The sequence below is a fragment of the Mustela erminea genome, chromosome 18, assembly GCF_009829155.1.
Source record: "Mustela erminea isolate mMusErm1 chromosome 18, mMusErm1.Pri, whole genome shotgun sequence".
Classification (NCBI taxonomy): Eukaryota; Metazoa; Chordata; class Mammalia; order Carnivora; family Mustelidae; genus Mustela; species Mustela erminea.
Window position 1 is genome coordinate 12,546,631 of NC_045631.1, and position 60,948 is coordinate 12,607,578.

Below are 60,948 nucleotides of genomic sequence, written 5' to 3' on the forward strand. Positions count from 1 at the left end.
GGGGTGGGCGGGGAACAGAGTTGCATGATCTTACTTTGCCACAAGGAAATCTGGGAAATGTAGTCTTTGATCTGGGTACATTGTTGCCCTGAAACCAGGGTTCATAACCGAAGAAGCAGGGTAAACAGATCCTGAGTGGGTAACCATTATTAATGTCTGCCACCATTTTTAAATGACATCTTAATTTCTCAATGGTGACTCATTAAAAAAAAAAAAAAAGCCCCCGACAGAATACACGGAACATACTTGTGGGTTAAACCTAGGGCCAGTGGCCGCACCTTCATGGGGAATTCTCATGGGAAGTCTTGTCCGAGACAGCTTTTCAGGTTTGAAAACAGCATTAGCTGAAGTAAGGACAGTGCGGAGTCATGTGGAGGCAGGGAAGAGGGAAATCACACACATGCTTGTAAACCTGGGGCGTACCAACAACACAGAGGGGGTGACTGCATGGTTCTGCCACCTCAGAGCCTTAGACAAAAGCTCTGGGTCCCATACACATCTGGCTGTGGGGCAGATACACAGGGCAAGCAGGCAAATGGAGTCGCAGAATACCTCCTACTGTGTTTCGTGCTTTCATTTTCTTTGAATATAAAGCAAATGAGCTCTAAACTGTGGATACAATTTGGATACAAAGGAACAAGGACAAAAGCCAGTAATTAGTCACTGCGGTCATGACCGTGTTGCCTTCTCACCTTTGCTTCGGCTCAGCAGGAGCTATGCACGCTACTAATGACATCTCCAGGGAAGGCTTAAATAATGAGCCTTGGGCAGAGAACTGCATTTTTCAGTAGGCAGGCAACCCACGGAGTTTACTGCACTCTGCTCCGCAGACAGATCTGAGCTGGGTGAAGGAAATAGGCCATCGTGCAAGGTGGCGGTGGGTGTCCCTACGGCTGCACTCTGCAATGCTGGGTGTCAGATGCATGGACCAGAAACCCAGGTGCACGCCCAGAGGAGTGGGGAGCGGGGAGGGTGGGGGCGCTGGGCCCTGTGACAGGCCATCAAGGTCAGTGCCAGCACTGTCGTGGACGTTCTCATTTCTAAAAGACGCGGCCGTGGCTTTAAAGCTTCCTTCGAAGAGCCATCATCCTTCCCAACAGCTCAGAGCTCTAAGAGACGAAATGGACCCCAGAAACCGGCTCTTAGTCATGGCATTTAACTATGTTTTTATTTACTTATTATTGGTTCCCTCTGCCTAATCCTCAATTTAAATGGTAGATTGGAAACAGTGCAAAAGATTGACACCAAAAATTGCCCATAATTCTCCACCCTCCCTGTATCCACATCCTTGGACCGTGACTTTGCAATCCCTCCCATCAAAGGATGGAACCCACCCACCTTCGGACTCCATCTATCTTGTAGACACAGGGTATTAATTCCCAGCTTGTCCTCTAGAGGCCTCACAGTGTCCCTTGGCTCTGGGACCCCTGAGGCATTTAGGAGGACATCTCCGGGCTAGGGGATGGGGGAGGACTCTCATGGAGGAGTCAGGGGCGATGCAATGTGTGTGAGCCCAGCACCCCCGGAAGCACCATTAGCCAACCCCAAAACTCTTAAACAATGGTAAATGGCTATTTTGAAGTCTCAGGATTCAGGATGGTTTGCTATGTCTGATTGGAGCAGCCTTCAGAGACTGGAATGCTGGCATTGGAATATTTCCACTTGGAGGAAGCACAGAGAAAGAGTTAAATCCCAAAGAAAGGGAGCTTTGGTGGAATTGGAAGCCTCGTGACAACTGAATAAGGAGATATTTTGGCGGCAAGGGGCTCCTCTCAGCCTCCTACCCCAAATGTCCCATTACCGTGCTGGCTCGTCTCTGCTCTGTTCCACAGACCCAAGGCTGTCTGGGTACTGCCAGAGGTCTCCCATCCAGAAACACTTAATAACTGGTATGGCAAGAGGCTTGAGCGATCAGAATGGATACCCACCAGGCCCTCCTTGAGCACCTACTGTATGCCAAGCCCTATTCGACATGCTGGGCATGTGCCAGTGAACAAAAGTCCAAATCCTTGCCACGTTCTAGTGAGAACAAAAAGCAGCTAAGTAAATACAGTAGCTGCTATGGCTGATGGCGGTGAGAGCTAGGGAGGAAGGCAAAGCTGGGGAAGGGGACAGTGAGCACCAGGATGGATGGTGGTTGTACCTTGAGAAGTTCACAGAGAAGGTGATGTTTAAGCTAACAGACAGAGAGAGCAGAGCCACCAAATAGCTAGAGGAACAATGTTGTGAGCAGAAGGAACCGTAAGTGCAAAGGCCCTGAGATAGGAGTGTGCCAGGCTTGTTCAAAAAAGTAGCGAGGAAGCCAGTGTGGCTAAGGTGGAGCGAGGGAGAGGGACAGTGGGAGGAGGTGGAGAGGTGGCAGGAAACTGGTCCAGGCAGGTCTTTTGGAGACTTCAGGGACTTTGGCTTTGCTCCAGAGGACCCCAGATGTCAGGGCTCTGGGGGACGATCTGATCCCCCTGGCTGCCATGAGCAGTGTGGCCTGTGGGGGCAAAGGAGGAAGCAGGGAGACCAGTGATGGTCCAGGAAGCGATGGTAGTGCTTGCACCAGGGTGGGGAATGTGAGACGTGCCCAGATGCTGGATCTGTGGTAAAGACAGCACCAAGGATATTTGGGTGACGTGTTTGAAGTCCTGTGATTCCTCCCAACAGCCACACAGGAAGGCATATTTATCAGATGGGGAAACAGGCTCAGAGAGGTGACGTGGCTTGCCCCAGGCTTGCCAACGAGAGAGTGGCAGAGCGGAACCTGAGCCCAGCCCCCGGCACCCTGCTCGTCACAGTGGAGCCAAATAGCCTGTTCTAGTGAGTCCTCTGAGAAGGTGACGTTCACCCTGAGAGCTGAAGGACCCAGAGGCATGGGCCAGGCTGCTGGCTGTCCCTGACCCTCTAGAGATCACAATCTTTTAGAAATTCCCAGGCCCCACCTCTTTCCACACGGTTTGGCCTGCCGTGGGGCCAAAGAATGACAAACATTTCCACAGCGAACACGGAAGCAGGTGTCTCGGCTCAAGGGCTGACGTGGGGGGTAGGGGTGGGGGACAGAGGAGGCGGAGGGATGAGGAGGGGTTTGTCTTTATCCTCACAGTCCCTGAAAGTAGAGTCAGCTGAGAGAGAAGTCTGGACCTTCCTCCCCTGTGGGTAAGGCCGGGAGGGCTCTGCGGGATGTATAGGAGCCTGCCCATCAGTGAGTTCTGTGTCATAGACACACATTACCCCGCAGTCCATCCTGCCAGTTTTCCGAGGGGTTGTACCAATCCCGTGGGAGGGTTCTAATCAGATGTGCAGTTTGGCAAACACATCAGATGCTTTTGCTTTATTTTTCAGCCCCCGGCACCTGCCTTGTCTGCTCTGCCCCTGCTCTGCCCCTAGCTGAAGGTCACCCCACCCAGACTGCAATCAGTCTTTAGTGGGTGGACTCCTCTGCACGTGGCTCGGGACTCAAAAACATGGCCCTTCTCCTTTCGGTTCTGTTTCAGTCGGAAGCTGGTGTTGATGCCTCCTGATCTGCCCCTCCACCTGCAGCCCTCCCTTGGCCGCTCAGCCCATCACTGGCCCATGATGTGACCTCTGTCTTTAATGTCCTCGCGAAGACTTCCTCTTCTCTCTGCCCCACGGCCACTAGCTCAGGCCAGACCCAGAAGCCTCTTCCCCCAAATCTTAAAGATGAGGTCAAGCGAGAGTTCTCCAGAGCACAGCCATAGGGGACCTTCGAAGTCCAGATCTGCCCGTGGCTCTCCTCTGCCAAGAACCTTGCTGTTGGCATCCTGGGGAAGTGCTGACCGGTATCAGCAACTGTGAAGAGACAGCCGCAAGCCCCACACCCCAGCTGGGACCTGGGGCTGTGCCCAGGAGCATCTTGGAAGTAATCTTGCAAAAGTGAAAGGTGGGAAGGAAAAAAAAAAAAAAGGCAGATCTGGATTTAGTCAGACTCTGGAGCTCCCAATGTAGAGAGAACACAGGGACAGACAGGAGGACATGTGAAATGGTACTGTGGCCACCTGCTTGGCCAGACACAGGTCAAACCACGTGGCTTCTCCAGCACAATAAGACAGGCAGAGAGGAGAGACAATCGACAACCACAAAGGACTTCCGTTGGGCTAAGTGAACACAACGGGTGAATCTGTTTGGATCCTGAGTTGGCATGAATGGGAAAAAATCAGCTGGAAAACATTCATTTACGAGGCGATCACAGAAATTTAAATGCTGGTTGGAAGCGTGGCAATATTAAGGGATCGTTTTAGATGTGATGATGGCTTGGGGTACTAACCACTTGCAGGTAACTTTTGAAACTCAGTAAAAGCGACATGGAAGTTGTGCATGTAAAATTTTCCTTAATAAAAAGCGGTGGGGGGAAAGGGCATCCTGACCACACCCCCCATACTCTCCATCTCAGCATTGGGGTCTCTGAGGCACATCCCACATTATCCTGGCTTATGTTCACTGCCCCCCCAACTTCCTTCTTCCCAGTTTCACTGACCAACTTCAGGGCAGGTCCCCCGACTGTCTGTGCTTTCTCTCCCCCCACCTTTTTAAAAATGTTTTTCTGATGGGTGACATTCCCATGGTTCAAGAACACGGGGCCACACCGCAATGGCTTGCCCTCCCTTGCCTGGCCCCATGCACATAGGCAATCACAGTTTCAGTTTCCTATCTCTCCTTCCAGAACTTTTATGCATCTACAGTAAGCAGAAACAGACACTCACTCCCCATCTGCTTTTTTTACACAGAACAGTAGCAACAGTAATGTGCTGCCTTGTGCTTTGGTCTTTTCACTTACCCCATTCTGGAGAGGATTTCTGACCAGTGCACTGTAACATCATCAACACAGCCCCGTGACATCCTATTGTACGACCCAGCCTACTTCACCTGCCTGCTGTTAAGAGACTGGTGGATTACGGCCAATCTCTTGCTCTTGCGAATAGCGCCATGGTGAGGAAGCACACGCATACATCAGTTCCAGAGCTTTCTCCTGTCCCCTCCCCCTTTCTCTTGCCCCACCTGCTGCCCCACGTCCCCTCCATCCCAAATAACATCTCCCACCGTGCCTCCTTTCCCGCAGACTTTTGCCTCTCCAACTCCTGCTCATCCTTCAACTCTGAGATTAGATACAATCTTATCTGAGCGATGTTCTCAGAAAAGAGATAAGTATGGGCATATGAAGAGCAAAGGGTCCAGATTCAGACCAGTTGGGAGTTTGAATCTCCCCTCCTTCACTTAAGAGGAGAGTTACTGAACTTGTCTGGAGCTGTTACCTCTCTGCAAAGTGCACACGGTAATAATATCTCTCTCACTGGCTTGCTGGGAGGATTGCATGAGATGATACGAGTACAGCAGCCTTAAACACCACCTGGAGCATAGTAGCTACTAAAGAAATGATGTCATTATTAGACAGCTTTTTCCTCCGGCATGCCCTTTCTCCTGGCTCCCGATGCAGATCATATTGTGAAGGCTCAATTTACATGCCTTTCAACGTTTTTCCCTAATCCATTCAACCGGGAATTGATTTCTCTTTCTTCCCATACTCCTCAGGTATCCATATGTACCAGTCAGAAATGCCGGCAGCTGCCAAGACCAAGAAACCCTTCCAACAATAGCCTTATAAAATCCCTGGAGGTTGTTTTCCCCACACCTTGAGAAGCTGGGAGGTGGGCAGCTACTCCGAGGAGTCATTAGAGATCCAGGCAAATCCTTCCTTCCTTCTCATTCATCATCCCCATTGTGTTGTCTATCAGTCTTCAAGTTATCTCTTGGTTGTAAGATAGCTGCTGTGGTGTTAGCCATCATGCCACCTTCAAAGCCGGGAGGCTATGATGACCGCAGTAAGTCTTTCCCAAAAGCCCTCGGGCACATTTCCATCATGCAGAATCCGGCCACGTGTCCACCTCCAGACAAAGACCACCTTCTCTGAAATCTAGCAATCTCTGCTCCAACCCTGCATAAGATCAGGATTCTATCAGTAGGAAGGGAAGAATGCTGGGAAGGTAACCATAGACTCTGCCACACTTAGTAGGCACCGCTCTTCAGACAAGATCATTTTCCTCCTTTTGTTTGGTTTTGTCTCTCTTACTAGACCGTGGGCTTGCTGGAGAAGAATTCCTTGCCAAGCCCGTTCATATCCTGTGCACAGCACCTGTGTGCAGTAAGGGCTCAGCCATCGTCCACGGCTGGGGGATGGACGGACACCCTCGAAGTCACTGTCCGTTGAGAGCAGACAAAAATTCTGATGCGAGACCCTCCCTGACTCATGACATCCCACTTTCTGAGGCTGTCCCCTCCCGCTCTGCTCAAGAGCCCTAGGATTTTATCACTCGGCTCTTGCGTGGGTTTGGGTTAACCTAGGTCACGAAGAATGAGTCACCCTGTCTGACACACTTGGAGAAAAGGAAATTTTGCCTGCAAAGGGCTGAGAGTATAAGAATTCTGCCTGCGGAGGGGAGAGGCCAGGCTCTTTATTGCTTCTGGGAGGAATAGAGTCTCCAATCTGCGTGTGAATGAGTCACTTCTTAGGGGCTGATCCAGCCTGATGATGAGCCCATCCCTGGTCCCCAAAAGTGTGCTGTGAGCTGGTGGCCAAGTTATGGCCTGAGCCTCCAAAGCCAAACTGGTTACCAAGTCTTTGCCACATCAAATAGCATTTCTCTGCTTTGAGCTGGGAAATGAGGCGGCCCGGGCTCTGTGACTGTGTCGGAGCTGCAAATGACACGGTCCGTAGAACCATGAAAGGAAGAGATGGATGGGTCCCACACTTGGCTGTGGCTCATTTCCTCTCCGGCTGCAGTTCTCTTAACCCCTTAGGTTCTGTCCCACATGCTGCCCTCCCCTATTCACAAGAACCAGGAGGTGGGGGCATTTTGGTGAAGACACCCCTGGGGGAGGGAAGTATCCACTTACATGCCACGTTATAGGGTGACAAAATTAAAAAATTAAACATAAAATACAGTAAATACCGAAACCCAGTTGGAGGTGATGTTATTTTTTCTTGCTACTGCAGAGGGCACATCTTGGGTTTCTGAGGGATCCTGAGGCTCTTTGTGATGACTCCCCAGCAGCCAGGGAGGCACAAGCCTCCAGGAGCCCTGGTGTTTGGAGATCGGTGATCTGAAGTCCGGATAACCAGGGGTTAGGTTAAGTAGTCGGTCTTCTCTCTTTTTAAAGTTAGCCAGGTATTTCTAAATACTACGCTGGTTTGAGGCAGCTTTATGCAGAGTGTCCAATGTACATAAAACATGACAGGAAAAGAAAATATATCTTGCCAACATTCAATCACTCTTGAGGCAGAAGCCTTGCCGTTTTTGTTGGTCTTGTCCCAAGTGCCTCCAGCCTCCTGCTGGCCAGATGCCCTAATTGCAAGCAAAGTGCTAGCATTTCTTGTCAAGCCATAGGCAGCCCGGGGTGGGAATTTGGTGGTTGCGAAAGAATGCATAAGTCTCCCATGGCAGGTGCATGACCAAGGGCTGCCACTTGTCGGTCCCTGGGAAGTGAGGGGATTCTTTGCTTTGGCTCAGCTCAATCCTGCGCCCCACTCCCCTGAGAAAAGGACTAGCCCGGCTTCCTCTACTTCTACAAGGACCAGAAAAATCAGCTCCCACACCCACTGAGAGCGATATATTCTCATTCTCTCTGTCTGCAGCAGCAAAATAAACAGAAGCTTGGAGAAAATAAACACGAAAAGTGGGAAGGACATGGAAGCTGACTTGAACACTGATTTGCTTCTTGGCAAGAGGCCCATTTGGAGACAAAATCGTCACCCTGCACTTTCCTCACCGACCCTGAAATCACAAACAGCCTTTGGCTGGGGTCCTAACGAGCTTCTGACGAGCACAGCCCGCCCTTTTGACACAGAAAGCACAATTAGACATGCACAAGTGGCCTCTGAAATACGAGGCCGGGCACTGGGCACTTGAGCTCTCCGAAAATTCCACCCCGGGCTTTCTCAGGAAAACATTGCTTGGGCTCGTTAGGGGTGATAATGGCTAATAACACAGAGAGAACATTGTGTTTTGGTTTCAAGTCCTTGGCCAGTGCCAGATCACCACAGCAGCAAGAGAAGAGTGAGCCTGTGAGTGTGTGTATTGATGTGTTAAGGGGAAGAAACTGGAGTAAAACACACTAGTGTTAAGATCAAGGTCCCACCACCCACAGCCTGTGATGCTGGGAAAGTTACCAATGCCTGGGACCTCAGTCTTGGCGACTGTAAAATGAGGATAATAATAGAAACTTACCTCCCTCTGACGTGGTGATTAAATGAGATATTGCAGGTAAAGCACTTGGCCTGATGCCTGGAGCCTAGTTAGAACTCATTCAACATTGACTATTATTAAAAGAACACGCTTTATGTGTTTTAGTGCATTTAAGAAAACATTTTCAAGTGTTTGTTTGTAAATGCCCATGCAGGAGCTGGCTGTGAACCCGGAAAGCATGGTCTTTGCCCTCAAAGAGCTTGAGAACAGCTAGGATGCTGAGTGAACCAATCTGGGCCTGGTCAGTTTGATGCTGGAGTGTTTGGAACAAACCAGGTGGCAGGTGTGTTTCACTTGAAAGTTTTATGCTCCTTCTAATCTTTGCTCGCTTCTTTCCTTAAGTGGGGGAGGATGGCTGGCTGTTTCTGTGGACCAGAGACAGCAGGGAGTGGGTCATTGTTTCATTTAATGCTGTAATAAAGAACTGAGATCTGCTGCATTTGCTTTTCATCTCTTCAAAACCCACTATTTTTTAGTTGTGATGATGGAATTCCACGTCACATGAACTTCAGCAAATCTATTGGGTACCGAAATTGGAGAGGACAAAGAAGGGTCTCACCAGTTTCAGTCATAGCTGGATCCAGGTGCTTAAAAAAAAGTCCCCTCCCTCCTTTTCTACTTCCTTCTCTGGTAAGCCATTAGCTCATGACTCAGATTAAGAAAGCTTCTCTCTCTCCCAGCATCTGCATATTGAATTTGAGGGTGGGGTGGTGATTCTGGTGGACTTGCTTGGTGATTTGCTCTGCTGTTGGACCAATAACGTTGGGCAGAGAAATGGGGCACCACAGGTAGGCAGACCAAGTCCCATACTCCCTCTTGCAGCTGGAGGATGGTGGTGTGGCCAGCAGCCCCACAGGATGCACATGGGAGAGAGAGATAAGGATGTGTGGCAGACACAACTGCCTATATCGGCGACCTGGTCTACTGGTATGAAGTGTGAATAGACTCCAAGCGCTTGGGTTGAGCCTCTGATGGAGACTTTAAAATTGGCCTTTCACCCAGATGTGTTTAAAATAGTGGGTCTGGCATGCTTCTGAAGAGTCAGCCTTCTTTGCATTCCGAAGTTGAGAAGTTTTTAACTATTCTTAAATCAAACCAGGTGAGTGAGGACTAGGTATTCCTAAGTGGGGCCAAACATAGAACATGGTGGTAGGTTTTCCAAGACAGTGCCCACTGAGCCTTATCCCCTGACTGCTTTTATATCCTGGAGGAGTCCCCTCCCTATCTACAAGAACTGACCCGGGAACCAACAAGATATTGCAGAAATGAGTCCAAGGCTAGATCATAAAAGACATTGCGGCTGTGGCCATGCTTCCCTTGGATCATTCTCTGTAGAAGTCAGCTGTGTGGAGCACTCCACATGGCAAGAAACTGAGGACTGCCATCAACAGCCAGCACCAACTAGCAAGACATGTGGGTGAGACACCTTGGAAGTAGGTCCTCCAGCCCCACTCGAGCCTTCAGATGATGTAGCCTTGGCTGACACCCTGGTTGCAGCCTCGCGAGAGACCTCAAGCCAGGACCACCCAGCTCAACCCCTCCTGAATTCCTGACCCACAGAAACTGTATGAGATGATAACTATTCATTGTTGCTTTGAAAGACTAAGTTTTGGGGTGATTTGTTACACAGCAGAGGGTAACTGATACAGCCATGTCAAGATAGCCTCACTTCACAGGGACAGAGTCATTGAGACAGTTTCCTTGTGTCATTTTCTTTTTTGTTTTGGTTTGGTGTGTGGTTTTTTTTTTTTTTTTAAGATTTTATTTATTTATTTGACAGACAGAGCTCACAAGTAGGCAGAGAGGCAGGCAGAGAGAGAGAGAGGTGGAAGCAGGCTCCCTGCTGAGCAGAGAGCCCAATGCGGGGCTCAATCCCGGGACCCTGAGACCATGACCTGAGCTGAAGGCAGAGGCTTTAACCCACTGAGCCACCCAGGCGCCCCTCCTTGTGTCATTTTCAAAACACTTCTCAATGACCGTATTAGTAATTGCTATAAAATTGAAATGTCAGGACTGGAATTGTACTGATATTACAGGGCTTCTCTGTCTCAACACTGTGGGTTTGTGGATTTAAAAAATCAGATTTACACTGGTACTTCCCCCTCCTGTAACTAGATAGGGAAGGAGTCGAGATCTGAACGGAAAGGATGCCTTCAAGATTTGTCGGTTGAGCATTCATGGCATGTGCCCTGACAGTCACAGAGCAATTGCATGATTCCACAAGAGTCCCTGGATTTGGAACCCCAACAGAGTCCTTCCAGTGGGCTTCTGGCCGCAGCATTGCCTGTCCTAGCAGGCAAGCTAGAATTCATGGAAGCCTGATGGTGGGCCATTTGAATCAAGACAGTAGAATCAAGGGAGGGTGAATCAAAAGGTAGATCCTGAGCCGGTTCCTCAAATGCCCCACTCCACACTGACGACCTATGGTAACCCCAGACCCCACGCCTGGTCCCTCAGTGTGACTCTCCAAGCCTGGTCACCTGCCCTGCTTTTCCAAATGAGCTTCCCCCACCGTTCTACAAACCCTCAGTCGCTTGGGTTCCAACGCCCAGGAGCCTTGCATGGGGCTCATTTCAGATCCTGTCCAGTCCCTTGTGTGCCCATTTCCTTCCCCGATGATCCAGACATGACCATCCGTCATGGGTTCTGCTGGAAACTTTCCAAAAGACTCCATTTCCCTCTCCCCCATTTCTGAACCCCTGTAACTGAGAGAAGTGCCACACAATTTAGTGTTTCACCAGAGTACAAAGCAGGACTCTACAAGTCAAAGGAACACCAACTCGCACAGCCTCTCGCGACCCCCTGGTTCTGGGCTCAAGACACTCCTTTGGCTCTGGTTTCCTCAGAGTGTCCCCCAGCAGCCCTGTGAGGCAGGGCTGTCCCCTAGGGCCGCATAGGTGATGAGAGGCACTTTCCTCTCATCGGGCTGAGGGCTGCTGGGAACTCATCTGAAAACCAGCAAGTCCACTTGTTCAGCACGCCCTTGGTACTCACCCCCATGTTGGGTCTCATTCTGCCTGTCCAGGGGGTGCTTAGGTGCCTCAAGGTCAGGCTCCATTTCTTATGCTTCTCATAGCAGAGACTAATGGAAGAGGATCCCTTCTTCTTGTCTCTCCTTGCATACTTTCTGTGACAGGGAGCTTATCACTTCCAGAAGCAATTCCAATTATGGGATTGGTTTCCTCTCTGTGACTGTCACCCACTGGGCCAGTGTGCCTAATATCAAAGAACCCTAACCACCCATCACCATGTTTCCTCCTCCCTCCCTTCCTTGCCTTTGCCCATAAGTCACCAACGGATGGACTGGATACAGGGGCACTGTCTGGGGGAGATGTTGTGTTCTGTCCTGCTCTCCTGGTGCAGAGCTTCCTCGCCCTGAAGCCAGCACAGCTGCCTTGGGGGGAAATCCTGTCATCTCATTTTCCCTTAGCCTAAAATAGCCACTTCCTTATTGGGAGATGCGGGGTGGTGGGGGAGCGGAGAAAGGGACGTGGTAAGCCATCCAGACATGCCTGGTTTGCACACATTCCTGGAAAGGTCAATGTCGACATCAACCAAACATAGCAGACAAGGCACTTCCGGCTGGCCCTTCACGCAGTGTAAACAGAATGGTGAGGAAAGCCAAAACAGGGGCCCTGGACCACACACACGTAGGTGTCCTGAACGGACATACCCTCTGTGGAGCAGGACCGCCTACTAAAGGAGTTTGTCACTGTTGGCAGATTCCACTTTTGCATTTCACATCAGGTTAAGGTGATGGACAGCTGGTCACTGGCGGGGTCATATTAAGTGAGGCGCGTGGCTCTTTTGAGGTAAGTCAGTCAGTCTCCCTCTTCCGGTGGCACCACAGTTTTCCGCCCACCAGGAAGGAGAGCTCACGTTGACCACACTGTGGAGCGCTCTCCGCTCGCTTCCTCAGCTAACGAAATGGCATGACTTTCTGGGAGCTTCTTAAAATACCCAGTGATCTCTTCCCAGTCCTCCTGCTGCTCTCGCTGTCCCTGTGCTTGTCCCCAGACTACACCCCCAGCTTCCCGGAGGGAGAAAGGCCAGATGTGCTGTCCCCTGGGTGTCCCTTCTGTGTGGGTGAGGAGGCAGAGGGCGGGGCCACGGGCTTGTCTGAGCGCCCTTACTCACAGGGGAGAAAGGAGAGAGGTTGGAGGAGGGACGGGCTAGAGAGTGCACGTTTTTTCTGAAAGGTCACTGGCTCCGTTGGAATCCCTAACCAAGGCAGGAGACCCCCTCCAGGATTCCAAAGGCCTCTTGGGAACAGCAGAAGGGTGGCTGGGCTCTGTCTGGGCCTGGGCGTGGGTATCACGTGGAAGCTTGTTCTAAACACATACCATCGAGCACCACCCCAGGACCACTCAATTGCAATCTGCATTTTCAATGCCTTCAAATAACACTTTCCCCTTCCTTTTATTTTAACCTTCCAGAATCAGAGCACTGACCCTGGTCAGTGGAGGCCATCTCTAAACATGGCCATTCAGAAGCAGATATTTTGCCCAGATCTGGAATCCAGATCTGGAATCCACTCTCGGAGTCAGAACCCTGATGCAATCTAGGTTCTACGTAGGAATGAACTTTGAACAAAGGTGGTATAGCACCCCTGACCCAACCCTGCCAAGATATGTCACAACCCAGACCTATGAAGGCGACCATATTTGGAAACAGGGTCTTTGCAGGTGTAATGAGGGATCTTGGGGCATCACAGATTATCCAAGTGGGCCCCAAATTCAATGGCGGTATCCTTATGAGAGAAGAGGGGAGGCACAGAGAAGCCATGAAGATAAAAGGCAGAGACTAGAGCGGTTCAGCCACGTGTCAGGCATGTCCCGAGCCACCTATAGCTGGAAGAGGCAAGGAAGGACCCTTTCCTGGAGCTTGCAGAGTGGGTGCAGCCCTGCCAACACCTTGATTTCAGACTTCTGGCCTCCAGAACGGCAAGAGAATAATTTTGTGTCATTGTGAGCCAATGGGTTTATGTCATTGATTATGGCAGCCTTGGGAAACTAATACGGGTGGCATTTTCTGACTGTGGAAAGGAGGAAATGGCCAAAAATGGCTCAAGAATGTGGAAATGACTGGCCAGTCCCCAGTTACAGCAATCTTAGCTTTGTTCCCAGAATTAGCTTACTTTCCTCCTCATTTCCTTATTTCTTTTTAACGCTCCATGAAACCCAAACATAGTCGAGACGCAGGGCACCTGGCCTTGCGCGGTTGGCTGAACACCCGACCATCAGAATCACCGGAACGGCACCTTCGTGCTCCCAAACACAGAGGTTCTATTTGTAGCTAACTCCGCCCTGTTTGGAAATGATCTGAAACAGTTATGACACAACAAAACAGGGTCATAGTTTAACTACCTAAACCCCACTTAGAAAACAGACTTCATCTAACAAGCCCTTCTGCAAATAATCTCCCAGGGCTGAGTTTGCTAAGTTTCCACGACCACATGTGAAGCAAATTTAAAGCAAGGTATACTAGTACATGATTTGAGTGGAAAGAAAATCTGAAGGTTCTGGGGCTATTAGATAATTTCATCATTTCCCTCTAAAAAGTTTTTTTTTTTTGCGGCGGGCACCTGGGTGGCTCAGTTGGTAAGCGGCTGCCTTTGGCTCAGGTTATGATCCCAGAGTCCTGGGATCGAGCCCCGTATGAGGCTCCGTGTTCAGTGGGGAGCCTGCTTCTCTCACTGTCTCTGCCTGCTGCTCTGCCTTTGTGTGATCTCTCTCTAATAAATAAATAAATGTCTGATAAATAAAATATTTTTTTAAAAAGTTTTTTGGGGGCTCCTGGCTGGCTCGGTTGGTTAAGCTTAAGCATCCAACTTGATTTTGGCTCAGGTCATGATCGAGGCCCATGTGGGGCTCCATGCTCAGTACAGAGTCTGCTTGTCCCTCTCCCTTCCCCCTTCCCTTCCTCCACTCGTGCTCTCTCTCTCTCTCCCTCTTTCAAATCAACAATTGAAATTTTTTAAAAGAACAAACTTTTGAGAATTCAGGGTCGCCTGCGTGGCTCAGTCAGTGACTCTTGATTTGGGCCCAGGTCATGATCTCAGGGTTTGTGGGATCGAGCCCCATGGCCGGCTCCGTGCTCAGTGGGGAATCTGTTCAAGGTTCCCTTTCCCTCTTCCTCTCCCTCTGCTCCTCCCACCCACCCCCACTCTCAAGCCCTTTCTCTCTCCTCTCTTAAAAAAAAAAAAAAAAAATGTTTTCGAGATTCAAAGATAAAGATTCAGGACAGTCATTCTCAACTCTGACTCACGCTGGAATCATTGGGGGAGCTTAAAAATAACAATGTTGTGTTTCAGCCTCCCCCCCAGATCCGTTAATCAGAATCTCGGGGGGGGGGGGCATCTGGGGAATCACCCACCTTATTGGCTAGAGCTCAGCTTCCGGGGCTCTGCAGAAGTCCCCTGTGCCAGGCCCTGCTCCTAGCCTCTCCGTGCAGCCTGGGCATGAGCCTGTGTCCAGGGCTGGCCAAGAAGACACGTGACGCTGGCCTTGAGTTGGGGGTTGTGATGCCAAGGAGTGGGACCCCCCTGGTGGCTCCATTCGGCAGCGAATGGCCCAGCCTCCCGGGGCGCTGACCAGCTTTGACAGCGGTGACGGTGCAGACTGAAGATGTGGGCTCAGAGAGGTCCAGGGACTTATCCAGGGTCCCAGAACAAAGGACTAGCAGCCAGGATTTGAACCTGGCCAGCCTGGCCCCAGAAGTTCACACACCCTAAGTACTCAACTCGGTGAATTCACACAAAGTGAACCCCCCTGAACCAGAACCCAAATTAAGAAACAGAACATGGCCAGTGCCCTGGAGGATCCCCAGGACCCCTCCTCCCAAATGCAGTCACCGTGGGAATTCCAGAAACGCACAGGTTATGCTTTCTTCGTGTCTGACTTCTTCCACTCGCCATCATGTTGGTGAGAGGCCTTCATGCTCTTGCACGTTGCTGGGGTTTCTTCCTCCTCCTCGCTCTGTGGCATGAGCGGACTGCAATGGGTTTGCCCATCCTACTGGGCGCGGGCCCTTGGTGTCTCTAGTTTGGGACCGTGACAAACAATGCTGCTATATTCCCGTGCCCGTCCTTTGGCATCGAGGCAGACATCACTCTCCTCTTAGGGATTACAATTCCTGCCTTTATTAGCAGAGCTGGTTTATGTTGCTTACGGCAAGCGCCTTGGCTGACGCAGTGTGCAGACGCTGTTATTATTATCCCCTTTTACAGAAGAGGACACTGAGGCTCATTGGGGTCACATGACTAACAAGAGACAGAGTTGGGGTTTGGACCAGAGCCTGACCTCCAAGCCACAAGTACCGGGATGCGTGTGCATCTCCAGTCCTCTCGGTCTGTTTTCCTGCCAAGCAGCAATTTAATAGTTAATACCCACTCCTCTGATGAAGCTGGCGGAGCATGGAGGGAGTGGGCAGACAGCTGCGGAGTCCCACTGTCCCAGGCATGGTTGTGATATCAGCTGGTGTCCCGGCTTCCTCGACAGGTGCGTGGGGGAGGACGGGGCTTGCCCTCAGACGAGAGGGTGGGCACCTCCACTGTGCAGAGCAGCGTTAGAGTGGCCTGGGGAGAGAGGGCATCCCAGCCTCGAGACTCACCCTCTACCTCTCGCGTGGCTCCTAAGTATGGGAATGACATCTCCGTGCCAGGTGCACATGTCTGGAGCCTGTCCCAGTCCTGCTCACCATCTGGCAGCTCTGGGCCAGGGAGCCGTCCCCACCTACTCGCCACTGCAAATAGCAGGACAACATATGGTGGCAGAAGAGAGGGCCCAGAAGGTAGTACTTGCTGCCCAGTGGCCCAAGGGATGAGCCACCCTGTGACTCACTGGAGCGGGGGTCACTTCCTTACAGGTGGAGGAGTGTGCAAGAGGCCAGGCCCTCTCAGAGCTCCCTCCTAGGGACAGGGCACAGGCCTTCCAGGGCAGCCCTCTGTAAATAGCATTTGAATCAGGTTCACCCCTCCAGGAATTGGGGGTCAGAGACCCAGAGACTCAAAAGCAGGCACAGAGGTGAGAAGTCACCGGTGGCATGTCTGACAAAATGCTAAGACCCTAGGATGTATACAGTCTAGACCTCCCTTGTGTCCCTTCCTGGGGGCGGGGGGAGTGCACAGCACAAGGTGGGGGTGCACATAGGGGGTTGCAATTACCAAGTGTGGTGCCTGGCCAGCAGCAGCAGCATTTGAACATATGCTAGAAATGCAAAATTTTGAGTTCCTACTGAATCACAAGCTTTGCAAGTAAGGCACAGCACTGTTTCAATAACCTCCAGGTAATTTTGATGCACGCTCTAATTTGAAGGCCACTGACATGCAACTATATGAAATAGGGAGACTCAGAAGGTTTAAGCCAACCTTAAACCTTAGCAAGTTACACAGTTAGCAAGAGGGACTATGTTCATTAAGATTCGATCCAGCTGTCACAAGTAGGCAGAGAGGTGGGCGGAGAGAAAGGGGGAGGCGGGCTCCCTGCTGAGCGGAGGGGCCCCCGATGCGGGGCTTGGTCCCGGAACCCCGGGACCATGAACCGAGCTGAAGGCAGAGGCTTTAACCCACTGAGCCACCCAGGCGCCCCTTTCTTGAGTTTCTTAATTGTTATAGGAAAGAGGGAATTTGTATGGGGAAGGCGCTGATAAATCCATGCATGCATAAAGAATGACCAGACATATAAATTACAATGGAAAAAGAGAGTCAAGGTTTAGAAAAGATTTGGCAATTCTTTTGATGTTTCTATCAGTAGCCCTAGAGATTTATTTTCATTATCAGAAAGTGTTCATGAATGTTCACTGAATTTATGGTCTTATTAAAATTTGCTTCAACATGTAATGGGCCTTTGAATCATGTTTGTTTATTGTACATATTTTATGAGCTTGATTAAAAAACACACACAAAAAAATAAAAAATCAATAAAAAAAAAAGATTTGATCCAGCTGTGAATAACAGAAATAAAATTCCTAAAGTACCAAGGCTAAGCAAAATAGTTTAATTTTCCTTCATGGTCCAAGATAGCTGCTGGAGCTCCAGCCATAGTATCCACCTTCCAGGCAGCATAAAGTAGGGAAGGGAGGAAGATCATACCCTGTGCCTTTAAGGATACTTCCTAAAATTTTATACAGGACTTCCGCTGACATCATATTGGCCCCAACTTAGTCAATTGCTTCACCTAGCAGAAAGAGGGGCTGAGAGAATAAAATCACTGTCCTGAGTGACCACACAGGCAAGTGAAATGTGGGGCTCTACTGCTATGGAAAAACGTAGACACTGGGGCAAACTAGGTAGTGTCTACCCCAAAGGACAACTGGGAATCAAACCTAGAGCTGATAGTTTCACCACCTGAAGTTATACTACATTTTTGTTTCTGTGTTGTTTTTGTCTCCCCTTTTTAGAAGTCCCACAAAGACCAAGACCTCTTGAAAGTCTTCCTGCTCCCTGCTGCTCCCCACCCCCTTGTGCCTAGAACAGTGCGTGGCATTTAGTGGAGGAGATCAATATTTGTCATCTAATGTAAAGTTTAAATAGATTAAATTAGAAGCCATATGGAAATAAACCCATTAGCAATCTGGTACACAGTGTCCTCAGAATGTGGCTGCTGCCACTTCGGACCGGGCTCAGCTGGCTGGCATCAGGGTTTCTCTCTCACACTTTAATTCCCTCTGCCATCCCCTGTCTGCTTGAAGCAAGTGCCACTTCCTGACCCGGGCCCATCCTTGGGCTTTCAAAGTCAGTGGGCTTTCAAGGTCATCGGTGCTGTTTGATAGGGTCTGGAGAGCTCTTCGGCCAGTCACAGCCTGGGTGAGCAGTTGGATGGGTAAAGAAAGAAAATTCACATCACCATTCCATGTCCAACCCTGAAACCCTGAGAACCAAGCCAGTTCCAAGCCCCAGTTGGTGGGATGTGTGTCCCCACCTGGGGCTCCAGCATGCTTCAGCCTCTCCTCTTTCTCCTTCAAGCTTTCTCTTTGTCAGTGCGGGTCCCGGGAACTCTGGCGACCCTGCTTTCCGCACACTGGGCACCTGTCCTCTGGTCCCATGTTCAGTTTTGCGATACCCTGATTTTGCCTAAGTGGGTCAGACCGGATGCAGAGCGGGAGGGCTGTGTGCGCAGGCTGCTTTCCCTTGCTAAGTGGCGCACACTAACGCAGCCTCAAAAATCCAATTTAACATACATCTTGACCTCTGCACCAAAGCAAATGGGCTTATTCAGATGTGAACAGCCTGGTGCTGAGTTTTGCAGCAGACAATAGCCCCTGTTGTGTTGTTTGGATGTAACTGTCCTAATTACCAAAACTCCTAATTTCATGGAATATTTCAGAGTAAAGCAAATCTTTACAAAGAACTGGCCTCATTTTTTTTTCTTGCAAAGATAGGGAAGGCGAGGAGGGCTCATTTAATTTATTGATAATGCAAACCTTAATTCTTGAATCTCATTTGCCCGACCTACTTGCCTCCTGGAGCTATTGTGAGAAGCCAGTGGAGACGAGGTGTTTGTGGGAACCCTTTGTGAAAGGAAGAGCAACCCGCCAGCACACCGAGTCCCTGTACATTCCATACTGTGCACCTTGCAGCCATGCCCATGGGGGGGCACCCCGAGAACCCACAGAGCTCCCCCTCTGCTCCCTCCCCCCAACTACCCCACAGCTCCCTGGCCCCTGTTGCCTTCTCAACATTCAGGTGGAAACTCCGACTTCACCTCCTTGGGGAAGAGGATCCAATGAATCGGTCCCAGTGCTGACCTCACCATTCTTCTTGGCTCCTACGCCTCGCTGAAAGCGTCCCATGCATTTGTTTCCTTGTTGTTTCTCTTCCCCACAAGGAGAGTCAGCTCCGGGAGAGGATGGGACCTGTCTGTCCTGTTCCTAGTGCATCCTTTGTGTCTAGAACAGTGGCAGAGACAAATATACGCCAGTTGAGTAACTGCTGGGGAGTTTGGTTCTGGAGCGAGGGGGTAGAAATCGATTGGTTAACAAGCTGGTTAGTGTCTCTGCACCTGGGGCAGGTGTTATGGAAGGACCCGGAGCATCCTAGTACCCGGAGGAGAGTTGTGTGTGTCTTTGGTGCTTAGGGACCCTACAGGTTCATGTGAGGAAGACTAACTTGGCAGCATCAAATTACTGCCTCCAAGGGGTGGGGGGTGGAGACAGCAGTCCTTCTCCTTGGGGGCGAGGCACAGGGTGGACCGCCCCTGTTCAGCAGCCTCCTCAGTCACCTCCGGGTGCCTGCAGCCCTGATCCATCATTCCAGGTCCAACAAGTCCACTCCCACACCGCTCAGGGCGCCTGCATGCCTAGCCACAGCTGTCAGACACAGCCTGGCGCCTGGTTCCTGAGCTCCTTGGCCCTGCCTCCAGCCTCCATCCCCAGCCAGCATATGCAAGGCCAAGTGCTCAGCCAAGTGCTCGGCAAGGTCTGGCTGGGGTGGGAGCGCTCAGGGCACTCGCTCAGGAGGTGGCGCTTGGCCTGTGTCTTCCTGTTAGGAGTTTTAAAGCCCTCTTGCTACTTGTTTCTTTGTGTTTTCTCATCTCCTAGTCATCAATAGAATCCTCATTGCAGCCCTCCAGGAGACTGGCTCCGGGGATGACAGTCTGGCTAATAAAACCTTGAGCATTCTGCCTTCAAGGGATGCCTTGACCCACACATTCAAAGAAAGCTCCGAACAACACATGGGGAGGATCTGCGAGGTCATGCCCAATGAGGAGCTCATTAAAATGTATTTAGAGTTGAGACCTATTTTTTTTTTCAAACCTCCATTATTAGGGGGAAAAATGGATTTGGAGGATGAAGAAGACTTCTTGCACAGAGAAGGTGTCAAGTGCATTTAGTTTTATAATCATTCTGCCTGGAAAGGCTGCTTATACCCAGCAGGACACGATTGTACTCAGTCTGAGGAGGGGCTAAACACGGATCAGGATGCTTTGGGGTAGTTCTTTCCTTTTTTTTTCTTTTAAACTCCATCCAAAAGCAGACACTATGCTCTTCTCATAGAATCACCTTGGCTTAATCCCTGGGCACATCCATCTCTGAGGTTCCTGTGTGAGGAATAGACAAGAAAGGAAAAGAACTTTCTAAAAGACGGCAAATAGTAATCACCCCTTAATGAAATGAAGATGTCGGAGCATAAGGAAGGAGCCTCCTGAGAATCGGGGGTCAGAGACTCACGGGTTTGCCTCAGATTTTCACCCCAAAGATGATCTCCCAATCTCAGCCCTTGGCTACTCCATCAGCTGAACCCATACCCCTTTCCGCAAGGCTGTGCTGGTGGGAACCAGGCCAGGGTATCTGAAGCTAGAAGAACAGCTTCCGGGGGCCTTCCCTTTGCAGTGCCACCGTGATGTGTGTGGCCATGAGTGTGGGAGGCTCAGCCTTGCTGTGCCTCTCTTCCGCCTTCAGGGACACGCAGTCATCAACATGGCCAGAAATAAAAAGTGAAGACAGAGCAGTGCTATTCCCATCCCTCTCCCACAACTGGGCTGGCCGAGGGCGGTGCTCCACCAACGTTAGCCATCATGGTGGGTCGTTGCCGCACAGGTAATAAAACCATCCCCAGATTTGCAGCATCACCATGAAATCACGGGGATAAAGTTAGAGACTAGTATCGGTGTTAGTATGCAAGTGATTCCAGGGTTTGTTGGTGAGGAGCAAAGAACGAGAAGTTCTGCCATGTGATGGCAAACTTGTAAAATCCGCTAACTCCAAGACAGACAAGATTCAGGCCTTCTGGGACTCAACCTACTGATAAAGCAGGTGCACGTAGGGAGGCAGCGTTTCCTCCACGAAGGTACAGGGAATATCTATTCTTTCTTCTAGAGAGACAGAAGGGTTCATGGGTCACGGTGTCCTAAATCCCTAGGCCAGGAGTGTACGTGGATATGCCAGATTATACAAAGCAATGCAGTTCATCCTCTGCAGGACTGCACATCATTGTAGAAGTCAGGCCTGGGTTGCTTGTTCTATGGTCTAAGTGAGCCACAAAAGCTAACCTCGGGCTGAAGAGGGGACCCCAGTGCCCTGCTGACATGGGGTCTGGCTGCTAATACCTCTGGGTTGGTTCTATGGAGAATAAAATGTTCTGTAGAAGACCACCAGGAATGGGCCTTAGAGAGTGATTAGTCAACCCCCTCCCTCCAGCCAACAGGCCGACAGGTGTTACTAGTAATCATCACCATCACTGTGGCATGAGTGCCTGAGAAGACCCTGTTTGGGTTATAATGTAAGTGCCTGACACTAAGCTTTTGATGGCTGAGGCATCTCTTTCATACACACCCACATCAGAGCAACACATTGCCAGCTGCGTGGCATGGTCATCAGCTACACAATAAAATAAAGAGCCAGGCTGTCCTACCCAGGAAGTTCCTCTTTTAGAAAGCCCTGGGTGACCTAGATCACCAACCACTTAAGTCATTCTGTTTTTCCCTTCTGGCAGCCTAATCCCTGCTCCCTTATTTTAAATCTGTCAATAAACAGTTATCTGAAAAATCCTAGGTTTCCCACCCTTGACCCCCTAAAAAAGCAGAGCTCTAGGTCTGCTCTCAGTCCTCTCTCTCTCTCTCTCTGACCTTGCTGTGTGGGCCTGGGTATGGAGCGTACCTTCCAGGACTTGTGAGAAATAAACCTTGTGTTTCCAAGTTCCCCAAATGATTATTGTTGAGTTGTGTCTTGCAATCATAAGAACCACAGGGCTACAATCATCAGAACCACCCACAATGTTGGCTATGGTGAGGAAAATATCTCACCACAAGTAATACAGGCCCAGGTGAATACCCCAGAGTGTCCTAACTGGTAGCACCACCACTGATAGGCTGAGACCAACACAGAACAACCACTATTACTGTCATCATTATCAATCACCATCACCCTCATCAACACTAACACCATCACCACCATCATCAAAAACAGCATCTTCGCCACCATCATCACTAACACCATTATCACCATCACCACCATCATCACGGCCATCATCACCATCATCACTACCATCACCATCACCACTAACTCCATCATCACCATCATCATCACCATCATGATCATTACCACCACCACCATCACCATCAATGTCACCATCACCACTACCATCACCATTACTAACTCCATCATCACTAACTCCATCATCACATCATCATCATCACTTATCACTAACACTATCACCACCATCATGATCATTATCACCACCATCATTGCTACCATCACCATCTCACTAACTCCACCATCACCAACCCCATCATCACATCATCACCACTTATCACTAATACCACCACCACCATCATCATCACCATCACCACTAACACCATTATCACCGTGATGATCATCAACATCATCATCACCATCAATGTCATTATCATCATCTCCATGATCATCACCAAAATCCCCATCCCCAAAGGCCATCACTACCCTCATCATCCTCTTCATGACCATCACCACTGCTAACACTTACCGAGCACTTGCTGTGCACCAGACACAGAGCTAAGCACTTTCCATGGCTTAATCCAGCTAATCTTCACAAGCCTAGACATGTTTATTATTATTCCAGATTTACTCATGAGGAAATGGAGGTTACATACATTCCAAGGGCGCATAGCTAGCAAGTGGTGCAGCTGGAATTTGAACACAGTTTGTCCAGCTTCAGGAACTGTGACCACTTGGCCAAGACCTTGCAGTAGAGGCAGCTGAAGGGTTGAAGGAAATATGTCTTGACTGAGTTTTCAGAATGAGTTTCTGAAAACTGCTGCCCTGCACTTGGTCTCACGTAGCATGGCTTCAAGAAGTCAGGGCAGGGAGGGAGGGAGGCTGCCATCTGGCAGCTGCTGGGTCGGGATGAAAGACTTTGGTAAATCAGACAGGAGCAGACTTTTTCATTCAGTTTGGTCCAGTTCTGCAACGGCTCCATGCACATGGCTTCTGTTCTGTCAAAGAGCAGCTTGCTTACGTCCCAGAAACATGATGGAAAAACAACCTGAGCTGGGCCACGGAAGGTCAGTCATGGATGCTTACCCCTCAGTAATCCTCAGACTCAGACTGTTAAATCCAGTTTTCTCAGTTCTTCTTTCTGCAGCCAAAACCCAGGATGCTGTATTGTACCTTTTGTCCTGCAAACACAGCACCCCCCTGACAGCCTTCTTCATGAACAAGACCATACGACAACACTGAAGAGTTTTGGAAAATAAAGACTACCTTTAATCCCACACTGAATGATTACTTTGGGGTTTAAATATTTATTACCTTCCAGCTTACTGTCCCTTCTGAAGCCTCAGAGACTCCCAACCATAGGATCTTAGGGCCAGAAATTTAACCTAGCTCTCTCAATTTACTGAGAAAGGGAGTGATGTTCCTGGAGTTTTGTGATGGGATTTTACACGACAGAATAGGTGTGATTCCCTGATGGGCCGTCTAGCCACTGCTCACATTCTCTATGCATTCCCCAGTCTCAGGGAGAATGTGTTGCCTGGGCAAACCATTCTTTCTTTACCCACTCACCAACAGATAGAGTTTTGGTCATTTTAGTCTTAAAGTCTGTCGGTTGGACTGAAGTCAAACTTAACAACAAATGAAATTTATTAGGAAAATCATGAACAAGGAAATCACTAGAATTGGAAATGTCTTTCACTGAGAGTTGTTACCCAAAACCTGCAGCAAATATCATATTTAACAGGAAAACACTTGCTATGTTCCCAATGAGTCAAGAATAGGGCAAGAGCTAAGGAATCACCCACCATTGTGAAGGGGGTCCCAGCCAACCCCACAACAAGAAAAGGAAGTAAGCATTAAAAAGATTATAAAACAAGGGGCGCCTGGGTGGCTCAGTGGGTTAAAGCCTCTGCCTTTGGCTCAGGTCATGATCCCGGGGTCCTGGGATCAAGCCCTGCATCAGTCTCTCTGCTTAGCGGGGAGCCTGCTTCCCTCTCTCTCTCTCTCTCCCCGCCTGCCTCTCTGCCTACCAAATAAAAAAATAAAATCTTAAAGAAAAAAAAAAGATTAGAAAAGAAGAGGCCAAACCATCATCAGTTTTCGGTAGTAGGGTTGACTATCTAGAAAATTCAAATGAATCAACTAAAGATTCATAGAAAATCAGACTTAAAAGGAAACGTTTACAAAGACTACTGACAATAACCAATTTTAAAATGGGAAGGGGAAAGATCAGTGATTAAGTGGACGGCATAGACGTCTGAGTACTTGGTTCTTATTGGTGGGTGTGACTGTCTTAGAGGCTAAGCCTTGCAGGGCTGCAGAAGTGGTGAACATTCGAGCATTTGCTGAATGAATGAGCTGGTACTGGGCCTCCTTCCCTCCCAGTCCCTATGATGTTTGAGATCTGGCTATCACCTGTGTTACCTCCTTTTGCAGCTACCCCTGGCCTCTCTCCCTCCTGTTCCTGCTCCCTCCAGACAAGGAAACCCAGAGAGCTCCTCCGTCCTTGGAAGGGCTGAAAGGGAATGCTAAGATCCACCAGACGCACTCAGGGTCACCATAGCACAAACAGGTTATTGTGCTGGTGAGTGCCTCCTGACCTAAAAAACTCGAAATACCTTGGGGCAAAATCAATGTCGCCAACAGGAAAAACCTCAGAGGGCTGTCTGGACTGGGAGGAACAAAGCTCAGGAACTTGACCCAGGACTTGTCCTCAGAAAGTGACTATAAAGAACCAGAAGGGAATGAGGCTTTAAAGTCTTCCATAACCTACAAGGGCTCCCCTTCAATTTCACTTTCAGAAAACCCTGCAAAGAATTAGGGAAGGACCTCCTAGGAAGAAGGGATTTCTAAGACACCTGTTTCAGCTACTGTTGGCGGAAACAAACCACCACCAAGTTTCATGGCACGGAATAATCCTTTTGTTGTGCTCGTGGATTCTGTGGGTCAGGTGCTGAACTAGGGTATGTACAGAGGATTGGCTCATTTCTGCTCCATCCTGCTGGGGACTCAGCTGGGGAGCCCGGATGTCAGGACTGACTCCCTGTTGCCTTGACTCACAGTCTGGTGGTTGACACTGGTCAGTGGCTGGGACCTCAGCAGGAGCCTACATCTGGAGGCCAGCACTAGTCTGGGCTTCTTCACAACAGGACTGCAGGATTTTGAGAGTTAGGGTCCCTAGAGAATGAGGCAGAAGCTGTATCACTTTTTAAAATCATGGCGGGGGGGGGATACCCCACATAACATAAAATTGCCTATTGTCGCCATTTTTAAATATACCATTCACTGATGTTCAGGATCTTTACATCCATGTGGAATAGATCTCCAGAAGTTCTGTATCTCACAAATCTGAAACTCTCTGCCCATTGAATAACAGCTTCCCTGTCCCCCCTCCCTGCAGCCCCCGGTGACCGCCATTCTATTTTCTGTTGCTGTGAATTTGACTTCTCTGGATACTACTGCATATAAGTGGAATCATGTAGTATTGCCTTCAAGTTCATATGTGTTGTAGCATGTGACAGGGTTTATTTCTTTCTTTCTTTCTTTCTTTTTGCACAGAGAGAGATCATAAGTAGGCAGAGAGAGCTGAGCAGAGAGCCCAATTCGGGGCTCGATCCCAGGACCCCGAGATCCTGACCTGAGCTGAAGGCAGAGGCTTGAACCCACTGAGCCACCGAGGCGCCCCTATTTCTTTTTTTTTTTTAATTAAGATTTGGGGGGAGTGATTTTAGGCTCGCAGCAATGTTAAGTGGAAGGTACAGAGATTTCCCAAATACCCCCACTCTCTCACACGTGCACAGCCCCCCCAACAATTAACATCCTCCAGGAGAGTGCTACACTTGTTACAGTTGACCCCCTGCACTGACACACCATGATCTCCCCGAATACAGAGTTGATATTACAACTCACTCTTGGTGTTGTATATTTTTTGTGTTTGGACAAATGTATAGTGACATGTAGCTATCATTACGGTATCATACAGAGTATTTCCACTGCCCTGAAGATTTCCATGCTCCGCTGACACATCCCCCCTCCTCTCCCCTCCCACTCCCGGCAAACACTGGTCTTATTACTGTCTCCTCAGTGAATGTCCCATAGCTGGAATCATACACTATGTAGTGTGTTTTCAGATTGGTTTCTTTCACTTGGTAACATTCATTTGAAGTTCCTCCATGTGATTTCTTCCCCCTTTAAGGCTGAATAATATTCCATTGTTTGCATAGTTTTGTTTAAGTACTCATCCATGAATGGACCTTTGGGCTGCTTCTGTCTCTTGACTATTTTGAATAATGCAGCTATAATAATAATGATGATAATAATAATAAACAGAGGTGGACAAATATTTCTTCAAGACTCTGTTTTCAATTATTTTGGATATATACCTGTAAGTGGAATTGCTGCATCATATGGTAGTTCAATTTCTAATTTTTTTTTTCCAAGTAGGCTCGCATGGTACTGTTTTCCATAACTTTAACCCAGCTGCTTTGACCCTTTGGCTGCCCAATTTTACAATCCCACCCACAGCACACAGGGGTTCTAATTTCTCTACATCCTTGCCAACTCTTACTTTCAAGTTTTTTTAAAGACTTTATTTATTCATTTTTTTAAAGATTTTATTCATCTATTTGACAGAGAGAGGGAAATCACAAGTAGGCAGAGCAGCAGGCAGAGAGAGAGAGAGAGAAGCAGGCTCCCCACTGAGCAGAGAGCCCAATTCGGGGCTCGATCCCAGGACTCCGAGATCATGACCTGAGCCAAAGGCAGAGGCTTAACCTACTGAGCCACTCAGGCACCACTAAAGACTTTATTTTTTCATTTGAGAGAGACCACAAGTGGCAGGGTAGGGGGAGTGGACAGAGGCAGAGCGAGAAGCAGGCTCCCCACTGAGCAGGGAGCCCAACATGGGCCTTGATCCTGGGATCCCAAGATAATCACCTGAGCCAAAGGCAGATGCCTAACCAACTGAGCCACCCAAACGCCCTCCAAGTTTTTAAAAAAGCAATACCCGTCCTAGTGGGTGTTTTATTTTGCATTCCTCTGATGACTGGCGATGCTGAATATTATCTCATATGCTTGTTGGCTGTTTGCATATCATCTTTGGAGAAATGTGTATTTGAGCCCTTTGTCTATTTGTTAATCGACTTACTTGTTGATTTATACAAGCTCTTTATGTATTCTAGATATTAAACCCGAGTCTGACATAAGATATGCAACTATTTTTTCCTTTTTTATGGATGTTTCATTCTGTTAATTGTGTCCTTTGCACAAATGCGCAAAAATCAATGCACAAAAATATAAGTTTGGCATAGTCCTATTTGTCTTTTTGTGTTTGCTGCCTGTGCATCTGGTGTCCTATTCAAGAAGTCATGCTAAATCCAAGGTCAGGAAGTTTTCCTATATGTTTTCTTCGAAATTCCTTCCATAGTCGTAGGTCTTATGTGTAGGTCTTTGCTCCTTTTGGAGGTATTTTTTGTAGATGCTGTAAGAAGAGGGTTCAACTTCATACTTTGCATGTGAATATCCAATTTTCCTAATACCAAATGGTGAAGAGACCCTCTTTTTCCATTTTAATGGTCTTGTCACCCTATCCAAGACCATGTGACAACATACATGAGGGCTGTCTCACATTTACAACAGTCTGAGAGGCTACACAGTGTCATGTAAGCCAGAACCCTGAGCCCACCCAGCCTTACGGGAGGGAGCACAGATCTCATCTCTTGAAGGGAGGAGGGTCAAAGTCACGATAACAACTTTGGGACAAGAGATTGTGGCAACTATGTTCGGAAATCACCAACTATTGTAACACCTTTCTCTTCGTACCCAATTTATCTTGTAAAAGGTTGTGGAAGGCAACGCAAAATATATACCCCCAAAACGGCTAGCATGAGAAACACAGGCCATGTCGAGTGCTGGCGAGGATGTGGAGTAGTTGGAACTCTCATACACGGCTGACGTGTTAAGTTGGAATAGCCCAACTGGGAAGTTGTTTGGCTGTATCTACAAATACGGAGCACGTGCAAACTGGGGGCCCCGGGGACCACATTCCCAGGCCTACAAATGGGCACCCAAAGCCATCTGTAAGAAGGTTCACAGTAGCATTCCCTATCCCCAAACCATAAAACTTCCTAAATGTCCATCCCAGTAGAATGACTAGATATTCACGTAATAGGTTACTTTATATCAATGAAACTTATAACCACTTGTCCCAGTAGGGGGTACTTCTCACAAACAAAATGTAGCCAAAGAAGCTAGAAAAAAGTGCCTGCTGTAGGAGTCCGTTTATTTAAAGTTCAAAAGCAGACAAAACTGATCTAGAATGGTTTCAGAGGTCAGGAGGATGGAGACAAGAGTGATTGGATGGAGACGTGAGAGGCTTCTCAGATGTTTGCCAAGTTCTGCTTCTTGATCAAGGTGTCAGGTACGTGGCTGTGCTTGCCAAGTGAAAACTGATGGAGCTGTACACCTCAGGTCTTATCACCTTTCCGTGAAGAGGGAAAAAATAAAAATTTTTGTGGGAGAGCGCAGCTGTCTACGAAGAGACAGTGTCATGTGTGAAGTTGAAAACACATCATGTGTTAAGATGAAAACACATCATTTGTTCAGTGAAAGTTCAGTGAAAGTTACTCAGGCGCCCCGCCCACCCTGTGTGCAAACCTGCACTCAGACCACAGTACAGAAGAGAGTGTAGAGGCTGGACAGAAATCATTGTCAGGGAGAGAAAGGGAGGAATCATGAGGTAAGTACACATGGGCCATTACGGGTTCATAGAAGCTTGCCGCGAACTCTAAAATAATACAAATATATTATTAAGATGATTTCCAAGTGAGTCTTTCCAATTTAGACTCACCAAGTTCAAAGATTTACTCTAAACATTCTATGTTCTCTTACCGCATGGAACAACCAAAGAGAAATTTACGTAAATTGCTTTGGAATTAGAAATAACTTTTCCTTCTGTGCGGTCACCTGGCATAAATTAGCTCAAGGAATTTCCTGTCCTCTCATTTAAATCACATCTGTTTGGGGTTCTATTAAGTTATTTTATCTCGATTTCAGTTAGCATGAGTGTTTACTAACGAAATCCTTTCTACATATGAACTCACTGCTTTAATGTTTTTGATAATTGAAAAAAAAACACTTGCTGCTTTAAAGTTGCCCCCCAATCCCTCACAGCCATTATCCTTCCTTTTTAAGAAATCTTTAAAGATTTTATTTATTTGAGAGAGAGTAAAATAGAGCTAGAGCACAAGCGGGGGATGGGGGGGGCAGGAGAGAGGGAGAAGCAGGTTTCCTGCTGAGCAGGGAGCCCAACTTGGGGCTCCACCCAAGGCTCCCAGGATCATAACCTGAGCCGAAGGCAGAGACTTAACCAGCTGAGCCCCCCAGGCGCTCCTCTTTCTTCTTGTTTTAATTATTCATTTATTTTTTAATTATACAAGTCAAGTAACCCCTGCGCAGCTTCTCTCAACCTTGTCCTTGGAGAACCCCACTCAAGAGGCCTCCATCATATATCCTGCCATCGCCATTCCAGCCTTGTCACTGACTGAACAATGACATTCTCCTTGCCTGACAGGGAAGGGCTGCCTCCTGGTCTCTGTGATCCCCATCGATACCGGGAAGCCCAAGTTCACAGCAGCAACTCGCCACACCAGCCCCGGCTTATAGAGGACAGCTGCCATGAGTTTCTCAAAAATGCAGGTGCCCGGGCACCTGGAGGGCTCAGTTGGTTAAGCGTCTGCCTTCGGCTCAGGTCATGATCCCAGGATTCTGGGATCCACGCTGGCTTCCTGCTCAGCAGGGAGTCTGCTTCTCCCTCTCCCTCTGCCTGCGGATCTGCCTGCCTGTGCTTGCTCTCTCTCTCTCTCTGTCAAATAAATAAACAAATAAAATCTTTGAAAAATCACCCTTTTGCATTTGCAGGTGGTGTCCCTTGGGTCCTCCTGAGGACCATAGCAGGGGATGGGAGCCCTGGTCTCACCGAATATATCCATATTCATAAACCCATGACCCTGACCTTCAAAGGCCCTTCCTCAATCCTGTACCAAAGTGGTTCTGGCATCTGGGCTTTATTTCCTGTAGAATATGACTAGGGATATCCCGGCAGGGTAAAACGGGCCCCAAAGGACTTTCTTGTAACAGGGATCCCCAGTCACAGATGTGTATCTCTGTGTCACTCAACCTCTCCTCTCCAGCTGACCCAACCCCACCTCTGTTCCCCAAGTCCCTGCTGGTCACGCTGCTCAGTCCCCGATCCCATCAGTGTGGGGGCTCCTTCCTCCCGGACCAGGGTCTGCATCCCCTCACACCGCACTGGCACCTAGCCCCAGTTGTGAGCAGGGACCCAATAAAGGGTGGCAGGACTGAGTGTCGAGGAGGATGTGTCTGTCTTGTGAGACACCTGCCTCAGGCAGTCTTCACAGGGCCTCCGGACTGTGGGAGGCTGGCTGCTCCCTTCCAAAAAGGCAGAGAGGCTGCTGCCATGGGAGGGTTCAGAGAGATATGGGAGATTTCCAAGATTCCCAGGTTTGCCCGAGACATCTCCTTCCCAGGATTCAGAGGTGCGCCTGTTCCCACCAGAATCCTGCTCCCCTCCCCCCACCCGACCCTGCCCCAGGAGGCCCCTCTGAGGGGCATTGACATTCTGTCTCCTCTGCAGCTTCTGTCACTCTGCCATCAAGCCCTGGTCCCGACTGTGGGAAACCTCCTCATGCCCTGCCCTGGACGCTCACGGCTTCCGGATGGCACAGCTTCCTTGATGAGCGGCTGACCTGGGCCTGCCATGCTTCTTGAGGGTCTCCAAAGCAGGTAACAGCATCCATTCAAGGTGATAATCATGGCCATTATCACTGCCTCCAGACCATTCCAGCACCGCGGCTGCGGCTTCCTCAAGTCTTTTCCTGGATTCTGCTCCTACCAGTCACAGGTTGGGTCTTCAGGACTGTTCTGTCACTGCCTGTGTCACAGCTGTCACCGCTCCGTGGACAGTCAGTCATGGGGGCCCATCCTGAGGACTCACTCCCCACGGCCATGCTTGGGGTCCTCATTCTTAGCCTAGGTTCCCCCAAAAAGGAGAGCCTGAGGACTCATTTGGGCAGGTAAGCCCAGGAAGGAGGGGTGAGGGACAGGGAGGGGGAGGACCAGGAAGGAGACAGGGGAGGGAGGCACAGCAGGATCCAAGGACGTGTGATGAAGTTGGCCATCCTACCGGGGACTAGTGGCTCTTATGGCCTGCACTTCGAGACTCTTCCTCTAAGACAAGTGGGTGGCCAGATGCATCCTCACTGATGTTAACTGCTTTGCACCTTCGGCTGCACGTGTGAGTGCATGATGGACGCCAGCACGCCGTGCACCGAGAGATTGGCGAGACCCCAGTGGCTGGCACAATGCTGTGCAGGCCCAAGGGGAGAACTAGACAGATGGGGCGAGCTGGCAACAGCTGGGCATTGCAGTGGGTGGGGCTGAGAGGAGAGGGGGCGTGCCCATGTGGAGCCTGACCCAGACACGTGGACTTTGCCCTTCCTCCGAAGCTGCTTCCCATCTGGCAGCCAAGATGAGATGTGCAACTTCAGAGGGCTCTGATGGGCTGGTGCAGGGGGCATCAGCTCCCATGTCCTTGGGGTCCCGGAAGGCAGAAGCAGGCCAAGCGAACACCACAGTGCATGCACTGGGGGCCTGAGATGTGGGCAGCCCTCGCCCCTCTAGACAAGGCTCCACTTCCCCTCCCAGTCTGCTGTGGCCACGTGCAATGTGGGGCTCGCGGTGACACCTTGGGATTTTTCAAGAGAAGCTGCAAATATGGAATTTTTTCCATAAAACCTATTGGTTTTTAAATGGTGGCTTTTTTTTTTTTTAATTGTGGGAGCCGAATAGAATGGGTCTTCCGCAGAGCACAAACGCTGTGTGAGAGCGTGGGCTTTGCCCTATTTACTGCTGCGTCCTTGCATGTAGGGGCACTCAGGAGCTGTCTGTCAAACTCACGGAGTGGATACACCAGTGAGCGTCCTTTGTCTGGGCTAAGCCTCCCAGCCCTCCCCCTCGCCCCCTCCCTCTCCTTCCCTCTCTGCTTCTCTCCCTTCCTCTCCCTCTCCTTTTGTCTTTCTCTCTCCCTCTCTCTCTCTCTCTCCTCCTCCTTTCTTCCCTCCCTCTTGCTCTGCTGGACCTCATTTTCACATTTCAAAACGTGGAGTTTTATCTGGTAACCCTGGTAACTGACCTCTTGGAAGCCTATTTGGGAATTCTAATAGCTTGTTTTTTAATTCCAGGAAAACAAAACAAAACATAAATCCTGCCCTTGACTGTAATTTCTAATCTCCCCCTTGTCGTCTGTGGGTGCGTGTTTAGATTACAAGCTCACCTGGTAGAAGCTGTGTTTACAGTTCTGTATTGTGAGGCGGATGGAGTTGTGACAAAGATGCCCTTCAAAGTCCCCCTCCCCACAAGAAAAACTTGTGTTTTGCTGCTTGCGTGGGGGCACTTGCCCGTGGCAGTGAAGCAAACAGACAGGTATTGTAACCAGGCAGAGGGAGGGGCCACATCCCTTTCCAATGTCTTTTCAAGGTAAGACTCCACTGCCTACTGTTTGAACTTGGATGAAGCCATGGTAGAGGAAGGGGTGAAAGCAAGGTCTGGCCAGGTCCATACTCGATGGAAACACCAGTGTCAGAAGGAGGCCATGAGACCAGGCTGCCAAAGCATGGTACATGCTCAGAGCCTGCTCAATGTCTGTAAGGCAGCCACGTCTCTGAGAGAGAACTGTGTGCGACACATCGGTTTGCATGCACGCAATGTGTATATAAACATACTTAATTTTGAAGATCTAATACGTTTGCCCTTTGGCAGAAAGAAACAGTAAGGAACCAATAATAAACAATTTCCTTTCTTAAAACTTTTAAGAGACTAAAATGAGATTTCAGGACAACTCAAAAAATAGGACTCTCAGGGGAACTAGAAATGGATTCATTTCAATAAAAATGGTACCCAAGGTGACCAGCATCGCTATGATTCCCAAAAACCCTGCAAGTCTGCTCCAGGTGCCTGGTCTCACAAACAATTCTGAGTAGTATTGGCTTTTTGTAGGAATTTGTTGGTTTTTTCTCTTTGGTTTAGTTTATTCTTTTTTTTTTTTTTTCCATGAATCCTTTTATTGAAAACCATGTTGTAAATAAGTATTAGCTGACAGGGGAAGCCATTCATGGCAAATTATTAAGAGGAAAAAAACAGATTATAAAACAATATGATCCCAAATTTATATTAAAAGCACACATATACATCTATGCTGTAGGAAAAGAGAGACAACAAGATATTCATTATCGATATCCTCAGGTGTTTGAAGAAATTTTTGCTTTCTTTTGTGTACTTTTGCACTTTCAAAAGTTCCTCCGCTGAATATACTTTTTGTTAATAGATTTAAAAATAATAGATATTTTTATAAGTTAAAAAACTACCTAAGGAAATTATCAGTAAGGATGAATTTAGAGGCTAGTAACAGAATGGCCTCTTTTTCACACCTAAGAAGCCTGGACGTTGGCCTTTGCAACTCCACAATGATGCTGTCAGAGACTCATACTCTTTCTTTATATGCTTTCTGCCACTCTCGCATGTTGTGGCCTCATGTTCTCAAAACGGCTACACATCGCCAGGCATTTCATCCACATTCCATCCAGAAAGAAGGAAGAAACTAGTAGCCTCGGTCACGTTTCTTTTTCCCTTTTTCATACAAGAATGCAGGTTTTTCTGGAAACCCCACTCAGCAGATTTCTGTTGATATACTTATGATCAAAACAACGTCACATGACCACCTCCAGACCAGTCACCGTCCAAGGGGAATGAGATGACCATTTCCCTAGACTAGTTCAGTTCCATCATGCTTTATCTCCCAGAGCTGGAGTAGAGGCCCCGTAGAGCACATGTAGGCAATGGATAATATTTGACCAAAAAGAGAAAAAAATGTTTTTTGCAAGAAATGTTCACCTTGCACTGTAGATTATTTTCAAATCTCTCTTCTCCACCTGCTCATGCCCCCATCCCTACCCCGGGGCCCCTGCCCACTGTCAGATCTCCCAGAGCTGCAAGCCTGTCTCATTCATGAACACTGCACGCAGCAGGTTCTTTGGGAATCATAGTTGGGTGCATGAAGGATGGGCAGATGTGTTAGCAGCTGGTTGAAATGCCAAATACAGTTTCAGACAAATGGCGAGTTTTGAAAAGGGAGAGAGCCCTCGTGTGTCCAGCATCCAGCAAGGATTTGGGGGAGGCAAGGAGCGCCATCCTGAAGGATGTGCTTTTCTCTCTGGTTTTACTAGTTTTTCCGAGATTTCTCCACCACTATGAGGTAACTTCCTTCACTTATAAGCTTTCTCCTTCGATTTGATTTGCTTTTTAGAAGTTTAGCTGTGGGGTGGGAGGAGGGCAGGCTGAACCCATTGGGATTTCAACTTCAGCTTTTGGAAAACTTCCTTTTGTCATCTGTGTGCTTTTAGCTTCTTAAAATGAGCTGTGCCAATCCCCAGATCTGCTTCAGCTGTATCCTGCCATCTGGTGTGGCCTCCCATTTCCTTAGCAAACAATCTGCAGTTGTCTTCCTGTCTATCTTCCCACAAAGGCCATTTTAAGAGTGCTTTCTGGGCGCATTTGTCTTCCCTGGCCCTGGAACAGGAGCTCCTCGGCAGGACCCACACCATTCAGACCAGGCTCGGTGGCACCCGCCCGGCAGAGGAGCTGACAGGATGTAAGCAAGCATCTCTTTCCAGAAATGCATTTTCTTGGCTAAGGCCAGAGGGCCTTGACGCTTGTGCAATATTGCTTCTCCCACGTGATTCAAAGCTTCCCAAGTCCCACACTGCTTCATACAGCCCTCACCTCCTCGGAGCCCCTGGCCTGGTTCCGGGCAGGCATCCTTCAATGTCGGCAAACACCTAACCTTCCTCATCAGAGCAGCGTTAGAGCCACGGCGATGCCGCGAGCCTGCGGGTTATCAAAACAACGGCTGAAATACAAAGGCGTGGAGGGAAAAAAGACGTGCAACATGACTTCCATCAGCTCTGATTTCCAATTTTCTTTTCCTGTACTCCTGGCTGATTCGGAGCCACATGTGGACAACTCTAGAGATATGGAAACTCAGACGTAAGGGGCAAGAACAGGGAGCTACCTGAAGAAATGAGGAGGAATCATACTTTGACTCAGTATCCTGGAGCCCTCTGAGCTCCAGGCACAGTGCCTGGCACCAGCCAAGGGTGTTCTCTCAACCCTGGATGCCCAGGTGGGGAGAGGTTACCATGGAGACGCCCAAGTACAAGGTGAGTGAATTACTCGCCCGCGGTCCCAGAGCTAGAACTTGGCAGAGGTGGGTTTTGGCCTCTTCTCCAGATCTGTCCTCGCGGGCAGCCTGACACTATGAGATGAGGGGCTGCCCGGTTACTAAGGATGGCTTCTTGGCTCCTGGCCTCCCCTCACTGCTCCATAAATTCATTTTGTACCTTTATGCCTACTGCACTGAATCACACTACAAGAAAACCAAGCTTTGAGCCAGGAAACGAGCATGGCTCCAGCACGCAGTCCTGGGACTGACCTGGAGGATGCTCCTGCCTCCTGGGAGCACTCAGACCCCTGCTGGCTTTGGCACAGGCTTGGCGGCCAAGCTTTCCTAAGCCAGCAGTGAACTTCACCTACAGGAGGCTCCTTGGCTCCCCAGCTGGGGCGGCTCTTCCCACACTTGCCTGTTTTCCTGCGGTTGCTGCAATCCCTAGTCAGGCGGTTACATAAGCAGTCCCCCTTGCCAACTGTCACCAAGGCCACCTGGAAAATCAAGACTTACGCAAACCAGCAATGGCTTGCCAGAGGCGCGACACCCTTGTACGCCTGTTCCCAGCAACTTGGGAGCTACGTTCAAGCTGTCTCCTTACTACCAGCCCTGGATTTTTCCAAAGCTGGAACAACAACGTGTATTTTCTGCAGACTTAAAGCCTGTTAAGGTGCTGGGGAGTTCTAGCATAAATAGGCTGGAAATTCCAACGTTACATCTGTCCTCGGCTTTCTGGTTTCTTCCTAATGTCAGCATGACATACTTAATCCCGTGTCTGTGTCCTGGTTCCTCTACCAATGGGCCTCAAGGCCTGAAGTGAGTCATCCTTTCTCCCCAGGGCCGTGCTTCCTCATTTGCAAAACGGAGGGATCAAGGGAGACAAGCACCAGGACCCTTCTAACTCTGAACCGACACATCCGTTCTCCTGCGGTTTAGCCTGGAGCCTTCTCTTTCCTCCTGCCTGTCTCATGCATCCTGGCACAGTCCTCAGCACAAGCTGGTGCCCAAAACATAATACATGGACAGGCCACGGCTGTTTCCTGACAGCTCCCAGGATCGCACAGTTTGTTCGAGCCAAAGACCTGGCAGGAATGTTCACAGCTCATAGAGCCACATTTCAAAGGCATGTTATAAGGAGAAGATGAAGGACAGGGGACAAATGCTGCTCCCTCTCCATGCTACTTCCATTTTCCAGCTTGGAACTTGTTAGAATCTTTAGTTTGAGGGTGTTCCAAATGTCTGTAGTTATAGAATATCTCCGCCCATGCCAGGAGGTCTGGAAGCCCAGCCAGGAGCAAACTATGAACACCAGCCACACATGCTATCCGCCTCAGCATTCCAGTTACAGAATAATTTTTTTAAGATTTTATTTATTTATTTGAGAGAGAGAGAGTGAGAGAGAGCATGAGAGGGGAGAAGGTCAGAAGGAGAATCAGACTTCCCGTGGAGCTAGGAGCCCGATGCGGGACTCGATCCCAGGACTCTGGGATCATGACCTGAGCCCTAGGCAGCAGCTCAACCAACTGAACCACCCAGGTGCCCCACAGAGTAATTTTTAACTATACTTTTGTAACTGGGGTTAGTAACCAAGGGGCAAAAGACTTACAGAAAATCCAATGAAAGAAACAAAGTAACTTCCAGAGAAAGAAAAAAGAAAAAGAAGAGTGAGAAAAACTGGAAAGGCCATCATGAGAAAAAGGACATTTTCTTAAAAAAAAAGGATTAACAGAAGGTGTTAAAGTTGAGGCTATGCGGAAGTAGCTGGCAGGGAAAAAACAAACAAACAAACAAGCAAAAACCTTGGCTAACAAATAATTAGAGAATGACTTAGTAAAGACATTGGAAAGAATATGGAATCAGAACGGTAGTGACCATTTTAAACAAAAACAGTTTCTGGGAATGGATTGCCTCTCATTTTTATTCTGTCAAAAGCTGGCGGGGGCACCTGGGTGGCTCAGTGGGTTAAAGCCTCTGCCTTTGGCTTAGGTCAGGATCCCAGGGTCCTGGGATCGAGCCCCGCATCAGACTCTCTGCTCAGCGGAGAGGTTGCCTCCTCCTCTCTCTTTCTCTGCCTGCTTGTGATCTCTGTCTGTCAAATAAATAAATAAAATCTTTAAAAAAAAAAAGAAAGAAAGAAAGCTGGCGGATGTCTGACGAAAAACAAGAAGAAGGAATAAGGACTAAAAGAAAAGTCTTACAGAGAAAATTCAGAGTCTGAATGAAACACAGTCAGGTTTGCGTGCTGAAATGTTCCCAAATGAGTGCTTCCGAGAAATGAAACCTAACGTAAGAGATTTGAGAAACTGGGCATCACGGAGTGTCTCAGAGTAAGGAGAGGATGGGTTGAAAGGAATACAAAGAAGAGAATCAAATCCCGTTCAGAGAGAAGAAAGACCATCTGCAGGACAGAGGCACGCGAGGAAAAGGCTTTTGTCCTGCCGGTGAAGCAGGGAACTGTGGCTAAAGGGGCCCTCTTCCCGCTAGAGGCTGAACTACGTTTGGCCTGAGCAATGATCGCTGCCCGGTTTTTGTTGTTGTTGTTTTTTTAACTCACAAAATCAAAATATCATGTAGCTTTTCCAGCCTACCCGAGGCTCCAAGCAATGAGAGAAAAGGATGAATCATATGTAAGAATATAGCTTTGATGAAAAAGCCCCCAATCATTCAATGGCATGATGGGTTTAACAATCCCCATGATGTCTGTCTGACAGAGGAATGACTATTTTTGGACTTCACGTAGAAGGAATGTATCACAAGCATATTCACAGGTATTTGTGGCGTAGATCCACTTAGAGCAGCCCAAAGTGCCCTTCTTGGATGCAGCCTGTTTTTTTTTGTTTGTTTGTTTCTTCTTGTAGTAACAGTTTGTGGAGATTATTATAAGAAATAATGATAAGGCTTTTTTGGGAAAAATTTAAAAAGCAGCGGTTCTAGCTAAAACTTCATAGTTCTTACCAGGGGCCACTTCAAATAGCTCTTTACACACATTCATTCCTGTAACCCTTACATTAGCCCCATTAAGTAGGTGTTGTTGTGATTCCATTTTGCAGATAAGGAAACTGAGGCACAGGAGGTGAAATGACTTGTCCAAGTTCCCACAACCAGAAAGAAACAGAAGCCGGGATTCTAATGTACCAAACTCCCATATTTGCTTGCTCCTACATTTGGCAATTGTTCATACTTCTATTTGCTTTAAATCCTCTTATAAAAGAAATCTAACACTATACAGAAAGTTGCTGTTGGGGCGCCTGGGTGGCTCAGTGGGTTAAAGCCTCTGCCTTCAGCTTAGGTCATGGTCTCAGGGTCCTGGGATTGAGCCCCGCATCGGGCTCTCTGCTCAGCAGGAAGCCTGCTTCCTCCTCTCTGTCTCTCTGCCTGCCTCTCTGCCTACTTGTGATCTCTATCAAATAAATAAATAAAATCTTAAAAAAAGAAAGAAAGAAAGAAAGAAAAAGAAAGAAAGAAAGAAAGTTGCTGTTAAATGCTAATTCCCTGTCCTGTGCATGTGAGGTATAGCCTTTAGCTCCTTTTAAAACACTTATAAGGGTGCCTGGGTGGCTCAGTAGGTTAAGCATCTGCCTTCAGCTCAGATCATGATTCCAGGGCCCTGGGATGGAGCCCCAGGTCAAGCAATGAGCCTGCTTCTCCCTCTGCCTCTGCATCTCCCCCTACTTGTGCTCTCTCTCTCTCTCAAGTAAATAAATAAAATCTTTTTTTTTTTTAATAAAGAGAAACACTTTTATATAAGAATCTTGAAGCTATGGACAATACATAGTGTTCATTTTCACATTTCAGACATTTATAAAGAATAATACGCTCTGTTTCCTCTGGGAAACTTGCTGTTTTCCCTTCACCATTATGGTTACGAGTCTTCTGTTTTGATGCATATTTATCTCTTGATCTGTACCATTCAGCTATGCAGCCGCTAGCCACACATGGCGATGAGCTCTTGAATGGTGGTCATTCTCAGAGTAAAATGTATAGTGGATTTCACAGATAGGATGAAAACTAGTCAACTACCTCTTTAATAGTTGCTAAAATTGATCACATGTTGAAATGATCATATTCAGGAGATACCAAAAGAAATAAAATATATTACTGAAATTCATTTCCCCTGCTTCTTCTTCTTCTTCTTCTTCTTCTTCTTCTTCTTCTTCTTCTTCTTCTTCTTCTTTTAATGTGGCTAGTAGAAAATTGAAAATAGCATAACCATTCAGTCCTTCTAGGAAGTTGCATGGCTGCACAAGGTGAGGTCAAGCTGAGCCTGGAGGCAGGCGGGCTGGCTGAACTTGTAAACTACCAACTTGACTAGAAAGACTCTTCGAGAAATAGTATAAATCTGCCCAAGAAACGATGACTTGGTGGCTTAGCTTGGTGAGGTCTCCCACTTCAGCTTTCATGAAGCCAGCATGGGCAGATTCCTCTGATATCTGCCTGCAGTGTTATGAAGTCAGCTTTACTCTGTGCCACTAAGCGTATTAACTATTTTTAGGGCCAACTGTCAATGCACCTCCTTGTTCACACTTCCTCTGCTTTCGATTTGTTTTCTTAAGCCACAGCTATTTATACCTGCAGTGATTTTTCATTTTCCAAAAAGAGATGTCCTCTTTATTCTGCCAGTGATAAAGCTGAGACTTGTAATTAGGTTATAAAACACACCGGAGGGGCTTGGGGGGAACGATGGGCAATTGCCATGGGGATATTATTGATGAGTATCAGATTGCTTTTCGAATTCTGAATAAAAACCTCACTTTAAGATTTTTTTTTTTTATTTGACAGACAGAGATCACAAGTAGGCAGAGAGGCAGGCAGAGATAGAGGGGGAAGCAGGCTCCCTGCTGAGCAGAGAGCCTGATGCGGGACTCGATCCCAGGATGCGGGGATCATAACCTGAGCCGAAGGCAGAGGCTTTAACCCACTGAGCCACCCAGATGCCCCATCACTTTAAGATTTTGAATCATAAAGTTACAGAACCAGCAGAGACCCGAGGTGTTGGTCAAGACCATAGATCTGGTGTCAGGCAAGCTGTGTGGCCCTGGGCCAGTACCTCAACCATCATAAGCCTCAGTTTCCTCACCCAAGAAATAAGATGCCAGCATCTGCCTTCTAGAGCTCTTTTGTGGATTAAGTGTGATAACGATTGTGACTCTTCCTTGTATCTACTTTTATTCCACGGCAGTTGTGGTAATTACTATTAATTCTTGCACCATCGATATTTCCCCAAACGGCTGCAAGGGGATAGCCTCTTCAAGCACACCTGGTCTGATTCCAGCAGGCCTTTCCCCTCTGCTCTCTACCATGACTCTTAAAACTCTTCCCTGAGGTGGAGAGCTCCGTGGCTAGCAGGAAGAAAACCTTCAGAATCCCCCTCCCCTTGCTCTCCCCGCCCCCTCCCCAGCCCCATGAGGGTACTCTATGCAGTTCTTGCTGAAGAAAGCTGTGCTAAGGCCCATCACTAAAGAGCCTCTACCAGCACAGTCTCCAACTTCCTACTTCCTTCTGCAGTCTGGCTTCCCTAGGGTCTGCCTCCATAATCCTCTCCTGATGCATCCAAATAGTAGCGTCAGTATCGATGCTTTCCTTGGGATCAGCGACCTCACTCTTAAGTACTCCGGCTCATCTTGCTATCTGAATATGGGCTTCCTTGCCTCTCTTTAAGACCCTTGATGGTTGACTTTGAAAGGCTGAGGCTTTCCTACCTCATGTCCTCTCCCCCTCACTAACTAAGCTTAGGATGGGTGTCACATTGCCCAGAAATTTATTATGCAGCTCCCATATCACACTTGTTTTGAGAAATATAATTACAAAACCACCAGGGTTTTGGCCTAGGATCCTAGGGGCAAACCAGACTTTTGGAGCTCAGCCATGTATCTGAAGTTAGAAAGCAGTTCAGGATCTGCTGTGAATCTGAACAAAAGATTTTACAGTTAAGGAAACTGAGATCTAGGGGTTGAAGAAACTGGCCAGCAGGTTTGGAGAGTACCTACCTGAGAGTTGCCTTTCCTGTAGGATACGTTTATTCTTCCCAGCAGTCAATCCCCTTTTGCCTCCCACTGAAGTCGGGAGAGCCCTCCCACCCCCTACCCCCACATTTAACACTGCATCTACCATCCAGATGATGCATATTACATGTCGAATTATTAGTTCCTCCCCATCTAGCCATGCGGGGCTTTTAATTTCTTTGTCTCTGCACCGTTTGGGCTAGCAGAGTGTCACACTAAGGCTGGGTCGGGCTTTGCCGCCTGTCCTCCTGGAGGCCTCTGCACGGTGGGGGAGCTGTGGGTCCTCCCTCTCCGGGTTCTTGATGCCCGTGGAGCCCAGTGCTTTGCATGTAACAGACACTGGGTGGGTTTTTACTCTGCCTGTGGGTCAAGGTGGTTCTTTGGGAAGCCTTCTCCGAGGGCAAGGGTGGGCTCTGCGGAGGCTTACGTATCTCAGCATTCCTGTATTAGTTACTTTTGGACCCTCTTCGTCGTGTTAATAATAATAAAATGTTTCTGAAATAAATCTATTGCTGACTAATAAACTAGCTGCCTCGATTTACAACGAAATACGTCAATAGCCCGTTGCCTAGCAACAGAAACCACGCCCCCGACCGTTGCCCCGCCCCATTTCCCCGCCCACATCCTAGTACGCACGCGCACAACCTTTCTCCAGAGCCCGCCCCCGCGGGCGCACGGTGGTGACGTCTGGAGTCCGCGACGCTTTTGAGAAGCTGATCGCTGGGGTCCTGCTGACTGACCGGCGGGTCCCGGGCGCCATGGCCTCCGCCGGAGTGGCCGCCGGGCGACAGGCCGAGGATGCGTTACCGCCGCCGGCCGAGCCGCCGCTGCCCGAGACGAAGCCGCTGCCGCCTTCGCAGCCGCCGCCTCCGGTCGCCGCGCCTCAGCCGCAGCAGTCGCCGGCGCCGAGGCCTCAGTCACCCGCCGGCGTGAAGGAAGAGGAGAATTACTCCTTTTTACCTTTGGTTCACAACATCATCAAATGGTAAGAGTCCAAGAGAGGACCAGCCACGACACGCCCTCCCGCTTCTCGTCTCCTGTTTCCGAGCTGCAAAAGCCTAGGTGCTGTTGGCTACACCCCCATTTTACCGATGGGGAAACAGACCCCGGGGGAGGAGGCATTTCCAAAACCACACCCAGTCGCACATGCGTTCAGCAGACGTTTGAGCCCTGAGAGAGTTGCCAGACCTCATGAGGGCCAGGCGGTATTCTTGAAAATGAATGAAGGCAGACTAGAGACCGAACGCACAGGCTCTGTAGTCAGAACTGCTCAAGTTTGCACCTTAGTGATCTGGAGCAAGTCAAGCGTCTCTGAGCCCTAGTTTTCTCACCTGTAATAGAGGAGTAACCCTTGGATTCTCTGTTTTCAACATATCCCACATATATGGAGCATCTTCGCTGTGTGGCACACTGCTAAGTGCTGTGGGACGTACACAGTAAAAAGGGCCAACTTCTCACCCCCACATTGCACACCAGTTTGAAGGGGGAAAAGGCAGGTTTGGGAATTACCCATAATTCAAAGAGTTTGGAGGGCTGATGATAGAAAATATTAAAAGAAACAAAGATACAAGTTGCCCTGTGGTAGCATGTTCTTGGACAGTGCCAAAGAGGGTGATTTGTCATTCATTTTAAAAGATTTATTTATTCATTTGAGAGAGCACATGGAAGCAGAAGCGGGGCAGAGGGAGAGAGAATCTCAAGCAGACTCCCTGCTGAGCACATAGCCCGGGGCCGCTGGATCCCATGACTCTGAGATCGACTGAGGTCGACTGGAAGTCAAAAGTCCCACCCACGCAGCACACTGAGCCACCCAGGCTCCCGGGTTTGTCATTATTTTGGCCAATCTTCTGATTAGCCTGAGTTTTCAGCTGACCCTGTAAAAGAAAAAAAAAAAAAAAAACAGTACAACCAAAAGTCTTCTTGATCCCCATGTTTGCCTCAATTATTTTTACTGTTATTTATATCCAAATTAATGGGGTAGACTAGGCTCATAACTATTAAACCATTAAAAACCAAAACAAAGTAAATTAAACTCACTCTTACAGTAACATTCAAGTGGGCATTAATGCACTCTTGGGTGTTTTGCTGAAATGAACTTGCTACCCACGATGTGAAAGTCTTGTTTGTTAATGGCCCGGCTTCTTTTAAGTTCAGCCAGGCTGGATTAACTTGCTGTGGGATGACCTCATGCTTCTACCACTTTTTAAACAACTGTGAAGCCTTTGTTCTCACATTAGACCCTGCCTTCATTTGGCTTCACTTGGTGTGAACATACTGTTTATAGGGTAAGGCAGACTCTGTTCTATTCTCATTAGCCTGTGAAGTTCAAGTAGAACTAGAAGTAGAAGTAGAAGTTCAAGTAGAACTGCTAGGCAGCAGTGAGATAGCAAACAAACACAAGTGCAGACCACAAAATCCCAGGGCAGTGCTGGATTATAAATGGATTATCCAAAGTAACCCAAATACACTGGTTTTAAGAAAAATAGAGGAAAATGAAAACATAAAATGTACACAGTCTCGAGGACAGTTCCCGGACCCCTGAGAGTATATTGCACCCCAGTAGAGCATTTGGGTTGGACTGGCCTTAAACATGGAGCGGTAAGGTACGCTAGAAAGAACACGGGCTTTGAAGTCAGGTAGTCCTGGATTCAAATCCACATACTGATAGTCACTGCCTTGTAATCTTAGTAAATTATGTAGCCTTTCTAGGCATTAATTTCTTATCTCTAATACGTGAATAATAACAGTGGACCTCAAAGAGCGGGTTCAAATTACAGCTTTATGGTGTATGGGCTAAGAGATCTTGGTCAAATGACTTAGCTTCTCTGAGTGTCTTTTCTCTTGTGAAATGGAATAACAGTACTTTAAATCCTAAGATTGCTGTAAAGTGTACTCAAGAGCAGCCTTCTGTGAAAGATGGAGGGTTGATCACATGTGTTTATTTCTGTACCCTCTGAAAGGACAGTGAAGAGTTGTTTTTTTTTTTTTTAAGCATAAAACCAGAAAGAACAGGAGAGGAGATAATTGTCACAGATGGCCAAAGGCTAATCCATCTCTCAGCCGGAAGAAGCATCCAGAAGCAGCTGCCTTAGACCATGGCTTCTCCCTACATCTTGGGAATTGACAATGCCAGGGACTTCTGAAGTCTGTTTAAGAATCAGAGCTCATAGTCGTCTTCCTCACTCCAGTGGGCGACAGTGGGCGACTATCCTTCTTCCATCTTGGCAGAAAATTAAAGCATTACTCTCTCCCAAGATTTATTTTTAAAGATAAGCCAGAGAGTCTCTGGACTGGGGAACACCAGGCACATGGCAGGAGTTGGAGAAAGGGAGCCATACTGAAAAGACAGATTAAGAGAAACTTCACAAACTGAAGTACTTCACAACCCTAGCCTTCTTTCCCAATCTGGCTTCTAGATGGGCAGCCAGAGAGACAGAGATCCCTTCTCTGGGGTGTCTGGTGAGCCCAAAAGGGAAGACATTGGGGGCTCCCCAAGAAAGAACTTAGTTCATTCTAAGAAAATAAAGAAGCATCATTAAGAGTTTCCACTAAGTGGGGCAGGGGCACCTGGGTGACTCAGTCAGTTAAGCATACAACTCTTGGTTTCAGCTCATGTCATGATCTCAGGGTCATGAGGTCGAGCTCTGCACTGAGAACAGGGTCTGCTTGGGGTTCTCCCCCTCTGCCCCTCCTCCTGTCTCTCCCTCTCAAATAATAAAATCTTCCCCAAAAAAGAGAGTTTCCACTAAGCCTTTTAATGTTTTATACTTTTTTTCCAATATTCTCCATTATTTATTAATACCCTGCTTTTTACTAACGGAATATAAAGTATTTACATTTTCTATTGGCATTTGGCTTCTTCCTCCACATCTGGTGGAAGTCAAAATAATGAACATCCTCTTTATCATAGGATCACATCTTTTTCTTCTTTCATCTAGAATGCTGAACGCAGTAAATTATGCACATAAATCAAGCAGTATTTTACTCTTAACTATATGACCGGCAGCCAGGGTCACTAAGCATGTGAAGAAAAACCGTAGCAGAGGATAAAACAAAACAGAAGAGCAAAACTCCACTTGGAGGAAACTCACTGAGAGAAGGAAAGATCCTATCACCATGAAAAGGAGCTAGGATGTGATTTTCAAATATGTGTGTAGGTATGTATTTGTGTTAATAGGCTAATAAGGGAAGGAGACAGACTGTGGTAGGAATGGCCACAAGAGAGGGGCCCTGGGGCAGCCTGGAGGAGTCAGAAGGTTTGTTAAGGGCTGGTGCCCGTGTGGAGTCTTAAATTATGGCAGGTAGGAGGAGTGGTGTAGGAAGAACAAGGATAAGGACGTGATGCCCAGAAACAGTATTGAACTCATGCAGCCAGCTCGCAGTGTGATGGGGCTGGGGCGTAAATGTAAGGTAGTAAGGGAGAACTGGCAAGAGGGAGAGAGTCAACATACAGAGGACAGCGCATCCCCCACAGGGAGGGAGATTTTGTCCTCTGAGGAGTGGGGAGCCAGTGAGAACTTAAAACCACTGGGCCTCAGTCAGATTCATGCTCGAGATAGAGATGGTATCCCTGCCCCCAGGCAGGGAAGCCAGTGAGGACGCTGTCCCGGCAGGCCGGCCTGGCCGGACGGAATGAGGGCCAAGACCTGCTGGCTCCTGCAGGCCCTTGATCTCTCCCTCTCCTGTAGCGTCTGCATGCACCCCTTTATTATCTGTTTACTCCTTGCCCAGGGGATGAATGAGAAAGGAGCTGAAGTGAGTTCAGCCTTTCTTGTTCTCATAAAGAATGTGGACTCCTGCATCATTAGGTTTCTAGAAAATTTTTATTTAAAAGTAAGTAACAGTTGCAAATTCAGAATCCTGTAAAGCGAAGTTCCGTCACCAATCCTAATTGCTGTTACTATTTTAAGTATCCTTCCAAGACCTATGTATGCATGTCTTTTAAAAAATGTATAGAATTTGAGATCATACTGTACTTTGTTGTTGTTTGTTTCTTTTCCCCTCATGAGTCTGTTTTGGACCCCTTTTCATTCTCACCCATGAAGGCCTTCGTCAGTAAGGTGGCAGCACCATCACTTACGTAACCAGTCTTGTTTGTGGACGTTTACATGTTGTTCTAATTTTTGCTGTTGCCAGCCTTGCTGGGGGGTGAGCATCCTCGTACTGGAGTACGTTTATGATGAGGTAAATCCCCAGCAGTGGAATTGCTGGAGTGGAGGGTACAGGCATTTCTCATTTTCATAGCTGTTGCTGAATGTAGAGTGCTACATCGTTTTAGCTTTGTCCAGAACACAATTCTGTGGCCTGGGCTGCTTTGATTAACCCACCGTGGCCAGAAATCTGCCATCCTGAAAGTATTTTTTAAAAACTGTACGGGCGCCTGGGTGGTTCAGTTAGGCATCTGCCTTCAGTTCAGATCATCCTCCCAGGGTCCTAGGATCGAGCCCCATGTCTTGGGGCACCCTGCTCAGCGGGGAGCCTGCTTCTCCTCCTCTGCCTGCACCACCCCCCCCCCCCGGTTGTACTTTCTCAGATAAATAAAAATCTTAAAAATAAAAGTTGCAGTTGTAAAAAAAAAAAAAGAAATGAGAAATTTCAATTGTAGATGTATTCAAAGAAACCCCAAAGGTACAAAATGGCAAGTGAGCCTCTCCCTCCACTCCTCCCAGCTCCCTCCCTTGTTTCCAAACTGCGTCATACTCCGTTTCATGATTATGCCACCATTTCTTTCAACACTTCCAGCTCAAGGACACTTCCAGTGTTTCTGGCATTTTGCCACTGCAGTGAGTGCTGCAGCCACCCTGTTTGTAAACTCTGAGTAAATTTCTAGCAAAGGGATATGTGAATTTAACATTTCAATCACTGTTAGCAAATAAGTAAGAATACACCAGTGTATGTTTTACCAGCAGTGTATTTGTGTCTTTTTCTTTTTTTAAGATTTTATTTATTTGACAGAGATCACAAGTAGGCAGAGAGGCAGGTGGAGAGAGAGAAAGGGAAGCAGGCTCCCCACTGAGCAGAGAGCTCGATCCCAGGACCCTGAGATCATGACCTGAGCGGAAGGCAGAGGCTTAACCCACTGAGCCACCCAGGTGCCCCATGTATTTGTGTCTTTTTCCTCATACCCCTGCCATCACCTTTAAACTTTTTAACTCAGGCTAATCTGATAGGTCAGAAATGATGTGTTGTATTGGTCTGTGTCTCATTTGATCAGATAAATCATCTTTTCATATGCATCTTCTTAAGTCATTTGTATTTTTCCCCTGTAAACTGCCCATTTTCTATAAGGTCATCCCTCTTTTAATGAACTCCTTGTATGTAAGGAAAATATGCCTTTGCCGGGCTAGTGTATTATAAATATTTCCCCCGAGCTATGACTAATTTTGACTTTGTTCCTGGGTTCTTTTGTTTGTTTTTGTCATCTGGAAACATACTGTTTTATTCAGGCAGATTTGTTACGCTTTTCCTTAATGGCTTCTGGATTTTGGTCCTAGTTAGCAAGGCCTTCCCCCTCTAATAAAGTGACAAATATCAATCTTTTTCCTCTAGGACTTTTATGGTTTCGTTTTTCACTTCTTTTTTTTTTTTTTTTTTTTTTTTTAGATTTATGTATTTATTTGAGTGAGAGCAAGTGAAGGGGGAGGGACAGAGGGAGAGACAGAATCCTAAGCAGGCTCCACGCTGAGTGTGGAGCCTGACTCAGGGTTAGATCCCAGGCCCCTGAGATACAACCTGAGCCCAAATCAGGAGACCGATGCTTAATTGACTGAGCCACCTAGGTGCTCCTTTCACTTTTAGTTCTGTGTTGCTTCTGGAATGTATTTTAATGAAAGAAGGAAGGGGACACCCCCACTTTCCCTCCTTGAGCTGTATCATCCCACTGCTCTTATCAGATATTCATTATTTTCTCTGCTGGAGCCATCGCCTTCACCATATACATAGAGTCCCTATATGTTTGCTCGTCTGCTTCTGGACATTCTGTTCTTCTCCAGCACTGTGAAATCTTCCTGGCACAATTCATGATCTGTCCAGGCTGGCCTTCCTTCTTCCTTCTCTCTTGGCAACATTTACCCTTAGTACCTTGACCTTTCCCGGCCTGTTTTCTGTAGCCTGGCTGAGATGCTAGGAGGTGCAGAGATGCTGAGATTAGGTTAGTGGAACATTCAGGCTTTAATCTGCCCCTTTACTGCCAAGCCTGTTGGTAAAACTCATGGTCCAGGTCTTCTAACCTCCTTTTGGGATCTTACAGTCATTTCTTAAATAGTTTCTTGGCCTTTATCCTCTCGTCTCTCTAATTCATCCTGTGCATGTTAGCAGTTGAATTTTTCTCTGCTGAAAAATCTCTAGGGCTCCCTATTCTTTCCGTTCCGTCCTTCCCCACTGGTAGCCCTCCATTCAGGAGTCCGTGCAGACCATCTTCAAAGGCCTGCCTGGACCACAGAAAACCCAGAGCGAGTCATTCTGTTGCCAGTGCCCTTTGGGTGCATGGAGTCCTCCAGGGCGCATGCGTCATCTTTGCCCAGGGAAATGCCACCTGCCCTTGTAGAACTGCTCAGAAGCCACCTCCCACACCAGGAGAGCGCCCAGTTCTTGTCGTTGTGGCTAGGATGCACCCTGCCTGGCGCTGGAGAGAAGCTCCACTGCTCTTCCCTCCTGCTGTCCGTCCCTTAGTTGAAGGAATGATCCAAATGATGTATTTGTGTTAACTTAGAGAATGAGGAAAAAGAGAAAGAAAAATGTCATTTTCATGTGTGTAAGAAATGTTAGGGTTCCCAACTCTTTGAGGCCTCTCTCTTACGTGTAGAAATCACGTTAGAGACGTGTGTGTAGAACAAAGGAGGAAAGAAATGAGGACCAAAAAGAATTCAGTGTTTTCCCCCCTCAAAGTTGCCAAATCTACAGAGTCTGGGAACTAGTGTCCCAGCCTAGGAATTCTGAGCTGTGGTTGTCACTGCCTTGCCTGCTGGTTGTGGCTCGTTCAGTAAAAGTATTCTGTCAATATGGGTACTTAAATGTTTTTTTGGTTCGGTTTGGTAATTTTTTTAGTTCCTTAAAAGGTTCTATGTTACCGGGTAGGAAAAGGGGAGCCATCTGGGACACTGCAGAGCTAGTTTAAGTGAGGAGTACACGGTGCCGCCCTTCACCTCTCAGGCTGGGGCCCTGTCACTGACAGCAGGTCTCTTTATTGTCCAGGCAGGTCAGCAAGACCTGAGAGCCCAGGCAGCACCACTTCACAGAAATGGTATTACTGACCTGCCTCTTCTACACAAGATCTATTTTAATCTGACCAGCCCTTCGCCAGCTGAGGCCTGTCCTCAGATGGAGAAGGCCGCGGCCCCCACATCAGTGGAGAAGTCTGAGAGAGAAGCCCCCTGGCTCCGTGGGGCTTGTCTGCCCTCATCTGACTGTAGTCCTCTCTGCCCTTGGCTTCTCCTTCAACCGAATCCCGGTGAAAAGAATGAGGGCCCAGATAGGGAATATTTATAGCCTGTTCGGAAGCATTATTTCTGGGCCAGCTTACAAGCCTGTTCCCTCCTCTGCCACTTCATCTCTGTGCATTTGGCCTCACTTACCAAGCACCCACTGGAACCCAGACTCCATGAAACAGGCACACGGGGCCACAGTCACTTAGTACAGCGGGAGAAGAGCCACAGTGCCGCATTTAGGCAGAGTCTGGAGCAAAGTGGGAAAGTGCGCCTGGAAGGGGCACAGGCTGCTGGTGGCTGGCCCTAAGGGGCCCCCTGCAAGTGCGAACTGGCCTGACAGGTGTCTGGGAGCTTGGGAGCTCAAACTTGGGTTTTGTAAAGGTAGGTAGGGCAGAGGGGGTCAGAAGGAGGAGAGGACCCAGCTCTGGAAATCGGGCCTGTGGGAGGAGGAGGTTGGCAGGGAGGAGGAGCAGGTTGGACCGGCGCCTGGGTGCACATTAGGCACCAGGAAGCGCGGCACAGGGACGCATCTCTAAGGGTGCAGCATTCCAGCTGCGCTCAGTCCTGGGAGTGCCCTGCCTCCGATATGTGGCATGCTACAGGGGCATTCGGTGCACTTGGGATGTCAGCAGGACTCCCCAGAATCTAAGGAACTGGGAACAGTGCGAACTGTTGGCATGAGGGTCCTGAAATTCAGGAAGGAGGACAGGCTAGGGGTTGTTGGCCTCTGAAGAGACAGAAGTGGACAAACCCATTCTGGGCTGTCCTATAGAGCAGTATTTTTTTAGAACTTCTTTTAGCAGAACCTTTTGTGGCCCCTCCCTAAAAGGAATCTTTTCCACTTGTAACCCTGTGAGCAGATGAAATCAAGGGTCTGAGGCCCAGAGCCCCTCTCAGAGGACATCTCAGGTGCTGGCAGAAGTGGAACAGAGAAGTGCACACAGCCACTGGCTCTCTAACAGCCGGTGGGTCGGCTAGTGCTCTCGAGTCCGTAAGGGACAAGCGTGTCTGCAGCCACTATACAGGTTTCTTGAAGGGCATTTTGTCAGCCTGTCAAAAATTTGAATGTACATAACCTTTAACCTAGATATTCACTTGGGAGAAATCATCTTACCAAGATACTTGCACAAGTACTTGGGGATGTAGGTACAAAACGTTCATTGCCATTGCAATTACAAATGGTAAGTTGCAAGCATCCAAATGGCCAGCAGTAGCCAAAGAATTTTAGCTGATTCACCGTATGTGCGTTCACATGGAAAGACATCCAAGGTGCAACTTAAGTGAAAAAAGCAAGAATGGTCACATTGTTGTCAAAGCAAATAACAAGTACATGTGTGTTTGTAACCGTATATTGTATATTTCCAAGCGGTCTGAAATGTATATGCCACATGTTAACGGGTTTCTCTGGGATGTGCCTTAGAGGGATCTTCCTTTTCTAAGCCTCGGTGTCTGCTGTTTTTAAGTTTTTCCCTCAAGCACCTATTATAGTCACAGGAAAAGCAACACCCCCCCCCCCCAACTGTTTTAGAAAGATGCCGGCCACTGAAGTTAGTGAGTTAGTGTGGAAAGAGGGAGGGATGGAGGGCAGGACTGGTCCCAGCGTGGGTCAGCCAGGACAGTGGGGGCGCCAGACTGAGGGTCACGGAAACTCTCAGGAGGAGGAAGTGGGAAACAGAGGCCTGCTACTGCGTGGTCTCTGGTTTGGGAGGAGGTTGGCTTCAGGAACCAGGTGGGTTCCTTTTGCTTCTAAGTTCCTGGTGGACACACTTGCCCAGTTGAGGCGAGCTGGCATCTTCAAGTCCCGAGGCACCCGTAGTAAAACTTGGAGCTGCGGCTGTATTTAGCACCCAAACAAGGCATTGTCTTAAACCCACCTGCCTAATAGGCCTGTGAAGTTTGCCCTGGGTCTGGTGCCAGGAACACCGAACGTGTGTGTCCACGGGATGCTGAGTATCACCTAGGATGTGCACAGGAGTCGGAGAAGAAGTGGCCTGTCAAGCAAGCCAGAGCAGCAGTATTTTTGTCCATCTTTCAGAAACTCTTATAAGCAGGACCAAAGTGCCCTAACCTGGCCCTTGTTTGTATGATTTTCGTGCCTATCGACCTTGGCCTAGTCTCATTTTTTTTTCTTCTAAAGTTGGCTGATGACTAACATTGAGCACAAAGCAGGCCCGTTTGGAGCTTTCTGCTTTTATTCACACACTATTTGGGCCTGGCTCATTTCTTTTGGCTTGAGCATTTCACAGTCATCCTGGTCTAGCAGGTTCCCGCCTGGTTCGAGCCGGTTCCTGAATAGAGAGTTCTCCTCGCTCCAGGAGTTCCACGTTTACCGTCACCAGCTAGGGCAGGCCGAGAAGCTTGCCGAGAGGGCCTTGCTGGGGGCCACATGGCCCCCTTTCCCTGTAGCTTCCCTCCAGGCAAGCCTTAATGTGGCTCCTTCGCTGAGAGTTCCCTGAGCAAATAATGGACAATCTTGAGATGCGGGGGATTTTCAAAAGCGAACACCCTAAGCATGGCCCACTTTTTCCTTCAGAACTCAGTCTTCTTCGGGGCCGGGTCATGCTTGCTCCCATAACTGGATGATCATAACGTCCTTCCAATTTCTTATTCTATGTGTTTTCGTTTGTTTGCTTTTACTTTGTCCTTTCAGATTGGTGTGGATCAGTGTTCTTAAAACTGTAGTTCACTTTCAGAGCTCTCTTGGGACTTGTGTTCGTACGACGTTTTAACGCATATGCCGTGCAAGTATAACAATTTCAGAAACCCAGATGGTTTCCCTCCAAAGTTGTAGATTCGAGCCCGACATCTAAAATCGTTAAAATAAAAGATGCCCCCTGTCTGCTCCCTTCTAAAGAATTCACAGTTCTCATAAATACCAATTACTCCTCTCTAGAAACCGGGGTAAGGGATCTCATTCATTGGATATTTAAAGTGAGGGTATCAAATGACAACAAGAAATGTTTGGCTGGTTAACATTCCCTAGAATGAGTGATTCTCCAGATCTTGCCTCTGAGCACAGGGAGCAGGGCCCATCACATTTGCCAAGTGATTGCCAGGGAAGATGGATATTCTGTCTGCGTAAGCACAGAAATGATGAATAAAGGACATGAATTAGCACCATCTGGGCTGATACTCCTCATCAGGAATGGACATTTATTTCAAAAAATAAGTGATCGTTGACAGTTCTCCCCTCGCCCCCGCCCCAGGCCTCAATGGGTGACTTTTAGAAAACCCCACTGAATTGGCTTTTAGTTTTAGTCCCAGCTGTTTGTTTGCAAAAGCTCCCCCACTTGCTAACTTGTAAAAAATGTATAGGAGCAACTGACAAGCTGTTTCTTTGATCTTAGGTGAAGGTTTTGTTCTTGTTGTTTTTATTTTAGCAGTGCCTGGGAGTACGGATTTTCGGGCAGCTAATGATAGCGAGCAGTGGGATGGAGGGAATGATCCTGCCTGACCTGAAGGCAAGGAATTTACAGGACTGGTAGGGGAGACTTCGTACCTGCTGGAAAAATTTCCAATAGCTTGTAACTATTGTAAAATTTATGACCAGCCCTGTGGAAATTAGTGCTTACGTTAACAGGCTCAGACAGCAAAACATCAGCTAAACTTAGCTCTGGCTAACTGATAAAGTTTCTTGATTGGCCTGGAAATGTCTCCAGTTAGAAGAAATGTAGGATTTCGGCCAGTTTTGCCGGCCATTCGTCACCTCACAATGGTAGTGGTATGTTCAGTCATTCAACAAACATTATGTACTTACTTGCCAAGCATTCATTCTGGCAACAAAGGCGAATTTGGGCCCAGGGGTATGTGTCCCAACAAGGCAGACACAGTCCCTGTCCTCTGAGCTAATGGGGTTTCGGCCTCGAATGGTGTCAGCAGGTTGAGGGGGGCTGCAGTGGCAGTGCTGGGCGCGGGTGCTTCTACTGGCCAGCTGTCCCCTGGGGGGTGCACGACCTCAGAAGGAGACATGCAAACAAGGCAGGCTGAAAGGTAAGGTCAGAAGAGAGCAGATTCTGTGGGGGTGAGTCTGAGCCATGAATGCTAACGACTGCCCTCTGCCCCCTGTAGCATGGACAAGGACAGCCCGGACATCCACCAGGACCTGAACGCCCTCAAAACCAAGTTCCAGGAGATGCGGAAAGTCATCAGCGCCATGCCCGGCATCCACCTGAGCCCTGAGCAGCAGCAGCAGCAGCTGCACAGCCTCCGGGAGCAGGTCAGGACCAAGAACGAGCTTCTGCAGAAGTATAAGAGCCTCTGCATGTTTGAGATCCCCAAGGAGTAGACGAGGCCGGCTTCCAGGAAGGCCCGGGAAAGAAGCGGAAGAACACACAGCCTCCCTGACTCCCCCAACCAGTGCCTCGAACTCCAGCTGTGAACTCTGTAATCCTTAATCCGGGGCTGCTGTAGCTGCTTCCAGAGCCAAACTTGGCATCGACTGTGTGGGGAGCCAGCGCTCAGGCTTGGATTGTTGGGGCCTCCTTGTAGAGGATGTGTCCATATGTCTAGATGCATAATAACCGGAGTGCCTGCTGGTGGAAGGAAGACTGTTCCTGGAGGCTGGGGAGGGGGCCGGGGATGCCGCCCCTCTTCTGGGGAGGGGGCCATCTGCTGTGCATTCAGGCTCCGCAGAGCGGCTGAGCGCAGGAGGAAAGGAGGCGGCTCCCCTTTGCTTCCTGCCCTCCCCCCACCCTCTGCTCCCACCCCTAGGTATGCTGCGCCCTGGGTGCTCACTGTTCTGCGACAGCAGTGTCATGAAACGGGCATAGGAGTCCCTTGACCAACTGGGTCTGCACCCCCATGGCACGCATTTCAAATGCTAAAAGAAACCTGGCAGAGGAAGAATAGTGTTTTGAAAGGCAGCAGGATGGCTTCCTCCCTCGTCAGCCCACCCCCGCCCTCCCCCCGAAATACTTTTCTTTTTTTTATGTTTGAGCCAGTGAATGAATGAAACTGTGTGGTGGGGGTGTCGACCAAGAGTAGGGCAGGACCAAGAGCGGGGCAGGTGGCCCCGGTCTCCAGCTTCTCTGCCGCCTACATGTTCTTGTTACTTTTAGCTCCTGCTCCCTTTGTCTCCTGCCCCCTTCCGTCCGCTCATCCAGCCACTTCATGCTGGAGGCTGACCGGACTCCTTCCCCCAGCTTCCCACAAGCCAGAGGGCACCATTGTCTCTACGCAGGCTTATGGCCGGTTCCCAGGGGACCGGGCCTTGCCTCTTAGCAGTTCAGATTCCTGTTGTCCTGGTTTAAATAATGAGTCACCCCTCTGGCCTTCTCACTAAAGAGCCAGCCACGAACCCTCACTGCACCCCAGATAGAGGGGATCCTGATGTGCCCTCGGTGACGGCTCCGCTCACCCATCACCAGACTGCAACAGTGCTGTTCGGGGTCCGTTCTGACACCGTGTGACAAACCACGCCTGCAGTTTCCACGGCCCAGTTCTGCTTTGTGATGCCCCTCTTTTTTCCTCCTGATTTGCATGCCCCTCCCTGGCCTGTCAGACCGAGCCCTTCCCCTCGCCTGTTCCTGTGAGGCGAGAAGTAACTGCGTATTGTTTAGATCTCGAAATGGGTGCGTAACCTGCCCAGACCAAGTCAGGGGCTTAACAGATGCCCGCCAGTTGACCTTGTTGGCAGCAAGACTGGTCGAAGGTGTTCTTCGCAGGGGTTCCGTGTGTGCTGACCCGCAGCCACCTGTCAGAGCGGGGCTGGCACAGGGGGAGTGCAGGACGTGGTGGGGGCGGATCTGGTTTCAGTGGCTTTGGACAGAAGAGTGCGCTCTGAACTGAAGTGGGCGGCCACCTGCTAGGCCAGCCCACCCTGGGACTGTTATTTAACTGAACCAGTTATGTCCTTGACATTTCAGAGTCGCATGGGGCCGGTTTTAAGGCTCTGACCAAATGGGAACCATGAAGCACATAGAGATAACAAGACCACCGTCCCTTCTGCAAGGCTGAAGACCTCTTCTCGGGGCCGAGGGAGACAGAGCCTTCCCTGTACTCCACGCTTTGGACTGGTGACATTCTCTGAGAGTATAATTAAAAGAACTTGTGCTCTGCTCTCAGGACATCTTGGGTTTTGTACGGAGAAATCCATCATAAGATGTCCCTCTTGCATAGTTGAAAGGAAGATGTTCATTTTGCTCAGGGGAGAGAGAACAAATTGTGGGAGGCCCCACCATGCACCTCCTTCCCTTAGCCCACACAGCAAAGCCAGCATGAGAAACAGGGTAATTGTCCTCGGGAGTGACATCTGTCCCCAAGGACCCAGTGGGCCTGGTGGGTCATCCTGCGCACCTGTGACTGGCCCCCCAGGCCCAGGGGTGAGTTCAGCACCCAGGGAGCAGCCCTCACAGCACAGGATGGAAATCCCTCCCTGAGACAACACGGAACCCCTCCCGGGGCCAAGCACCCTCTCGAAGCCACTGAAGCCACCTGTTAGGGGGTTACTAGGCGGTGGACACTCGCACTAAGTGCTTTGCAGACACCTCGCTTAGTCCTCACAGCACCCCCACGCAGAAAGCTATTCCACGGGTGAAGAATTAGAGGCTTGGCGGGTGTCACTTGGCCTGAGCTTGCAGTTACAAGTGGCAGAGAGCTGGTTCCGGAGTCAGGAATGGGTACCCTCGATGAGGCAGAGGAGGTGCTGGACCTACCCCCGGGGTGGCAAGTGCTTCCTAAGGCTGGAGGGAACAGGTGGCTGGGGGCAGGGGCGTGTTGAGCTATCTGCTGAGAGCCATGTGGCAGACCCTGGACCAGAGTCGGGGGGCGAGGGTCCTGCACGGGCCTGACCGGATTCTTCTCAAGGCTCCGTTTCCCTTGTGAGAGCAGGACCCTAGTGACCCCTTGAGCCGACTGCGAGTTGCAAGTTTGGGGCCCTCGCTTCACCCTCTGCCTGGAGTGAGTCTGGGCACAGCCCGGAAGCCCTTGGTGGCTGGAGAGATGCAGCTCTAGGAATAATCTGGACCCCTTTGTTATCTTGGCTTTCTGAGGAGCCGTTCCCAAATCAGAGAGGGCTTTGGTCCAATCATCTGCAGGTTTTTTGGAGCATTTTCTCCCAGCCCATGGGGGACTGAGGCCATTTTCAGAATGCCAGGGTCATCTGCCAGTCTGGGGAGAGTGAGTCAAATGCCCCAGAAGTAAATCCCCGCCCCTCCCTCCTCACCCTTCGGCCTTCCAGCCATTTCTAAAAGCAAAGCAAGCATGTGGCTTTGTTTTAAATTATTTTATTTGGTATTATATATAAAAAAAAACAATAGCAATAACTTTAAAGACTGTCACACACAGTACAAACAGCTGAGTAAGAGTTTGTTCATGTCCATGATGACCTCAGAACTATTAAAGTGCAAGTTGTGTGTTTTGTTTTCCTTTGTGCAATTTCACACACATGTAAACAAGTCACTTGGCTATGATCTGACCCACACCCCCTTATTCTCAGGAGGGCAGAAGCTTTCCTAAGCTGTCATGGCAACCCAGAATCACAGACAAGTTAATGCCCCATTTGTCCCGTCTAGACCCTCCAGGGGTCAGAACAGGTTTCCCAAAGCCTAACAGAGGCTGATTAACTTACACCCCCCCCTTCCCCTATTCTTGTCTTTGTCACACACAAGACAACTTCCCCCTCTGCCGGGCCTGTGCCCCCAACCCGTGGGGGTGGCAGGCACCCATGGGGGACGGCGGGGGCGGGAGTCCCGGTCTGAGCCAGTTCTCTTCCCTTCCAGAGCAGAGGGCCATTCCTTCATCGTTTGCGGCCCCCTGGTGAGTACCGGGCGCGGGGAGGGAAGATGCCAGTTCACGCGCGCGACCCAGGGCTGGCCCGGACGTCAGACGTGACTTTTCAACAACAACGTCCTCCTTAGGTTCTGTCGCCGGCGCGGGGTGGGGGTGGGGGGTTGGGGTGGGGGAAGGCTCCTAACTGATGACGCAGCGCTCCTTGTCCTTAGCTTGGCTGCCACCGCTGGCCTTCTCGCGGATGTACATGAGGTCGCTGTGCACGCTGGGCCGGCGCGCGAAGGGCGCCACGATGCCGAAGGCGTCGCCGGGGTCCCCACCGCCGCTGCCGGCTCGCAGCAGCTTCTTGTTCCGAAGCGCCTTCTTGTGCAGCACGTCGCAGTACTGCACAGACACCTTGCGGTGCAGGTCCGGGCTCATCTCGCTGGGCAGCTTGGCCATGGCGAAGAGCGCCCGGAACATCTGGTCCAGGCTGCTGTTCTTCTTGGCCGAAATCTCGAAGTAGGCGCAGCGCTGGGGGTCGTCGCCCACCAGCTGCTCGATCTCGCGCTGCTCCACCTCGCGGTAGAAGTCCCGGTCCCCCTTGTTGCCGCAGATGACCAGCGGCACGTCCACGTTCTCCTTGGTTTTGTTCTTGAGGCAAGACTTGGTGTCGAGGATCTGCTGCTTGAGCCTCTGCACCTCCTCGAAGGAGTCGCGATTGTCCAGGCTAAACACCAGGATGAAAACGTCTCCTACGGGGGAACAGAAAGGGCGTTAAAGGAGCCAGGGAGGACAGCAGCCAAGGGGACAGCTAAAGTGGGACCGACCGGGGAGCGGACGCCCCGCCGCCAGGCGTCGGGGCTCCAGCCGCCGCGCGCGGGGCGCCTCGACTTCTCTCCGCGCACCGCGGCGCGCGGGGGCGGGACGTGGGGTCGCCGGGCGCCCTCGGACCGGGGGTCCCTGTCCCCCGCCCCAGTGGCGCAGCTCCCTCCACCCGCCCGCCGCCGGGCCCGGCCTCCGGCTCACCAGTGAGAATGGAGAGGCGCCGCATGGCGGGGAACGGGTGGTTGCCGGACGTGTCGAGGATGTCGAGCTGGTACACCTCGCCGCGGATGGAGTAGAACTTGCGGTGGAAGTCCTCGATGGTGGGCGTGTAGGCGTCCTCGAAGCGGCCCGTGAGAAAGCGCGACACGATGGCCGTCTTGCCCACCTTGGACGAGCCGAGGATGACCATGCGGTAGCAGTTCTTGGCCGGGATACTCAGCTCCGAGTCGCTCGGGCACATCTTCTTGATCATCGCGGCCAGTTTCATTTGGCGGAGGGCCGCACTGGCGGGAGCCGGGCCGAGAGAAGCGCGGAGGGCGGCCGGGGGCGCGGAGCTGGCGCGGGGCTGCGCGGCTCGGTGGCTGTGCTCGAGGCTGGTGGGGCTGGGGCTGGGTTCCGGATCGAGCTCCGCTCCGCTCTACGACTCTCGGACCAAGCCGCTCGCTCTGATTTTGCGCGCCCGGAGGCCGCCCTTATAAGCAGCCTGAGCGGCCGCCCCGCCCCCCGCCCTCCCAGCCTCCGTGCGTCACGCCCCGCGGGCCCGCGCGCCGCCTCCCGCGACCTCCGCCGGCCGCCGCTGCTTCTGCCCGCCGCGCGCGAGGAGCGACTGAGTCCGGGTCCGGCTGGGGCAGGGGGCGCGCGGACCCCGTTCTCCACGGCACGGGGCTGGGCGGCCGCAGGGGCGTCAGGGTTGTAGTTCCTCCAGTGGCTCTGACTCTCCGCGCCTTGGGGCAAGGACCCCACCCGCAACACTCGCACATTCATACACGCACTTTCACGCTCACGCTCCTTTTCTTGGGGCCTCAGTTTACCCAGAAAGTAACAACTGTAATCTCGGCACAGCAGGAGCGTAATCGCAGGTGTTTACCAGCACCGCGCACGGGGCCTTGCGTACCTCCCTTCTCTCCTCCGTCCTGAGAGTGAGCCCCCGCGGCAGCGCCCTACCCGTCCGCAGGCGCTTGCCTGCTCCCCCGCGACCGTGTTAGCGCCGAGGTCGGCGCCGCGCACTCTGGCCACCAGAGGGCCGCAGAGGCCCCGCCGGCGGCGCCGGGAGGCCGCAGGCACCAATCTCCGGGGCTGGAGTGCGGGGAGAGCCTCCAGATTGGGGTCTGGGGAGGTTCGGCCTTGGACCCAGGCCGAGACCCAGCAGGAGCCGTCCCCCACCCCGCGCTTTACGGCAGGCCTCGGCGTCTCCTTTCGCCCAGCCAGAGATGCTCTGAAGCCAGCCAAGGCTTTCAGTCAGGGGCTGACCCCATCCTTTTCCTGGGCGGCATTCCAAGGACCAGAGACTTGCTCTTGCTTGCTTGCTCCAGGCTGGACCAACGTGCCATCCTCCCTGCCCCACAGCATTTTGTCCCTCAGGAGTCTTCTGGGCCAACAGTCCCATTTTGCAACTGGTGAGGGCTGGGTCTCAAAGCCGGTGTGAGTGATGAAGCCCGTGGCTTGGGGTGCCTGGGTGGCTCAGTCCTTAAGCCTTCAGCTCAGGTCATGATTTCAGGATCCTAGGATCAATCCCTGAGTTGAGTCCCCGCTCAGCGGGAAGCCTGCTTCTCCCTCTCCCCCTCTCTGTTAAATAAATAAATAAAATTTTAAGAAGGAAAGAAAAGAAAACAAACCAACCCACAGGCTCAACGACTCATGGGCTTACAGCACTGTGGGTGGGGGTGCAGGGCAGCAGGAGCCAAGACCGAGGCAGCAGGTCTGGCTGGGGTTGGTGGGCTCAAAGGACTGGAGCACAGTAAGAAGCCACAGATCCTCACAGCAAAAAGCGAGGCTGTGCTCGATTTGGGAGAAACCCGGGGAGCCATGAGCTGGTGCCAGCCACCCATCCGCACGGGCCTTGGTGTTCCAGCCAGTGTCAGGGCCCCCAGCCTGCCACCCCTGGTTTGGCACAGGACCTGTGGGCTCCCAGACTCCATCTTAGCCAGACCCTCTAGGACAGGCCTTCCCGCAGAATGTCACACCTGCTGAAAGTGCCATTTGCGCCATTGCACTGTTCTAAGTCCTTCCTTCCAGCAACCTTGAGGAGTAGGAACTATTATAGTCTGTATTTTACAGGTGGAGAAACTGAGGCAGGGGGCATGACTGGCCAGGGTCCACAGGAGGTGGCAGCAGGGCTGGGGCCTGAACCCAGTGGGCTTGTGGTCCTGGCTTTTACCCACCCATAGTGCTCCTCCTATAGCTCTGTTCCCCACTGTGGAATATCCATGCCCCCTTTCTCAGAGCATACCCCTCAGATCTCCCTGCTCCTCTATACCTGTCCCCAAGCCTCATGTCTACTGTTGATGAGGTGTTTCAGAGGCACACCTCACATG

At 49.6% G+C, this 60,948-nt stretch overlaps 2 protein-coding genes across 2 annotated transcripts; one reads left to right on the plus strand and one right to left on the minus strand.

Annotated features, from left to right (window-relative positions):
* Nucleotides 1-42,111: 42,111 nt before the first annotated feature.
* MED9 (mediator complex subunit 9) lies at nt 42,112-57,119 on the plus strand. Its single transcript, XM_032321093.1, has 2 exons — nt 42,112-42,438; nt 53,948-57,119. The coding sequence occupies exons 1-2, from the start codon at nt 42,212-42,214 to the stop codon at nt 54,162-54,164; spliced, it is 444 nt and encodes a 147-aa protein (XP_032176984.1). The 5' UTR covers nt 42,112-42,211; the 3' UTR covers nt 54,165-57,119.
* On the minus strand, nt 57,089-59,099 carry RASD1 (ras related dexamethasone induced 1). Its single transcript, XM_032321092.1, has 2 exons — nt 58,616-59,099; nt 57,089-58,341 (listed from the first exon to the last, which is right to left on the minus strand). The coding sequence occupies exons 1-2, from the start codon at nt 58,899-58,901 to the stop codon at nt 57,788-57,790; spliced, it is 840 nt and encodes a 279-aa protein (XP_032176983.1). The 5' UTR covers nt 58,902-59,099; the 3' UTR covers nt 57,089-57,787.
* Between the last annotated feature and the right edge of the window lie 1,849 nt (nt 59,100-60,948).

Coding starts and splice junctions, on each gene's coding strand:
- MED9 (XM_032321093.1), top strand. CDS start 42,212: ATGGCCTCCGCCGGAGTGGCCGCCGGGCGACAGGCCGAGGATGCGTTA. Junction 42,439..53,947: donor GTTCACAACATCATCAAATG/GTAAGAGTCCAA, acceptor TGCCCCCTGTAG/CATGGACAAGGACAGCCCGG.
- RASD1 (XM_032321092.1), bottom strand. CDS start 58,901: ATGAAACTGGCCGCGATGATCAAGAAGATGTGCCCGAGCGACTCGGAG. Junction 58,342..58,615: donor GCGCCTCTCCATTCTCACTG/GTGAGCCGGAGG, acceptor GTTCCCCCGTAG/GAGACGTTTTCATCCTGGTG.